The sequence below is a fragment of the Coregonus lavaretus genome (genome assembly GCF_964263955.1).
Source record: "Coregonus lavaretus genome assembly, contig: HAP1_SCAFFOLD_4281, whole genome shotgun sequence".
Lineage (NCBI taxonomy): Eukaryota > Metazoa > Chordata > Actinopteri > Salmoniformes > Salmonidae > Coregonus > Coregonus lavaretus.
Genome location: NW_028158584.1, coordinates 1 through 51,982, shown reverse-complemented (window position 1 = coordinate 51,982; position 51,982 = coordinate 1). Strand labels below are relative to the sequence as shown.

The 51,982-nt window shown below is 45.6% G+C and overlaps 1 pseudogene across 1 annotated transcript; it reads left to right on the top strand.

Moving 5' to 3' along the window:
- The first annotated feature begins 9,219 nt into the window (after positions 1-9,219).
- LOC311123804 (terminal uridylyltransferase 7-like) lies at positions 9,220-51,799 on the top strand (annotated as a pseudogene). Its single transcript has 17 exons — positions 9,220-9,315; positions 10,619-10,909; positions 10,994-11,112; positions 11,581-11,738; positions 23,343-23,459; positions 23,617-23,794; positions 27,042-27,130; positions 27,421-27,472; positions 27,637-27,706; positions 27,936-28,062; positions 28,741-28,860; positions 34,860-35,000; positions 38,243-38,420; positions 49,325-49,968; positions 51,010-51,159; positions 51,316-51,402; positions 51,699-51,799. The product of its transcript is annotated as a terminal uridylyltransferase 7-like (transcript).
- The last annotated feature ends 183 nt before the right edge of the window (positions 51,800-51,982 follow it).

Here is a 51,982-nt window from a genome sequence, read left to right as displayed (position 1 = left end):
CACCCTGCTACCATACAGCGGATAAACGCAAGTATTTCCCGTGACTGTGCATCAAAACCAAATGTCTACCTGGCCCACCACTCCACCCTGGATTTTAACAGCCTTTATGACCAGGTCCACCTATACAAGGCAGCAGTGCCCACCTTTGCCCGGACCCTAAAGGATATCGCCCTCAACCGCAGACCCAACACCTCACACAGGAGCAACAGATCAACAGACACCCCGCCCAGACCAGCGAGACACTCTCCCAGACCTGCGGGACCCCCCCCAGGACCTACACATAGAGGACCCCCGCAGAGAGGACCTACATCCAGACCACAGCACCATCAACCACATCTACACCCCCACCAATTAACTCCCCCCCAAGTCAACCATGCCCACACCCCATTTAGGCCCCCTCAGATCAGACCTATGCCCCTCCTACCCACCCCAAGCCCCCCACTCCCACAAAGAGATGAAGACAGTTTCTCCATCCTGGAGGGGGAAATCAATCATTTCCAGACCCAGGGACATGTACTAGTCTGTGGCGACCTAAATGCCAGAACTGGACAAGAACCTGACACCCTCAGCACACAGGGGGACAAACACCTACCTGGAGGTGACAGCATTCCCTCCCCCATATGCCCCCCTAGGCACAACTACGACAACATAACCAACAAGAACGGGTCACGACTCCTGCAGCTCTGTCGCACACTGGGTATGTACATAGTCAATGGTAGGCTTCGAGGGGACTCCTATGGTAGGTACACCTATAGCTCATCTCTTGGCAGTAGTACTGTAGACTACTTTATCACTGACCTCAACCCAGAGTCTCTCAGAGCGTTCACAGTCAGCCCACTGACACCCCTATCAGACCACAGCAAAATCACAGTCTACTTGAACAGAGCAATACTCAATCATGAGGCATCAAAGCCAAAGGAACTGAATAATATTAAGAAATGCTATAGATGGAAGGAAAGTAGTGTTGAAACCTACCAAAAAACTATTAGGAAACAACAAATTCAATCCATTCTAGACAACTTCCTGGACAAAACGTTCCACTGTAATAGTGAAGATGTAAACTTGGCAGTAGAAAACCTAAACAGTATATTTGACCTCTCAGCTTCCCTATCAAATCTAAAAATCTCTAACAGAAAACCAAAGAAAAGTAATAACAGTGATAAATGGTTTGATGAAGAATGCAAAAACCAAAGAAAGAAATTGAGAAACCTATCCAACCAAAAACATAGAGACCCAGAAAACCTGAGCCTACGCCTTCACTATGGTGAATCACTAAAACAATACAGAAATACACTACGGAAAAAGAAGGAACAGCATGTCAGAAATCAGCTCAATGTAATTGAAGAATCCATAGACTCTAACCACTTCTGGGAAAATTGGAAAACACTAAACAAACAACAACACGAAGAGCTATCTATCCAAAACGGAGATGTATGGGTAAACCACTTCTCCAATCTTTTTGGCCCTATAACAGAGAACAAACAGCAAAAAAATATACATGATCAAATGCAAATCTTAGAATCAACTATTAAAGACTACCAGAACCCACTGGATTCTCCAATTACATTGAATGAACTACAGGACAAAATACAAACCCTCCAACCCAAAAAGTCCTGTGGTGTTGATGGTATCCTCAATGAAATGATAAAATATACAGACCACAAATTTCAATTAGCTATGCTTAAACTCTTTAACATCATCCTTAGCTCTGGCATCTTCCCCAATATTTGGAACCAAGGACTGATCACCCCAATCCACAAAAGTGGAGACAAATTTGACCCCAATAACTACCGTGGGATATGCGTCAACAGCAACCTTGGGAAAATCCTCTGCATTATCATTAACAGCAGACTAGTTCATTTCCTCAGTGAAAACAATGTACTGAGCAAATGTCAAATTGGCTTTTTACCAAATTACCGTACGACAGACCACGTATTCACCCTGCACACCCTAATTGACAAACAAACAAACCAAAACAAAGGCAAAGTCTTCTCATGCTTTGTTGATTTCAAAAAAGCTTTTGACTCAATTTGGCATGAGGGTCTGCTATACAAATTGATGGAAAGTGGGGTTGGGGGAAAAACATACGACATTATAAAATCCATGTACACAAACAACAAGTGTGCGGTTAAAATTGGCAGAAAACACACACATTTCTTTCCACAGGGCCGTGGGGTGAGACAGGGATGCAGTTTAAGCCCCACCCTCTTCAACATATATATCAACGAATTGGCGAGGGCACTAGAACAGTCTGCAGCACCCGGCCTCACCCTACTAGAATCTGAAGTCAAATGTCTTCTGTTTGCTGATGATCTGGTGCTTCTGTCACCAACCAAGGAGGGCCTACAGCAGCACCTAGATCTTCTGCACAGATTCTGTCAGACCTGGGCCCTGACAGTAAATCTCAGTAAGACAAAAATAATGGTGTTCCAAAAAAGGTCCAGTTGCCAGGACCACAAATACAAATTCCATCTAGACACCGTTGTCCTAGAGCACACAAAAAACTATACATACCTCGGCCTAAACATCAGCGCCACAGGTAACTTCCACAAAGCTGTGAACGATCTGAGAGACAAGGCAAGAAGGGCTTTCTATGCCATCAAAAGGAACATACAATTTGACATACCAATTAGGATCTGGCTAAAAATACTTGAATCAGTTATAGAACCCATTGCCCTTTATGGTTCTGAGGTCTGGGGTCCGCTCACCAACCAAGAATTCACAAAATGGGACAAACACCAAATTGAGACTCTGCATGCAGAATTCTGCAAAAACATCCTCCGTGTACAACGTAAAACACCAAATAATGCATGCAGAGCAGAATTAGGCCAATACCCGCTAATTATCAAAATCCAGAAAAGAGCCGTTAAATTCTATAACCACTTAAAAGGAAGCGATTCCCAAACCTTCCATAACAAAGCCATCACCTACAGAGAGATGAACTTGGAGAAGAGTCCCCTAAGTAAGCTTGTCCTGGGCCTCTGTTCACAAACACAAACAGACCCCACACAGCCCCAGGACAACAACAACAACACAATTAGACCCAACCAAATCATGAGAAAACAAAAAGAGAATTACTTGACACATTGGAAAGAACAAACAAAAAAACAGAGCAAACTAGAATGCTATTTGGCCCTAAACAGAGAGTACACAGTGGCAGAATTCCTGACCACTGTGACTGACCCAAACTTAAGGAAAGCTTTGACTATGTACAGACTCAGTGAGCATAGCCTTGCTATTGAGAAAGGCCGCCGTAGGCAGACCTGGCTCTCAAGAGAAGACAGGCTATGTGCACACTGCCCACAAAATGAGGTGGAAACTGAGCTGCACTTCCTAACCTCCTGCCAAATGTATGACCATATTAGAGACACATATTTCCCTCAGATTACAGCGATCCACAAAGAATTCGAAAACAAACCCAAATTTGATCAACTCCCTTATCTACTAGGTGAAAAACCACAGTGTGCCATCACAGCTGCAAGATTTGTGACCTGTTGCCACAAGAAAAGGGCAACCAGTGAAGAACAAACACCATTGTAAATACAACCCATATTTATGTTTATTTATTTTCCCATTTGTACTTTAACTATTTGCACATTGTTACAACACTGTATATATACATAATATGACATTTGAAATGTCTTTATTCTTTTGAAACTTCTGAGTGTAATGTTTACTGTTAATATTTATTGTTTATTTCACTTTTGTTTACTATCTACTTCACTTGCTTTGGCAATGTTAACACACGTTTCCCATGCCAATAAAGCCCTTAAATTGAAATTGAATTGAATTGAGAGAGAGAGAGAGAGAGAGAGAGAGAGAGAGAGAGAGAGAGAGAGCCCCAGGACAACAACAACAACAACACAACTAGACCCAACCAAATCATGAGAAAACAAAAAGAGAATTACTTGACACATTGGAAAGAACAAACAAAAAAACAGAGCAAACTAGAATGCTATTTGGCCCTAAACAGAGAGTACACAGTGGCAGAATACCTGACCACTGTGACTGACACAAACTTAAGGAAAGCTTTGACTATGTACAGACTCAGTGAGCATAGCCTTGCTATTGAGAAAGGCCGCCGTAGGCAGACCTGGCTCTCAAGAGAAGACAGGCTATGTGCACACTGCCCACAAAATGAGGTGGAAACTGAGCTGCACTTCCTAACCTCCTGCCAAATGTATGACCATATTAGAGACACATATTTCCCTCAGATTACAGCGATCCCCAAAGAATTCGAAAACAAACCCAATTTTGATAAACTCCCTTATCTACTGGGTGAAAAACCACAGTGTGCCATCACAGCTGCAAGATTTGTGACCTGTTGCCACAAGAAAAGGGCAACCAGTGAAGAACAAACACCATTGTAAATACAACCCATATTTATGTTTATTTATTTTCCCATTTGTACTTTAACTATTTGCACATTGTTACAACACTGTATATATACATACTATGACATTTGAAATGTCTTTATTCTTTTGAAACTTCTGAGTGTAATGTTTACTGTTAATATTTATTGTTTATTTCACTTTTGTTTACTATCTACTTCACTTGCTTTGGCAATGTTAACACACGTTTCCCATGCCAATAAAGCCCTTAAATTGAAATTGAATTGAATTGAGAGAGAGAGAGCGAGAGAGAGAGTCTCTATTCCTTTGGAACTTGTGTGAGTGTAATGTTTACTGTTAATTTTTGTTAACTATCTACTTCACTTGCTTTGGCAATAAATAAAGCCCTTAAATTGAAATAGAATTGAGAGAGAGACCGATAGAGAGAGGGAGAGAGAGAGAGAGACAGAGAGGGAGAGAGAGAGAGAGCGAGAGAGAGAGCGAGGGAGAGACGGAGAGATGGAGAGAGAGAGAGAGAGAGAGAGAGAGAGAGGGAGCGAGCGAGCGAGCGAGCGAGAGAGAGAGAGAGAGAGAGAGAGAGAGAGAGAGAGAGAGGGAGGGAGAGAGAGAGAGAGAGAGAGAGAGAGAGAGAGAGAGAGAGAGAGAGAGAGAGAGAGAGAGAGAGAGAGAGAGAGGGAGAGAGGGAGAGAGAGAGAGACGGAGAGAGCGCGAGAGGGAGAGACGGAGGGAGAGAGAGAGAGAGAGAGCGAGCGAGCGAGAGGGAGAGAGAGAGACAGAGAGAGGGAGAGGGAGAGAGAGAGAGAGAGAGAGAGAGAGAGAGAGAGAGAGAGAGAGAGAGAGAGAGAGGGGCAGCGGTAAATGAGCTCTTCTTCTCAGTAATTACAAAGCAGATGAAAGATGTTCTCTTGCTGGTGGTATGAGGTTATAGTCTGGTGGGCCCTGGTCAAAAGTAGTGCATTATATTACATTTTACATTTTAGTCATTTAGCAGACGCTCTTATCCAGAGCGACTTACAGTTAGTGAGTGCATACATTTTCATACTGGCCCCCTGTGGGAATCGAACCCACAACCCTGGCGCCATGCTCTACCAGTGCCATTCGTCATGGATGTTCAGTACTATGTCCTGTAGTCCTGTTTTATAATGAGGATGTATCTCTGGTTGTACCTACCTGCACAGTATGGTTTCTTGGTGATCTTCTTGGGGAAGTCCATCTTCTCGATGACCTTCAGGGTGAAGGTGTAAGTCATCATAGGGTCGTTGCCTGAGAACGGAGGACTGGGGCACGGAAGCAGACACTTTATCCTCCAAACATGAATACTTAAGCAACCTTCATTACAAATTCAGCAGACCTGAAACTATAGAACAGTGTGACCTTTACTGAAGCATTACTGAAGATTTACCGAAGCATTACTGAAGCATTACTGAAGCATTACTGAAGTATTACTGAAGCATTACTGAAGTATTACTGAAGCATTACTGAAGTATTACTGAAGCATTACTGAAGCATTACTGAAGCATTACTGAAGCATTACTGAAGTATTACTGAAGCATTACTGAAGTATTACTGAAGCATTACTGAAGCATTACTGAAGCATTACTGAAGTATTACTGAAGCATTACTGAAGTATTACTGAAGCATTACTGAAGCATTATTGAAGCATTACTGAAGCATTACTGAAGTATTACTGAAGCATTACTGAAGCATTACTGAAGCATTACTGAAGTATTACTGAAGTATTACTGAAGCATTACTGAAGCATTACTGAAGCATTAAAGGGAGGTTTTGGCTGATGAACTCATGGATGCCATTCTTATGTCTCGTTACACAGTTTGAAAGAAGTTGCTAACTAGCATTAACTAGCATTAACTAGCATTAACTAGCATTAACTAGCATTAACTAGCATTAACTAACATTAGCACAATGATTGGAAGTGTACAGGAACAAATCAGTGGTGAAAAGTCCTTGAGTAAAAATACTTTATAGTACTACTTAAGTAGTTTTTTGGGTATCTGTACTTTACTTTACTATTCATATTTTTGACAACGTGGTCCCGCAGAACGTCCAGGTTCAGGCCCTAATTTATGGATTTCACATGACTGGGCAGGGGTGGAGCCATGGGAGCCAGGCCCACCCACTGGGGAACTAGGCCCAGCCAATCAGAATGAATTTTTTACCCACAAAAGGGCTTTATTCCAGACACAAATCACATTATCTGGTGTAACAATCTGTAGCTAAGAGAACTGGTGGGAATGGTGAAATTGCCATTCACTAAGAAAATACAGTAAGAAAATACAGTATGGTCAGTGTAGTAAAGTTTTACCTACACACCGGTAGCTTACTTTTACAGTGACCTTTTTGTTATGTGTTGGGAATAAGTATTTTGCTGTGTTCGAGTGGATCAAAACTGTGATGTATCATGGGTAAATTGTGACTGACTGATCTGCAAATAATAATGACTAGTTATTTATGATGCAAGGTTGTTTGTAGATCAGTCAGTCAGCAGTCGCCTGTAATGTCCGTAAACTCTCCATGTTCTATGTGGGGTTTGGTAGACTAGCGCTAAATATCATGGGGATTGAAGTGGGTTGTTTAGAGAGGACTTCCTGAAGTAATGGAAGAAACACAACTTTTCAGTAAACTGTTTATCCGTCTCCGTTCCTGAGTGAGTCTTCATAGCTAGCTAGGTAACTAGTTTGGCATGATAGCTAATGAACTCGCTTAGGTTTTGAGGAAGTAGCTAGCTAGCCATTTAAAACTATTTATCCGTCTCCGTTCCTAAATCAGCCTTAAATTAATCTGAAGAGTCAAGACACAACACTTTTGTTTATCGCAATAAAGTCTGATTTAGGCTATTGTTTTTCCTAGCTTCCAAGTCTCACCATGGGATGGACCGTGGCGATACGTTGGCAATGAGGATTATTAGAATATGGCAAATATTAGTAAAGACAGTTGAATGGAAACGCACCGTAGCAGGCTATTGTCACATCTATTTTCTATGCAAACTTTCTAAATGTCTACCAAAAAAAAATCACTGTTCAAGTGAATGGAAAAAATAGCTACTTGGTCCTTGGCTAGTTCCATTGATACGTCACAGAAGCCTAGTCTACGGATGGTGTCTGGTCAGGTGTCCTCAAATTATTAGTTGCTACACAATGAGCTGATAATGACCTATACTTCATTTCAGCGAAGGGGTTGAATTCTGACAAACGTTACAAAATAATTTATTTGTGAACATCGAATTCAATTAAGTTGATCAATATTCCCAAGTAAACTGAATGAAGGTAGATATTGTATTATTATTTTTTACACCATAACTGAGAAACAGAAGAAAATATATGACATGACTTGTCATCCTCCATGTTGATTATTTCAACCAACCATCTAATAACAGCACTGTCAGCATCTTTTTTAGAACCATGTCTACTTCCACCCTGTAATAGACAGGAGCAGCACTATTCCTTGAGACAAACAGAGATATAAATTATTGAACCTAGTAGTCAGAGTTATTTTTAGCACACTAGGTACAGTAGGTGATCTTTGATTGTTGGTCTAGTTATTGTAGCTGAGGTGGTTGATATCAGATGCTATTTGACCAGGTGAATATCCATGTGTTTGTCCCAAATGGCACCCTATTCCCTATATAGTGCACTACTTTAGACAAGAGAATGGTACCCTATTCCCTATATAGTGCACTACTTTAGACCAGAGAATGGCACCCTATTCCCTATATAGTGCACTACTTTAGACCAGAGAATGGCACCCTATTCCCTATATAGTGCACTACTTTAGACCAGAGAATGGTACCCTATTCCCTATATAGTGCACTTCTTTAGACCAGAGAATGGCACCCTATTCCCTATATAGTGTACTACATTAGACCAGAGAATGGCACCCTATTCCCTATATAGTGCACTACTTTAGACCAGAGAATGGCACCCTATTCCCTATATAGTACATTACTTTGGACCAGAGAATGGCACCCTATTCCCTATATAGTGCACTACTTTAGACCAGAGAATGGCACCCTATTCCCTATATAGTGCACTACTTTAGACCAGGGCCCATAGGGTTCTGGTCAAAAGTAGTGCACTATATAGGAAAGTGGGTACTAGGGTACTATTTAGGACAAAGCTCATGTTAACTGTGATCATACTGACCTATGAACTATTTGTACTGAATGAGCTAACATGAGGTCTAAAGTGCTTAACTGAATAGCGGATTTAAATGATTGACTGCTTATATATAGTCCTGTTTCACTGTGTGTACAAGTGGGTAACCTGTACAGGAAATGGAAATGTGTTTTTTGCATATCGCACTCCCCCTGAGACCCTCGGAGAGTGGGGTCACGGCCAGGGATCAGCCATTATTGACGGAGACCCTGGAGCAATTAGGGTTAATTGCCTTGCTCAAGGGCAGAACGACAGATTTGTACCTTGTCGGCTCAGAGATTCGATCCAGAAACTTTGCGGTTACTGGCCCAACGCCCCTAACTGCCAGTCTACCTACCGCCCCTGCTTAATTTGAGTCCGGGAAACCAGCCCTAAATGTATAACATGGTTTTACATCCAGGCTGATTAATCTTTATTAGATCTCCTAATTCCACTAATAACGAAAACCTTGATTTGTAACCAAATCTCTCCATATGACTTCAGTTCTCTGATGGATCCCAAAGGGCCCCTTTTCTTTATTTTATGACTTGGCAGCATCACCTCTAAATTAAAATATCTTTCCATGTCATTCACTCTTTTCACCAGTAGAGGGCAGAAAGCACACAAAGAAAAGAGAAACACGTGAAACGTGTATTTCAACGTCATCAGACAACACGTTTCGCGCCCCCTGAAAACTCTCGCGCGTGCGTAGAAAATTGAATTTGGTACGGAAGGTTCTTGTGGCTAGCTAGCAAGCTAACGATACGATAACGAATAAACACAGTAGTATGCTGCCCATACAAACACTCAAGGTATTTTTTTTTTTAAATATCTGCCTATAATGGTCACCATGTACGTTTGTGTATTAGCAAGGCAGTGCACCCCAATGGACAGGTAACATGAATAGCTATCAGGCTAGTGTAGCCAGCTAGCAAACACAGTAGCTGGTGTTAGCGGTTTCATTCGACAACAGAAAGGTCAGATGGTGAAATCAGACAGTTAGTTACTGGTTTTGTAGTCAAGTTAGCCAGTTGTACAGAATAGATCCAACACATGCCAGCACATAGTCCTTAGCTAAGCGACAAGTCAGTAACGTTAGCAAGGTAGCTGAATGTCACGTCGTGGTGGCTAGCATAGTTAGCCAGTAACCTTGTGACAACATGCTAACAGCTAACGTTGGATAGCTAGCGCTCAGAAAAAAACTACTTGTCAGTCAAGTTGTTTTAAAATGTAACGCATGGCTTAGTTAATGTGATCAGTAACAAAATAGTCAACCACACGTGCTGACGATTTGTTAGTAAACAGTTGGGCCTTAATAGTTAGCTAGCAGTTTGGCATGATAGTTAATTAACTCGTTTGTTATGTTTTAGGAATAAGTATTTTGCTGTGTTCGAGTGGATCAAAACTGTGATGTATCATGGGTAAATTGTGACTGACTGATCTGCAAATAATAATGACTAGTTATTTATGATGCAAGGTTGTTTGTAGATCAGTCAGTCAGCAGTCGCCTGTAATGTCCGTAAACTCTCCATGTTCTATGTGGGGTTTGGTAGACTAGCGCTAAATATCATGGGGATTGAAGTGGGTTGTTTAGAGAGGACTTCCTGAAGTAATGGAAGAAACACAACTTTTCAGTAAACTGTTTATCCGTCTCCGTTCCTGAGTGAGTCTTCATAGCTAGCTAGGTAACTAGTTTGCAGTTTGGCATGATAGCTAATGAACTCGCTTAGGTTTTGAGGAAGTAGCTAGCTAGCTAACAGATGTAGAAGTAAGCCAAACGAATGAACGGTCATTATAGGGGCCCCTTTATGAGCTCGTAGCTCTTGTCCAGGGCTTCGTTAAGGACAACACCCTGGGCCAGAGCTAGTGGCCACTACATTCCCCAGAGGTAGTAGTAACTACATTTTAGTCATTTAGCAGACGCTCTTATCCAGAGCGACTTACATGAACAATTAGGGTTAAGTGTCTTGCTGAAGGGCACATCGACATATTTTTCACCTAGTCGGCTCGGGAATTAGAACCAGCGACCTTTCGGTTACTGGCACAACGCTCTTAACCACTAAGCTACCTGCCACCCCTAATGGATGACATCTCTCTCTCATTGTCACACAACAGGCCTAGTAGAAACACCATGGAAGAGTCAGGAGGCAGGCCACGCTACCCCAAGCGGGAAGACAGGAAGAGGGGCCCTGTGGCAGACGAAGCTGAGACCTGGAGGAACCAGGATGCAGGGAGAGGATACAGCCCCAAGCCGGAGAGGCGTGGCCAGGGGAAGAGGGGAGGCCAGGGAGGGATCCACCGCGCCAGCGCCAAGAAGGGAGGGATGGAGTCACTGAGCAGCTCCCCTGGAGGGGGATTCAAGGAAGGCCACAGCCCCTCTCAGAGGGAGGACTTCCAGAGAGCCAGGTACCAACGCTAAGACTGAACAGTTAGAATTTCCCATAGGAAAAAACATGTCACGCTAAGATGCCATGCTAACACTATTTGCAGGTACCCAGAGGGCCGGGAGGAGAACTGGAGAGCGCGCCCTTCACAGTTCTGGAGGAGAACTTCTCGGGGAGAGGACAGGGAGCAGAGGAGAGACAACGTTGACAACACAGTTCACTCAGGTAAACCAACACCTCCTGGCATGTAGACAGGTAGGGGTGTCGACGACTCTGGGTAATGTAGTACACCTCCTGGCATGTAGACAGGTAGGGGTGTCGACGACTCTGGGTAATGTAGTCAGGAAGGACAGGGAGCAAATGGCAAGAGACCTCTCAGCTCAGCCAACCAACACCCAGACAAAGTCTCATCTTCAGTAGGCATGGGGCGCATTCAACTTTAAAGGCGAGTCGAGACGCATCACCTTGCATCGTAATGAACTACTCAATCTTATTTGTAGATCAGTCAGTCACAATTTACCCATGAAACATCACAGATTTAATGGTCTCGAACACGGCCGTGGAGTCAAAAGTGTGTGAAGGACTCTAGGTAACATAGTTTGTCTCTCCAGTGGGAAGGAGGTCTCTGGGTAACGTAGTTTGTCTCTCCAGTGGGAAGGAGGTCTCTGGGTAACGTAGTTTGTGTGCCTCCAGGGGGCAGGAATCGTAGGAACCGTAACTGGAGGCGGTGTCTAGGTGAGGAGGACCAGGGGCCGGTGGTGGATGAGTCAGCTCTGTCAGCCAAAGAGCTGCTGGGACTGAAACAGGCGGAGGACAACATCGGCAGAGAGAAGATCTTCCGTCTGAAGAAGGTGAGCGTTACTCAACTCCCAACCTTCAGCAGTGTTTTCCCTAAGCGCCGGCTGTCGGCTACACAGCCGGTAACAGACTTATTTTCGGCGGCTACTTTTTCCACTTCATAAATTAACTAGGCTTCTCCTTTTAAACATTTCAATTCGCTACTCAGAAAAGTCTGTAGTCTGCGCCTGTCAGTCACAAAGCGAGCGTCGGTCTCCAGACTGCGACCATTTAGTAGCATTTTGCGACCCTTTGAATTGGCTGTGCGAGTTACATTTTTAATTGGTCGCATCGGTGCGAGCTGCACATTCTACATGGTCTCCTCACTCAAAGTGTCCTATTTTTTACAAGGCTAAAACCATGATTTGGTCAAACAGTGAAGTACGTTATCCTCATGAAAGTGTCTGCCTGCCCCTGTACCTGTTTCGCTGGGGCCTGTTGCTGTGTCGAGCCACTTTCAATTCAATTTCAATTCGAAGGGCTTTATTGGCATGGGAAACATATGTTTACATTGCCAAAGCAAGTGAAGTAGGTAATAAACAAAAATGAACAGTAAACATTACACTCAGAAGTTCCAAAATATTAAAGACGTTTCAAATGTCGTATTATGTCTATATACAGTGTTGTAACGATGTGCAAATAGTTAAAGTACAAATGGGAAAATAAATAAACATAAATATGGGTTGTATTTACAATGGTGTTTGTTCTTCACTGGTTGCCCTTTTCTTGTGGCAACAGGTCACAAATCTTGCTTCTGTGATTGCACACTGTACATAGTCCAAGATTTCCTTAATTTTGTGTCAGTCACAGTGGTCAGGTATTCTGCCACTGTGTACTCTCTGTTTAGGGCCAAATAGCATTCTAGTTTGCTCTGTTTTTTTGTTAATTCTTTCCAATGTGTCAAGTGATTATCTTTTTGTTTTCTCATGATTTGGTTGGGTATTATTGTGTTGCTGTCCTGGGGCTCTGTGTGGTCTGTTTGTGTTTGTGAATAGGACCAGCTTGCTTAGGGGACTCTTCTCCAAGTTCATCTCTCTTTAGGTGATGGCTTTGTTATGGAAGTTTTGGGTATCGCTTCCTTTTAGGTGGTTGTAGAATTTAACGGCTCTTTTCTGCATTTTGATAATTAGCGGGTATAGGCCTAATTCTGCTCTGCATGCATTATTTGGTGTTTTACGTTGTACACAGAGGATATTTTTGCAGAATTCTGCATGCAGTCTCAATTTGGTGTTTGTCCCAAATTGAGTCAAAAGCTTTTTTGAAATCAACAAAGAATGAGAGGACTTTGCCTTTGTTTTGGTTTGTTTGTTTGTCAATTAGGGTGTGCAGGGTGAATACGTGGTCTGTCGTACGGTAATTTGGTAAAAAGCCAATTTGACATTTGCTCAGTACATTATTTTCAGTGAGGAAATGTACGAGTCTGCTGTTAATGATAATGCAGAGGACTTTCCCAAGGTTGCTGTTGAAGCAAATCCCACGGTAGTTATTGGGGTCAAATTTGTCTCCACTTTTGTGGATTGGGGTGATTAGTCCTTGGTTCCAAATATTGGGGAAGATGCCAGAGCTAAGGATGATATTAAGGAGTTTAAGTATAGCCAATTGGAATTTGTGGTCTTTATCATTTCATTTAGGATACCATCAATACCACAGGCCTTTTTGGGTTGTAGTTCATTCAATGTAATTGGAGAATCCAGTGGGTTTTGGTAGTCTTTAATAGTTGATTCTAAAATTGGTGTTTGATCATGTAATATGTTTTTGCTATTTGTTCTTTGTTATAGGGCCAAAAAGATTGGAGAAGTGGTTTATCCATACATCTCCGTTTTTGGATAGATAACTCTTCATGTTATTGTTTGTTTGGTGTTTTCCACTTTTCCCAGAAGTGGTTAGAGTCTATGGATTTTTCAGTTACATTGAGCTGATTTCTGACATGCTGTTCCTTCTTTTTCCGTAGTGTATTTCTGTATTGTTTTAGTGATTCACCATAGTGAAGGCGTGGGCTCAGGTTTTCTGAGTCTCTGTTTTTGGTTGGATAGGTTTCTCAATTTCTTTCTTAGGTTTTTGCATTCTTCATCAAACCATTTGTCATTGTTGTTAATTTGCTCAGGTTGTCTGCTTGAATTTGTTAGATCTGATAGGGAAGCTGAGAGGTCAAATATACTGTTTAGGTTTTCTACTGCCAAGTTTACACCTTCACTATTACAGTGAAACGTTTTGTCCAGGAAGTTGTCTGAAAGGGATTGAATTTGTTGTTGCCTAATTGTTTTTTGGTAGGTTTCCACACTACTTTCCTTCCATCTATAGCATTTCTTAATATTATTCAGGTCCTTTGGCTTTGATGCCTCATGGTTGAGTATTGCTCTGTTCAAGTAGACTGTGATTTTTCTGTGATCTGATAGGGGTGTCAGTGGGCTGAATGTGAACGCTCTGAGAGACTCTGGGTTGAGGTAGTGATAAAGTAGTCTACTGTACAGTACTACTGCCAAGGGATGGGCTATAGGTGTACCTACCATAGGAGTCTTCTCGAAGCCTACCATTGACTATGTACATACAAAGAGTGTTACAGAGCATACCCTAGGTGGTTGTTTGTACGCTAGGTGGTTGTTTGTACGCTAGGTGGTTGTTTGTACGCTAGGTGGTTGTTTGTACGCTAGGTGGTTGTTTGTACGCTAGGTGGTTGTTTGTACGCTAGGTGGTTGTTTGTACGCTAGGTGGTTGCTCGTACGCTAGGTGGTTGCTCGTACGCTAGGTTGTTGCTCGTACGCTAGGTTGTTGCTCGTACGCTAGGTTGTTGCTCGTACGCTAGGTTGTTGCTCGTACGCTAGGTTGTTGCTCGTACGCTAGGTTGTTGCTCATACGCTAGGTTGTTGACCAAAAACAAGCTACAATCCACATACTTCATCAGAGTGCGCAGCTGAACATTGTATGCTGGAAAACACTCGGTTTGTTGTTTTTGATTAAAACAACAACGCTATTCATAAATACGAATACAGAACTTGTTTTTGCGTGGATTCCACGACGCAGATCGTTTTTAACAGCTAGGACCGCTATTTCTTATCCCTGAATCCCGCTTAAGAGACAGGTTGAAGCCTGCTTGACAGAGACACTAAGCTGCTAGCCATCAAGCTAATGAAGTTAGTACCAGATGAGTTTTCCAATGGAGTCCTCTTTGTCTGGAGAACTAAATGAACGGTTCCAGCGCTGTAGGAGCTGTATCTATTACGCTTTGTTTCGGGACAAACCGGATCACTCGGAGTTCAAATGTGGCAATTGTTTACTTACTGAGGATTATAGGCTTGAGGTGGCTTCCTTGATCACGCAGGTCGCAGGTCGCCAGCCTACGTAAGAAACTGGGGAAAACGCAGAGTCGAATGTTTACATTTTCTACGCCGGTGGCTGGACGGCTTTTACCCTTGTTGGATGCATCTCCGCCTTGTCGTTTGTCGTTATCCAACTGGCCGGTGTTGCCCGGAGCTCCTCCATCTGATAGCGCCGTCGAAGGAGCACAACATGAGGAGAAAGGCAATCGACGATGGTCGCATGTCACGAGCCGTGGAAGCCAAAGACAGCGGCCTCCCGCAAAGCAGTCTACACTCCCAACGAGAGGCCCGGAGCGGATACAAACAACAAATAGTTTCGCCGTCCTGGAGCCTGATCTTCCTGCACCTTTGTCGCTGGGGGTGCCTGTGTCTGTGGCCGCCGTGCCTATTCCCCTCGATTTCGAAGTCGGCAACCTTCCGTCCCTGCTCTGGCTTCTCCATCTGTCGGAGGCCTGCATCCTGTGAAGCGTGTGAGTGGGTGGATTTCCTCGTCCTTCTCGCCAGCCGTGATTTTGGGCAGCTCCATGGTAAGAAATGTGAGCGTTCCTGGTGCAAAAACAATGTCCTATCTCGGAGCTCAAGGTTGTGATACAGTCTGGAATCGAACCAGGGGGTCTGTAGTGATGCCTCAAGCACTGAGATGCATTGCCTTAGACCGCTGCGCCACTCGGAGGGAAGCAAAAGTAATTCCGCTACCTAAAAATAGTAAAGCCCCCTTTACTGGCTCAAATAGCCGACCAATTAGCCTGTTACCAACCCTTAGTAAACTTTAGGAAAAAAATGGTGTTTGACCAGATACAATGCTATTTTACAGTAAACAAATTAACAACAAACTTCCAGCATGCTTATAGGGAAGGACATTCAACAAGCACAGCACTTACACAAATGACTGATGATTGGCTGAGAGAAATTGATGATAAAAAGATTGTGGAGGCTGTTTTGTTAGACTTCAGTGCAGCTTTTGACATTATTGATCATAGTCTGCTGCTGGAAAAACGTATGTTATGGCTTTACACCCCCTGCTATATTGTGGATAAAGAGTTACCTGTCTAACAGAACACAGAGGGTGTTCATTAATGGAAGCCTCTCCAACAAAATCCAGGTAGAATCAGGAATTCCCAAGGGCCGCTGTCTAGGCCCCTTACTTTATTAAGTCTTTACTAAGGACATGCCACTGGCTTTGAGTAAAGCCAGAGTGTCTATGTATGCGGATGACTCAACACTATACATGTCAGCTACTACAGCGACTGAAATGACTGCAACACTTAACAAAGAGTTCCAATTAGTTTGAGTGGGTGGCAAGGAATAAATTAATCCTAAATATTTCAAACTAAAAGCATTGTATTTGGGACAAATCATTAATTAAACCCTAAACCTCAACTAAGTCTTGTAATAAATAATGTGGAAATTGTTGAGGTGACTAAACTGCTTGGAGTAACCCTGGATTGTAAACTGTCATGGTCAAAACATATTGATGCAACAGTAGCTAAGATGGGGAGAAGTCTGTCCATAATAAAGCGAAAGTCTGCCTTCTTAACAGCACTATCAACAAGGCAGGTCCTACAGGCCCTAGTTTTGTCACACCTGGACTAATGTTCAGTCGTGTGGTCAGGTGCCACAAAGAGGGACTTAGGAAAATTTCAATTGTCTCAGAACAGGGCAGCACGGCTGGCCCTTGGATGTACACAGAGAGCTAATATTAATAATATGCATGTTGATCTCTCCTGGCTCAAAGTGGGGGCCCCATGCAACGACAAACATATTCCTGAATCCATCGTTTTTGGAATTTCAGATTCTCTCTGACTGTCTAGCTTTTATTATGGTGATTGTTATTTCTAAAAAAGTATCTTATTGAACAATATATAGGTCCATAATCTTTTCTCCGTACTTTATATGTGACCGATCAACTCAATTCGGTCCTATGTAGCAACATTTAAAATGGTGTTTTTTACATTGTATAAAAGGAAAGACTCAGAGCTAGAAAATGGTGTATCATACACTGCAGTTGAGGAACAATGGGAAAGTAATTCTGGTTTGAAAGTTGATAAACTTGTAACTCCACTTTTGAGAAAATGGCCCTTGAATGTTTTGGTACACCTACTGGAGAGCTCTTCTTTGTCTACACCCATTCAGCATCGTTCACACCCTCTTAAGACTTAGCCCCACCCATCTCTTTAAGGATTCACGTGTGAGGCCATGTGCTAAACAGAGTGAATAGTGTAGTAAACAACCAAAGATTTCAAGACTAAAAGTGGTAAAAGTATTAGTAAAAATACACTTTTTCTAGTCCTTGGCCTATATCCTAATCTGACTTTGGTGCAGGTCATGTTGTTCTTCACATTAGTCTCTGGTAAACATACACTATATCAAATATAATCAACGTTTATTTGTCACATGCACAGGATACCGAAGTTATAAACAGTACAGTGAAACGGTTACTTGCATATTTGCATAGTAGCAATATAAAAAAATAGAAAGTATCCAGATACAAATATTTTATAATTATTACATCATTCTTACCCAGACACACTTGTCTAAATTGATGGGTCATGTGAAAGAGAGGCTATAACCATCCAGCCACATCTAGCTAAGTGGATGGGTCTCTAGACATGTACACGTGTTCATGAAATACAATAGATGACTGTAATCACCCACAGACACACCTGGCTAACTTGATGGGTCATGTAATCATCTGGCGAAGTGGAGTCTTTTGTTTAGACATGTAGCTAGCTAGCTAAACAATGCACCTAATGGTGCTTTCAAGACAACTGGGAACTTGGAAAAATACGAGGTCAAATCATGACATCAGTGATCAAATGGTCGGAAAGTCGGGGCTCTAGAAAGAGGCCCAAGTTCCCGAGTTGGAATTCCGAGTTGGATGATCGTTCAAAAATATTTTTCCAAGTCGGAGCTTGTTTTTTTACAGAGTTCCCAGTTGTCTTGAAAGCACTGAAGTTGGAAGTCTGAGATTTGAGTTCCCAGTTCTGAGTTTCCATTTGTTTTGTACGTGGCAATAATCCCAACCCATACTCATTGTCATAGCTAGCCACCATGCATGAATCTGCAGGTAGCTAAAGCTAACAAACTACACTGAACAAAAAATATAAACGCAACATGTAACGTGTTGGTCCCATGTTTCATGAGCTGAAATAAAACATCCCTGACATTTTCCATATGCATAAAAAGCGTATTTCTCAATTTCTTGCACAAATTTGTTTGCATCCCTGTTAGTGAGCATTTCTCCTTTGCCAAAATAATCCATCCACCTGACAGGTGTGGCATATCAATAATCTGATTAAACAGCATGATCACCTTGTGCTGGGGACAATAAAAGGCCACTTTTAAAATGCGCAGTTTTGTCTGACAACACAATGCCACAGATGTCTCAAGTTTTGAGGGAGCGTGTAATTGGCATGCTGACTGCATGAATGCCCACCAGAGCTATTGCTAGATAATTTAATGTTCATTTTTCTACCATAAGCTGCCTCCAACATCGTTTTAGAGAATTTGGCGGTACGTCCAACCGGCCTCACAATCTCAGACCATGTGTAACCACACCAGCCAGGACCTCCACATCCTGCTTCTTCACCTGCAGGGGGGGGTAGTATTTCTGTCTGTAAGAAAGCCCTTTTGTAGGCAAGAACTCATTCTGATTGGCTGGACCTGGCTCCCCAGTGGGTGGGTCTATGCCCTCCCAGGCCCACCCATGGCTGCACCCCTGCCCAGTCATGTGAAATTCATAGGGGCCTAATGCATTTATTTAAATCTTATAAATTGTTGCATTTATATTTTTGTTCCGTATACAGTGCATTCGGAAAGTATTCAGACCCCTTGACTTTTTCCACATTTTGTTACGTAACAGCCTTATTCTAAAATGGATTAAATAATTATTTCCCCTCATAAATCTACACACAATACCCCACATTGACAAAGCAAAAAAAAAAGAACTGATATCACATTTACATAAGTATTCAGACCCTTTACTCAGTGCTTTGTTGAAGCACCTTTGGCAGCAATTACAGCCTCAAGTCTTCTTGGGTATGACGCTACAAGCTTGGCACACCTGTATTTGGGGAGTTCAATGCTGCAGGCTTTTTTAGGTGGGCCTCCCGAGTGGCGCAGTGGTCTGGTGTTCGACCTTCCCAAGTTCTCTCATGTCACCCCGCTCCTCTGCACACTCCACTGGCTTCCAGTTGAGGCTCACATCTACAAGACCATGGTGCTTGCCTACGGAGCTGTGAGGGAAACGGCACCTCCTCACCTTCAGGCTCTGATCAGACCCTACACCCAAACGAGGGCATTGCGTTCTTCCACCTCTGGCCTGCTGGTCCCCCTACCTCTACGGAAGCACAGTTCCCGCTCAGCCCAGTCAAAGCTATTCGCTGCTCTGGCACCCCAATGGTGGAACAAGCTCCCCCACGACGCCAGGACAGCGGAGTCACTGACCACCTTCCGGAGACACTTGAAACCCTACCTCTTTAAGGAATACCTGGAATAGTATAAAGTGAAAAAGTGGTTGTCCCTGGCTATCATAAGTTGAATGCACCAATTTGTAAGTCGCAATGGATAAGAGTGTTTGCTAAATGATGTAAATGTAAACTAGCTATGCAATTGGGTTTCTGAGATACAAATAATATTACTACACAGATCATACACTTAACGTTAGCAAGCGTTAGCTTGCTAGCGAACAGTACGCTTTAACTTGCAATGAAAAATACTTTCTGACAAAATTAGGAACGTGTAATATCTGAAAATGTAGCTAGCTAGACTATCTTACCCATATACATGGATGGACGCTTCTCCCTCTCTCTCACGGATGCCATGGTTGCCCTTAGTTTGAAGATGTAATCCGGAGACAGGTGTTTTATACAACAGCCTTCTTTTTTCGACTCCCTCCGCATATTTGCAATCAAATGCCAGAATTTTCTGCATTTCCTGCCGGGCATTCCAATGATTTCAAAACTCGGTCTTCTACTTCCGTGACAACACTTGATCATCATTTCTTCCCCATCACTGTCATCAGAACGCTACAATGTCTGGTTCAATTAAAATCTTTTGACCTAAATCAGGGATTTCCTCATCGTCTTGATTCGTTTTCAGAGTCTGAGAGAGTCAGCATGGCACGATCGTCCTGCAGAAGGGGGAGAACAGCACTTTTGCAGTTCTTCATGATATCTTTCAAAAAGCTGCGTTAGAAAGGATCATCTACACGTACTAAGCAGCTCATGTTATAGACGGAAGCGTGCTACGTGGCAGACCAATCCGAACTCATCTCAGCCAATCATGGCTAGCGAAAAGGTTGCTGTCTTTTTCCGTGGCTAAAGATACTAGGCTCATAATTTTAACAATTTTATTCGTATTTACAGATGGCATACAAGTTTGTTATTAAGGCTAAAGAAATTTCACATGTTCCAGAAGGCATTTTGATTTTTAAAAAATATTTACGTTAAAATGCCTCTCCTTTTGAAGTATTGACGTGCGACATCCACCTAGTTTCCTGAAACGAGTCATATATCTGGTTTTAGACGTTTAAGTTTACACTCAAATGTACTTTTGCTCTGCCAACAAAACGAGTAATGAACAGAAAAATCGGACAATTGTTTACCTATTTACTGCTTGTTGTGCATTCTATGCAAGATAAATATTCCTTTGCAAGTGCCATAGGGAGAGAAACATGCATTCTGACAAGCAGTCAATGCACAACAATTCTTATTGCAGTCACGGGAAAAACACTTGAACGCAGTTTTGATGGCCTTTGTTAAAAAGAAGGGGGTCCCAGCTTTCCAGTGCTACCACATTTTATTTCTCAACTCCTAAAATTGTGCTCGTGGCATTGTTTTAAAAATGCCTGAAACGGGAAGCCTGGGGAAGCTCCATGGAGAAATCAGCTAAAGAGGGGTCAGAACCCGGTGTAAATCAGTGACGCATCACGTCAAACCAATCAAAAGGCCTTGTTTGGGGCTCACCAGATTAGTGCCGTAAGAGCAACAGTGAAGACTAAACATGACAACAAAACAACCACTGGTGACAAAACATTTTAAAATGTTTGCAGCGCGCTGCTTTTCACAGCCTCTCTGTTATTTAGAGATAATAATATAATAATATGCCATTTAGCAGACGCTTTTATCCAAAGCGACTTACAGTCATGCGTGCATAATTTTTTTTTGTGTATGGGTGGTCCCAGGGATCGAACCCACTACCTTGGCGTTACAAGCGCCGTGCTCTACCAGCTGAGCTACAGAGGACCACGTAAAGGAGGTAAAGCTGCAGCAAGAGGGGGGGAACCTAGGTATAACTAGCTAGCTGCTCTCTAGTTCAATTTCTCTCACGATTATAAAGCCAACAAAATGTCAATAGAAACATATTATATTATTTACCTAAAAGGTTAGCTGTGAAAGCCCAGTCGCTAGCAGATCCAGGGTCAGTGATACAGTGCCTTCAGAAAGGATTCACACCCCTTGAATTTTTCCACATTTTGTTGTTACAGCCTGAAGACAGAATGGATTACATTGAGATGTTTTGTCACTAGGCCTACACACAATACCCCATAATGGCACTGGCCTACACACAATACCCCATAATGGCACTGGCCTACACACAATACCCCATAATGGCACTGGCCTACACACAATACCCCAAAATGACACTGGCCTACACCCAATACCCCATAATGGCACTGGCCTAATCACAATACCCCATAATGGCACTGGCCTACACACAATACCCCATAATGGCACTGGCCTACACACAATACCCCATAATGGCACTGGCCTACACACAATACCCCATAATGGCACTGGCCTACACCCAATACCCCATAATTGCACTGGCCTACACACAATACCCCATAATGGCACTGGCCTACACACAATACCCCATAATGGCACTGGCCTACACACAATACCCCATAATGGCACTGGCCTACACACAATACCCCATAATGGCACTGGCCTACACACAATACCCCATAATGGCACTGGCCTACACACAATACCCCATAATGGCACTGGCCTACACACAATACCCCATAATGGCACTGGCCTACACACAATACCCCATAATGGCACTGGCCTACACACAATACCCCAAAATGACACTGGCCTACACCCAATACCCCATAATGGCACTGGCCTACACACAATACCCCATAATGGCACTGGCCTACACACAATACCCCATAATGGCACTGGCCTACACACAATACCCCATAATGTCACTGGCCTACACACAATACCCCATAATGGCACTGGCCTACACACAATACCCCATAATGGCACTGGCCTACACACAATACCCCTTAATGTCACTGGCCTACACACAATACCCCATAATGGCACTGGCCTACACACAATACCCCTTAATGTCAGTGGCCTAATCACAATACCCCATTACACCCAATACCCCATAATGGCACTGGCCTACACACAATACCCCATAATGGCACTGGCCTACACACAATACCCCATAATGGCACTGGCCTACACACAATACCCCATAATGGCACTGGCCTACACACAATACCCCTTAATGTCACTGGCCTACACACAATACCCCATAATGGCACTGGCCTACACACAATACCCCATAATGGCACTGGCCTACACACAATACCCCATAATGGCACTGGCCTACACACAATACCCCATAATGTCACTGGAATTATGTTTACAAGTTAATAAAAAATGAAAAGCTGAAATGTCTTGTGGGGGAAATTGCCCCCCACTCGACAGCCTGGAAAACGCTGGCTGGCTACTTTTTATTTCTGGCTGGCTACTCTGTGTATACAGAGAGAACAGTGCTTCAGTATCCTCAGCACTGTACATTTTTGTTCTGGCTCCACACGTGCACAGTTAATTCAACTAATCAGGGTCTTGACTTACTGTGTACTCTATGGCCACTCTGTCACTGACCACGCTCTCTCTGAGGTCCCACAGTAACCCCAGTGCTCTCTCTGAGGTCCCACAGTAACCCCAGTGCTCTCTCTGAGGTCCCACAGTAACCCCAGTGCTCTCTCTGAGGTCCCACAGTAACCCCAGTGCTCTCTCTGAGGTCCCACAGTAACCCCAGTGCTCTCTCTGAGGTCCCACAGTAACCCCAGTGCTCTCTCTGAGGTCCCACAGTAACCCCAGTGCTCTCTCTGAGGTCCCACAGTAACCCCAGTGCTCTCTCTGAGGTCCCACAGTAACCCCAGTGCTCTCTCTGAGGTCCCACAGTAACCCCAGTGCTCTCTCTCTGAGGTCCCACAGTAACCCCAGTGCTCTCTCTCTGAGGTCCCACAGTAACCCCAGTGCTCTCTCTCAGAGGTCCTACAGTAAACCCAGTGCTGTCTACACCTGCGCTCTGTGTGAGGTACTACTGGACTCTGTCTCTGAAGCTCACAGACACGTCAAAGACAAGTGGCACAAGAGGAGAGCCAAGGTGAGAACACCTACTACTATTCACTTCTGCCTTCTATCATCCAAAACAATGATAAGACACAATACATACATTTTGTATTATATTATATGACCTGTGTGTGTAACGTGAATCTCTGTACTGAGTGTCTGTGTGTGTGCTCTGTGTCTGCCCTGTGTAGGAGCATCGTGAGGAGGCGATGCTGACGGAGATTGTGCCCCCCAGGGCAGAGCAGGTGGCAGCGGTGGGCGTGGCCCTGGAGGGCGTGGTCAGAGAGAGAGGGATGAGTGACCAGGATGTAGAGAACAGACAACAGATCGTCTCCAACATGCAAGAAGTCCTAACAGCCGTCCTGCCTGGTAAGAGAATAGACAGTAGACTAGAGGTGTAGACTAGACCAGTGGTTCCGCACCTTATGGGATCTTTACTTTTGAATGGTTTGGTCTAGAGACGAGCGGTTCTCTGCAGTGTAAAGATCAAGCTCCCTTTGTTTGTATAACAGAGGTACAGCTAAGCCAGACAGACAGTCAGCTAAGCCAGACAGACAGTCAGCTAAGCCAGACAGACAGTCAGCTAATCAAGGCAGGTGAAGTCATATGATACACATGACTGCTCGTGGGAATTTGTGAGTACATCCAACCGGCCTCACAACCGCAGACCACGTGTAACCACGCCAGCCCAGGACCTCCACATCCGGCTTCTTCACCTGCGGGATCGTCTGAGACCAGCCACCCGGACCTCTGATGAAACTGTGTGTTTGTACAACCGAAGCATTTCTGCACAAACTGTCAGAAACCGTCTCAGGGAAGCTCATCTGCGTGCTCGTCGTCCTCACCAGGGTCTTGACCTGACTGCAGTTCGGCGTCGTAACCGACTTCAGTGGGCAAATGCTCACCTTCGATGGCCACTGGCTCGCTGGAGAAATGTGCCCTTCATGGATGAATCCTGGTTTCAACTGTACCGGGCAGATGGCGTTGTGTGGGCGAGCGGTTTGCTGATGTCAACGTTGTGAACAGAGTGGCCCATGGTGGCGTGTGAGGAGGAGGAGGATTATTATTTAAGATACTCTTTGAAGAGGTAGGGTTTCAGATGTTTTTGGAAGATGGACTCTGCTGTCCTAGCTTCAGAGGGAAACTGCTTCCACCATTGGGGTGCCGGGACAGAGAAGAGCTTGGACTGGGCTGAGTGGGAGCTGCCCTCCCATTGGGGTGCCAGGACAGAGAAGAGCTTGGACTGGGCTGAGTGGGAGCTGCCCTCCCATTGGGGTGCCAGGACAGAGAAGAGCTTGGACTGGGCTGAGTGGGAGCTGCCCTCCCATTGGGGTGCCAGGACAGAGAAGAGCTTGGACTGGGCTGAGTGGGAGCTGCCCTCCCATTGGGGTGCCAGGACAGGGAAGAGCTTGGACTGGGCTGAGTGGGAGCTGCCCTCCCATTGGGGTGCCAGGACAGAGAAGAACTTGGACTGGGCTGAGGGGAGCTGCCCTCCCATTGGGGTGCCAGGACAGAGAAGAGCTTGGACTGGGCTGAGTGGAGCTGCCCTCCCATTGGGGTGCCAGGACAGAGAAGAGCTTGGACTGGGCTGAGTGGGAGCTGCCCTCCCATTGGGGTGCCAGGACAGAGAAGAGCTTGGACTGGGCTGAGTGGGAGCTGCCCTCCCATTGGGGTGCCAGGACAGGGAAGAGCTTGGACTGGGCTGAGTGGGAGCTGCCCTCCCATTGGGGTGCCAGGACAGAGAAGAGCTTGGACTGGGCTGAGTGGGAGCTGACCTCCCATTGGGGTGCCGGGACAGAGAAGAGCTTGGACTGGGCTGAGTGTGGAGCTGACCTCCCATTGGGGTGCCAGGACAGAGAAGAGCTTGGACTGGGCTGAGGGGGAGCTGCCCTCCCATTGGGGTGCCAGGACAGAGAAGAGCTTGGACTGGGCTGAGTGGGAGCTGCCCTCCCATTGGGGTGCCAGGACAGAGAAGAGCTTGGACTGGGCTGAGTGGGAGCTGCCCTCCCATTGGGGTGCCAGGACAGAGAAGAGCTTGGACTGGGCTGAGTGGGAGCTGCCCTTCCGTAGGGGTTGGAGGGCCAAGAGACCTGAGGTGGCAGAATGGACTGCTCGGGTTAGGGTGTAGGGTTTGAGCATAGCCTGAAGGGTAGGGAGGGGCAGTTCCTCTTGCTGTTCCGTAGTTATGCACCTTTTAACCAATCACTTAGCTTTTCTCCAACACAGAATTTTGGGTTATTTGGACTTATGGTCCAAGATAAGGTTTTCCAAAAAGTCCAAGATGGAGGAAAATCTATCCTAATGGGTTTGTTTAGCATGAGGAAAGACACCTACATACACTGAGTGTACACTGACTTTATGTTTTGTTTTACCCCATATGTAACTCTGTTGTTTTTATTGCACTGCTTTGCTTTATCTTGGCCAGGTCGCAGTTGTAAATGAGAACTTGCTCTCAACTGGCTTACCTGGTTAAATAAAGGTAAAATAAAAATAAAAAGTACAAAACATTAGGAACACCTTCCTAATATTGAGATGCACTCCCTTTAGCCCTCAGAACAGCCTCGATTCGTCGGGGCATGGACTCTACAAGGTGTTGAAAGCGCTTCACAGGGACGCTGGCCCATTACATCCCACAGTTGCGTCAAGTTGGCTGGATGTCCTTTGGGTGGTGGACCATTCTTGATACACACGGGAAGCTGTTGAGTGTGAAAAACCCAGCAGTGTTGCAGTTCTTGACACAAACAGGTGCTCCTGCACCTACTACCATACCCTGTTCAAAGGCACTTAAATATTTGGTCTTGCCCATTCACCCTCTGAATGGCAAACATACACAATCTATGTCTCAATCGTCTCAAGGCTTAAAAATCCTTCTTTAACCTGTCTCCTCCCCTTCATCTACACTGATTGAAGTGGATTTAACAGGTGACATCAATAAGGGATCATAGCTTTCACCTGGTCAGTCTGTCATGGAAAGAGCAGGTGTTCCTAATATTCTGTCCACTCGGTGTACAAAGTTTTAAAGTGTAGGTCAAACAGGGCGACCGAAATGAGGGTTAAAGTGAGACTGCTTACAACAGCACCCCCTATAGGCCAACTGGTGCCATTCTATTAAATGTTTTAAATTTCTAGTCATTTAGCAGACGCTCTTATCCAGAGCGACTTACATGAGCAATTAGGGTTAAGTGCCTTGCTCAAGGGCACATCGACAGATTTTTCACCTAGTCGGCTCGGGGATTAGAACCAGCGACCTTTCGGTTACTGGCGCGACGCTCTTAACCACTAAGCTACCTGCCGCCCTATACACTCATGGCCTTTAGTTTAGAAGATATAATAATCATTTGGTGGGTGCTTATATTTGTCCTATTTCACAAGTGTACAAGTGTGTATTAATACGCATGTGTGAATTGGAAATGTTTGTTTTTGTAGGGAGAATGACGGGGTCATGGTCCTGACATGGTCCTGTAGAAGTTTCCGGAACATGTAGTTTAGATGTTTTCTTCCAGGAAGGGCTAGGGATGTATACAGTTGTGAGAGATGAGAATGTCAGTATGGATGACTGGGTTTCAGGTGAGTTTTTTGGTTTGTGTTCTCTATTGGGCTTTTTTCTCTCTCCCAGAGGTGAAACTCCGGCTCTATGGGTCGTCCTGCACCAAGTTTGGTTTCAAGGATTCTGACGTCAATATTGACATCCAGTTCCCACCTCATGTGAGTAGCCCTGCTTGCTGATGAGATATGTGTGTGCTCCTCTTCCTACACTAATAGTGAACGTTTGGTTTATTTTCAATTTCGTCTGTGATGGTCATCATGTTTTTCTGAAGCTCTGTAATATTGTCTTTGTGTAATCTATGATATATTAAGGTTCTGAAATGGGCCTGTGTTCACAGATGTTGTCTTTGTGTAATCTATGATATATTAAGGTTCTGAAATGGGCCTGTGTTCACAGATGTTGTCTTTGTGTAATCTATGATATATTAAGGTTTTTTAAATGTTCACAGATGCATCAGCCAGAGGTTCTGTTGCTGGTACAGAAGAGTCTGTCAGTCAGCCGTGAGTATGACTAACCTTTACCCCTCCAGACATGCTACGCTAGAAACCCCATAATAACCAATGATACCGTTAGCGTTAGCATGGTGATCGTCGTCAGTGGAGTGATCACACTGAGAGGAATGTTTGATGATGAGGTTGTTCATGTTGGTGGCGGTTGTTTCCAGTTCTCTATGGTAACCTGGAGGCAGACTTCCATGCCAGGGTACCTGTGGTCATCTGTAAAGACAAGGGCAGGTCAGTGCTTCATTAATCGCATCCCTTATTCCAGCCATGGATCATCATGTTCGTTCTAATGTGCTGCTATCTGATAGTTGTGTTGTTTAGCACTAATCTTTCTGAAAATAACCACATCTCCCTTTGACTGATGTGAAAGTGTGGCTGATGGGACCTGTAGTTTTTCTGGAGGAACCTGTCTGTAGTTTTTCTGGAGGAACCTGTCTGATGGTTGTTGTTCTCCCCCAAGCGGTCTGGTGTGTAAGGTGAGCGCAGGAAATGACAACGCATGCCTGACCACCTCCTTCCTGTTTGAGCTGGCCAATCGGGAGCCTCTCCTGCTGCCGCTGGTCCTGGGCTTCAGACACTGGGCTCGGGTGAGTTTATTTATTGGCCCTCACACCAGATCACCAGATCACCAGATGACCAGTTAGCCTAGCAGTGTTTCCCCTAGATCATGGGGAACTTTGATGGGGGTGGGGGGCCACAAAAAATCTTCACTTATCATGAGGGTCCGCAGTGGTTCGTGGGTCTGCGTACCCTCACATGCAGTCAAAGCCGGTCCTAAGTTTGTTGGGCCCCAACTTTTGTTTTCTCGGCTCTTGACAGAGAAAAATGTGACGTTTTAGAGTAATTTCCTGCAATTCTACACATTTTGCCATGGGGCAGAGAGAAAATGTTGCAGTTTTAAAGCAAGTTTGCTGCAATTCTACACATTTTGCCATGAGGCAGAGAGAAGATTTTGAATTGATCTGTGGGCCTACAAAAGGTGGTCCGCGTCACCAGTTGCCCATCCCTGCCCTAAATGTTTCTCTAGGTGAGGTGCCGAGGTTTTCTAAGACATTTTGGCCTGTATAAACACCTCATCACTGAGGGGCGAATTAAGTCAAATCTTCACATAATCATGCATTGATATCAATGGTAGACTAACTTAAAATGGGACTTGAGTGGCAGTTAGAATTCGCCCCATAGACAGAATAGTCCCTTATGTCTTTTGTGTACCAAGGCTTTTACTTTTCAGTGTTTTGACATTGTGTGCTCTCTCTGTCTGTTAGATCTGTCACGTGGACCGAGCGGAGGAGGGAGGTCTGCCCCCGTACGTCCTGGCTCTCATGGTCATCTACTTCCTCCAGCAGAGGAAACGGCCCGTACTGCCTGCCTACCTGGGACACGAGGTACACTCACACACAGGCTTGTTTAATTAACCTTGGGGGGGACACAATTTATAACCATTCAAAATCCTATTTTCCTTAACCTCCTAACCCTAATTCTAACACTAATTCTACATTAACCCTAAACCCCCTAGAAATAGCATTTGGCCTTGTGGGGACTAACAGAATGTCCCCAGTTGGTCAAATTTTAATTTGTTTACTATTCTTGTGGGGACTTCTGGTCCTCGAGTACGTATTGCGGTTTTGGGGTCACGGTTCGGTTTCGGTACAGCGGGAAAATTACATGCCATTCACAATGTTCCTGGCATTGTCTGTTGTGACATCATTCACAATGTTCCTGGCATTGTCGGTTGTGACAGGATTGTTATGTTAGGCCTCTCAAGTTTCCACTGATGCTGCGTTTGTAACCAGGTGGGAGATGGGAATTTACCAGTTGTGAAGTCGTAATTAAAAGTTGGATGCATTGTGATTTGAACTTGTTGAGAAACGCTCATTGGCAAATGGCCAACAAGCTGTATCAACCATAAACTGAAAGTGCAGCTATCGTGCTTGTAAACAAATTAGTGTTCAGAAACATTAAACTGCTGAAAAATGCTGTTATAGAGGCCATTTCCTTAGTAGGTGAGGTCAGAGGTCAGCATGTCGGAGAAGTGGGTGCTCAGGATGATAGACTAGTTTCCCTCTAGTAATTACCAGTTGGTGGGGCGGTGAAGTGGATTTATTCCAGTCGTATGTGGAAAATTCCCACTTCCCACTTGGTTGCGAACGCACCATGACACTGCCTCCTTCAATGCCAGGTGTGTACTTGTGACTCTCATAAAGGAGGCGTTTCTGTGGCGCGGTACATCTCCCACTCCAGGGCAATGTGATGTGGGCGGTCACTGTTAAGGAAGTGCAACACGGTGCATTGGGCCAATTCATTGAAAACTGTGGCTTTGGTTTGCTTATATAGTGTGGGGACAGCCTGTTTGCTGAAACGGGTGCAAGAGGGAGGTTTGTAACGTGGCTCAAGCACTTTCACGAGGTGCTGAAACCCCAGCTATCTATTCTCAACCACCTAGAATGGGCGCATATCCGAGGCTATAAACCAAAGACAAGTCTACCTATCGCTCTTGTAATTTCTTTGGCCCGGTCAGAATCCGCTGCCGCAGGCTGCTTAAATACAGAGACTATGTTTATTTTCACTTCCGTCTTACTCCGGTATACTGGGCTAATGTCATCGTAAGGTGTCAACATACACCACCGTTCAAAAGTTTGGGGTCACTTAGAAATGTCCTTGTTTTCCATGAAAACATACATGAAATGAGTTTGAATAGGAAATATAGCAAAATGAATAGGAAATGTAGTCATTGACAAGGTTAGGAATAATGATTTTTAATTGAAATAATAATTGTGTCCTTCAAACTTTGCTTTCGTCAAAGAATCCTCCATTTGCAGCAATTACAGCCTTGCAGACCTTTGACATTCTAGTTGTCAATTTGTTGAGGTAATCTGAAGAGATTTCACCCCATGCTTCCTGAAGCACCTCCCACAAGTTGGATTGGCTTGATGGGCACTTTTTACGTACCATACGGTCAAGCTGCTCCCACAACAGCTCAATAGGGTTGAGATCCGGTGACTGTGCTGGCCACTCCATTATAGACAGAATACCAACTGACTGCTTCTTCCCTAAATAGTTATTACATAGTTTGGAGCTGTGCTTTGGGTCATTGTCCTGTTGTAGGAGGAAATTGATTCCAATCAAGTGCCGTCCACAGGGTATGGCATGGCGTTGCAAAATGGAGTGATAGCCTTCCTTCTTCAAGATCCCTTTTACCCTGTACAAATCTCCCACTTTACCACCACCAAAGCACCCCCAGACCATCACATTGCCTCCACCATGCTTGACAGATGGCATCAAGTACTCCTCCAGCATCTTTTCATTTGGTCTGCGTCTCACAAATGTTCTTCTTTGTGATCCGAACACCTCAAACTTCGATTCGTCTGTCCATAACACTTTTTTCCAATCTTCCTCTGACTGTGTTCTTTTGCCCATCTTAATCTTTTCTTTTTATTGGCCAGTCTGAGATATGTCTTTTTCTTTGCAACTCTGCCTAGAAGGTCAGCATCCTGGAGTCGCCTCTTCACTGTTGACGTTAATGAAGCTGCCAGTTGAGGACCTGTGAGGCATCTGTTTCTCAAACTAGACACTAATGTATTTGTCCTCTTGCTCAGTTGTGCACCGGGGCCTCCCACTCCTCTTTCTATTCTGGTTAGAGCCAGTTTGCGCTGTTCTGTGAAGGGAGTAGTACACAGCGTTGTACGAGATCTTCAGTTTCTTGGCAATTTCTCGCATGGATTAGCCTTCATTTCTCAGAACAAGAATAGACTGACGAGTTTCAGAAGAAAGTTATTTGTTTCTTGCCATTTTGATCCTGTAATCGAACCCACAATTGCTGATGCTTCAGATACTCAACTAGTCTCAAGAAGGCCAGTTGTATTGCTTCTTTAATCAGCACAACAGTTTTCAGCTGTGCTAACGTAATTGCAAAAGGGTTTTCTAATGATCAATTAGCCTTTTAAAATGATAAACTTGGATTAGCAAACACAACGTGCCATTGGAACACAGGACTGATGGTTGCTGATAATGGGCCTCTGTACGCCTATGTAGATATTCCATTACAAATCAGCCGTTTCCAGCTACAATAGCCATTTACAACATTAACAATGTCTACACTGTATTTCTGATGAATTTGATGTTATTTAACGGACAAAAAAAATGTATTTTCTTTCGAAAACAAGGACATTTCTAAGTGACCCCAACCTTTTAAACGGTAGTGTATTTTAGGTGTTGGCAGCTGCATAAGCTATTCAAATTAAATCAAATTTGATTTGTCACATGCATACAACGGGTGTAGGCCTTACCGTGAAATGCTGACTTACGAGCCCTTAAAGGGATAATTAAAATCATTAAATTCTTGTCAATATGGGTGAAAGCCTTTTTTTCTGTCAGTGGGTCAAACAAAAATGTTCCCCATGATTTAACTTCTAAGTGGTCCGCCTGTGAAAATCAGGGAATTGTGTAGGAAAGTGTCATAGCTACATAATTCTAGTCAGAAGGAGATCAAATTTCATAGCTCTTTTTAAAACAATGACCTGCACTCCAGATCGCCAAAATCAGGCAATAGATGTTTGGCCACACTTGTCTAGAACACATCCATCCATTTATATCATGACAAAGTGTAGATTTCACTTAGATGTGCTCAATCTAAACAGTGTACCAAATTATTTAACCTCAGTTTCTCCTTCAAGTACCATGTCGCAATGCGCCGCGTCTGTAGGAAACAGATATTACAGAAAGGAGGAGATAGGAATCCCATTGGGCAATGAATAGAGAAACGCCCCATCCAACTGACTGTCGACCAATCGCATTCACGTTGTCATGCTGCGTCACATGGTTGCTAAGCTAATCGTCACGCAATTCTAATGGGTGTTTCCCATCTCCTCAAAATTCTCTCTGTGGGAACGCAACGTAATGCCGCTCTCGCTCTGGGCAGAGATGCCGTTTATAGCTCAGTGACAGAGAAACTGCATGTTGAAACTGAATTGATAGCGCAGTTTGTTTAGGCGATTTTACAGCTAGCTAGCTAGCTACTTCACATGCTGATATTGTCTTTGGTATTATTGTGTGGAGCTATGTTTTCTAGCTAGCTACCTAGCTAACCAGCCCAGGGAGATGGAGAATATTGTATTGTGGGTTTTGTAGTAGACTTGAGCTGCAACAGATTTCCAAAAATGATTTTCACGTTTCTACCAACCAAAATGGAACATTTGTTCACAAAAAAATATTGTTTTCACATATTCATGTTATTTAAGTGTTTAACGCTGTTAATAATGGGAATTAGTAGTTTGGGTTGGATTATCCCTTGAACCAACGAGCCCTTCTCGTTCAGCACTGGCGACATACTCTCTCTGTCCGTCACCGTTGTAATCTACTGGGAAGCCAAAATGTTCCCAAACTGGAGATTTAAACTATAATGGAGAATCCTCCTGGTTTATCGACCCCACCACTCGCCATTAAACAGAACTAGTTCCCAGCTGCGCCTCACAAAAAAAAGGACAGTTTGAAATGCGCCAGTTAAGATTAAAATGGATTACAACATACACATAGGCTCTAGTTAACGGAACAGCCTGAAATATATTTTCAGCTCAGATTTACCCCAGAGACAAGGCAGCGTAGGCATAGCCTATAGGCCTAGTGGATTTAGCTTGGAAATATTTGTTTCATGTATTCATTCTGGTTCACAGTGCGGACCGAACCGAGGTCCCCGTACCGAATGGTTCTGTACTAATATGTCTAAAGGAACACCCCTGTTCTGTATTATGTAATGTTCCATGTTTTGTGTGGACCCCAGGAAGGATAGCTGCTGCTTTCACAAGAGCTAATGAGGATCCTAATAAAATACCTAACGCACACACACACACACACACACACACACACACACACACACACACACATACACACACACACACACACACACACACACACACACACACACACACACACACACACACACACACACACACACACACACACACACACACACACACACACACACACACACACACACACACACACACACACACACACACACACACACACACACACACACACACACACACACACACACACACACACACACACACACACACACACACACACACACACACACACACACACACACACACACACACACACACACACACACACACACACACACACACACACACACACACACACACACACACACACACACACACACACACACACACACACACACACACACACACACACACACACACACACACACACACACACACACACACACACACACATACACACACACATACACACACACACACACACACACACACACACACACACACACACACACACATACATACATACACACACAACAGAGGAAACTGCCTGTCCATTAGCTATACTACGTCTAACCATAACGCCTCTCTCCTCCCTCTCAGATAAAGGAGTTCTCCATTAGCCGGCTGTATGACTTCAGGCTGACCATAACGCCTCTCTCCTCCCTCTCAGATAAAGGAGTTCTCCATTAGCCGGCTGTATGACTTCAGGCTGACCATAACACCTCTCTCCTCCCTCTCAGATAAAGGAGTTCTCCATTAGCCGGCTGTATGACTTCAGGCTGACCATAACACCTCTCTCCTCCCTCTCAGATAAAGGAGTTCTCCATTAGCCGGCTGTATGACTTCAGTCTGACCATAACACCTCTCTCCTCCCTCTCAGATAAAGGAGTTCTCCATTAGCCGGCTGTATGACTTCAGGCTGACCATAACACCTCTCTCCTCCCTCTCAGATAAAGGAGTTCTCCATTAGCCGGCTGTATGACTTCAGGCTGACCATAACACCTCTCTCCTCCCTCTCAGATAAAGGAGTTCTCCATTAGCCGGCTGTATGACTTCAGGCTGACCATAACACCTCTCTCCTCCCTCTCAGATAAAGGAGTTCTCCATTAGCCGGCTGTATGACTTCAGTCTGACCATAACATCTCTCTCCTCCCTCTCAGATAAAGGAGTTCTCCATTAGCCGGCTGTATGACTTCAGGCTGACCATAACACCTCTCTCCTCCCTCTCAGATAAAGGAGTTCTCCATTAGCCGGCTGTATGACTTCAGGCTGACCATAACACCTCTCTCCTCCCTCTCAGATAAAGGAGTTCTCCATTAGCCGGCTGTATGACTTCAGGCTGACCATAACACCTCTCTCCTCCCTCTCAGATAAAGGAGTTCTCCATTAGCCGGCTGTATGACTTCAGGCTGACCATAACACCTCTCTCCTCCCTCTCAGATAAAGGAGTTCTCCATTAGCCGGCTGTATGACTTCACTCTGACCATAACGCCTCTCTCCTCCCTCTCAGATAAAGGAGTTCTCCATTAGCCGGCTGTATGACTTCAGGCTGACCATAACGCCTCTCTCCTCCCTCTCAGATAAAGGAGTTCTCCATTAGCCGGCTGTATGACTTCACTCTGACCTACGTTGAGGATGGCTTTGTCCACTGGGGTTACTACCCTGTCTCTAAGGACTCCTCCTCATCCTCAACCCCAGAAACCATCTACAGGGAGGGCAAGGTAACTACACCCTGTGGGGGTGGGGGAGGTAACTACACCCTGTGGGGGTGGGGGAGGAAACTACACCCTGTGGGGGAGGTAACTACACCCTGTGGGGGTGGGGGAGGTAACTACACCCTGTGGGGGAGGTAACTACACCCTGTGGGGAGGGAGAGGTAACTACACCCTGTGGGGGAGGTAACTACACCCTGTGGGGGTGGGGGAGGTAACTACACCCTGTGGGGGTGGGGGAGGTAACTACACCCTGTGGGGGTGGGGGAGGTAACTACACCCTGTGGGGGAGGTAACTACACCCTGTGGGGGTGGGGGAGGTAACTACACCCTGTGGGGGAGGTAACTACACCCTGTGGGGAGGGAGAGGTAACTACACCCTGTGGGGGAGGTAACTACACCCTGTGGGGGTGGGGGAGGAAACTACACCCAGTGGGGGAGGTAACTACACCCTGTGGGGGAGGTAACTACACCCTGAGGGGGAGGGGGAGGTAACTACACCCTGTGGGGGTGGGGGAGGTAACTACACCCTGTGGGGGTGGGGGAGGAAACTACACCCTGTGGGGGTGGGGGAGGTAACTACACCCTGTGGGGGAGGTAACTACACCCTGTGGGGGAGGTAACTACACCCTGTGGGGGAGGTAACTACACCCTGTGGGGGAGGTAACTACACCCTGTGGGGGAGGTAACTACACCCTGTGGGGGAGGTAACTACACCCTGAGGGGGAGGGGGAGGTAACTACACCCTGTGGGGGAGGGGGAGGTAACTACACCCTGTGGGGGTGGGGGAGGTAACTACACCCTGTGGGGGAGGTAACTACACCCTGTGGGGGAGGTAACTACACCCTGTGGGGGTTGGGGGGTAACTACACCCTGTGGGGGTGGGGGAGGTAACTACACCCTGTGGGGGTGGGGGAGGTAACTACACCCTGTGGGGGTGGGGGAGGTAACTACACCCTGTGGGGGTGGGGGAGGTAACTACACCCTGTGGGGGTGGGGGAGGAAACTACACCCTGTGGGGGAGGAAACTACACCCTGTGGGGGAGGAAACTACACCCTGTGGGGGAGGTAACTACACCCTGTGGGGGAGGTAACTACACCCTGTGGGGGAGGTAACTACACCCTGTGGGGGAGGTAACTACACCCTGTGGGGGAGGTAACTACACCCTGTGGGGGAGGTAACTACACCCTGTGGGGGAGGGGGAGGTAACTACACCCTGTGGGGGTGGGGGAGGTAACTACACCCTGTGGGGAGGGGGAGGTAACTACACCCTGTGGGGGAGGTAACTACACCCTGTGGGGTGGGGGAGGTAACTACACCCTGTGGGGAGGGGGAGGTAACTACACCCTGTGGGGAGGGGAGGTAACTACACCCTGTGGGGGAGGTAACTACACCCTGTGGGGGAGGTAACTACACCCTGTGGGGGGGGGGGGTAATTACACCCTGTGGGCGTGGGGGAGGTAACTACACCCTGTGGGGGAGGTAACTACACCCTGTGGGGGAGGAAACTACACCCTGTGGGGGAGGAAACTACACCCTGTGGGGGAGGAAACTACACCCTGTGGGGGAGGAAACTACACCCTGTGGGGGAGGAAACTACACCCTGTGGGGGAGGAAACTACACCCTGTGGGGGAGGAAACTACACCCTGTGGGGGAGGAAACTACACCCTGTGGGGGAGGAAACTACACCCTGTGGGGGAGGAAACTACACCCTGTGGGGGTGGGGGAGGAAACTACACCCTGTGGGGGTGGGGGAGGAAACTACACCCTGTGGGGGGGGTAACTACACCCCGTGGGGGAGGGGGAGGTAACTACACCCCGTGGGGGTGGGGGAGGTAACTACACCCCGTGGGGGTGGGGGAGGTAACTACACCCCGTGGGGGTGGGGGAGGTAACTACACCCCGTGGGGGTGGGGGAGGTAACTACACCCTGTGGGGGAGGTAACTACACCCTGTGGGGGGAGGTAACTACACCCTGTGGGGGGGGTAACTACACCCGGTGGGGGAGGTAACTACACCCGGTGGGGGAGGTAACTACACCCGGTGGGGGAGGTAACTACACCCTGTGGGGGAGGTAACTACACCCTGTGGGGGTGGGGGAGGTAACTACACCCTGTGGGGGTGGGGGAGGTAACTACACCCGGTGGGGGAGGGGGGGCGGGGTAACTACACCCTGTGGGGGAGGTAACTACACCCGGTGGGGGAGGTAACTACACCCTGTGGGGGAGGTAACTACACCCTGTGGGGGAGGTAACTACACCCTGTGGGGGAGGTAACTACACCCTGTGGGGGAGGTAACTACACCCTGTGGGGGAGGTAACTACACCCTGTGGGGGTGGGGGAGGTAACTACACCCTGTGGGGGAGGGGGAGGTAACTACACCCTGTGGGGGAGGTAACTACACCCTGTGGGGGAGGTAACTACACCCTGTGGGGGAGGTAACTACACCCTGTGGGGGTGTGGGAGGTAACTACACCCTGTGGGGGTGTGGGAGGTAACTACACCCTGTGGGGGAGGGGGAGGTAACTACACCCTGTGGGGGAGGTAACTACACCCTGTGGGGGTGGGGGAGGTAACTACACCCTGTGGGGGAGGTAACTACACCCTGTGGGGGAGGTAACTACACCCTGTGGGGGAGGTAACTACACCCTGTGGGGGAGGTAACTACACCCTGTGGGGGAGGTAACTACACCCTGTGGGGGAGGTAACTACACCCTGTGGGAGGGGGAGGTAACTACACCCTGTGGGAGGGGGAGGTAACTACACCCTGTGGGAGGGGGAGGTAACTACACCCTGTGGGAGGGGGAGGTAACTACACCCTGTGGGAGGGGGAGGTAACTACACCCTGTGGGAGGGGGAGGTAACTACACCCTGTGGGAGGGGGAGGTAACTACACCCTGTGGGGGAGGGGGAGGTAACTACACCCTGTGGGGGAGGTAACTACACCCTGTGGGAGGGGGAGGGCGGGGGCTGTGTGTGGGCAAGGTAACCCTGGTGCTCACCTATAGACCTTGTTGAAAATAACATAATATTGTCAGTGTACACACTGATTGTGTTTGTGCTATGAGTGTGTGTTTGCCTGTGTGTTTGTGTTATGAGTGTGTGTTTGCCTGTGTGTTTGTGCTATGAGTGTGTGTTTGCCTGTGTGTTTGTGCTATGAGTGTGTTTTTGCCTGTGTGTTTGTGTTATGAGTGTGTGTTTGCCTGTGTGTTTGTGCGTGTTCGTATCTCACTCTCTCTCTCTCTCCAGGCTCCTCTGGTGTTCCAGAGACCTGTCTCTCCTCCAGCGGTGGGTCTTCTGTGGGTGGAGATGCTGCGTTTTTATTCGCTGGAGTTCAACATGGCGGAGTGTGTCATCAGCGTGCGTACCAGCCTCGTCTTATCACGGGACGCCAAGGACTGGCCCAAGAAACGCATTGCCGTGGAGGGTACGACCTTTGACCTGTACCATCCACCTCTCAAACCGTCAAACTCCACTACCAAACATGTTTTGGCATTGGTAGCTATTCAACCTGACCCAACTAGCAGCCTAGTGTAGTTACATGCATCATATTCTTCAGGGAGCCCAGATTAAGATCCCCTATCTTTCACTCTTAAGGTGCTGACAGACAGCGCGAGGCGGACGGGGTGGCCCATTTAAATGTTCAATGAAGCCTAGGCGGGTGGCGAAATTCTGTCCAGGAGGAGTGGTCCGGCGGTGCCCATGGAAGCCGCTCGGCGGAGGCGGAGAGAATAGGGTTCTGCAAGCGGTGCCGTTGTTGTTGACCAATCACAGTAGAACATTTAGCCTGCGTGGTGATACATTAGCACCAGGGTTTCCATTGGCTGGTAAATACCTATTTATTCTTTTTTAAAGCCAATAAATACAATTGTTGCCAAATTGTCCAGAAATCCATAGCAAAATAATTGATGGAAATACCAGTCCATGTGCTCCAACTTCAAGCTTCTGGACATTAGTGTTGGGGGTGTTTCTATTTTGACTCACACAGAAGACATGAGGTCCTCATAAGGGACTTGGTCGAAGATTGTGTTGATTCTTTCTCCAAAACAGAGTAAAGACGGCCTCCAGATCGCTCCTTCTTGAGGACAAAGTAATGAGGCTGATGTGCATCAAGCCGCTCCATGGAGTAGGACAGTTTTGACTTCCCAAAGCAACGGCTCACTTAAATTAGAAGTAAATGATTGTGTTCGTCAGGCGCAGTTCTGCTCCCGCCCTAGGCGAGATCAACATGTCCCGCCCCCGTGTCATGTATAGAATTACGATTTGGAATGGATTGATAGAGTAGAGTAAAGTCATGTGTATCAGGAGCAGTTGGTGCATTTCAGTTGACCTTATTCCGTAGCACTTGGAGACAGAGTAGGAAACAGAGTTGTTATCAATCACCAGGCAGCCAACTGTCTATAGTAGGAAACAGAGTTGTTATTAATCACTAGGCAGCCAACTGTCTATAGCAGGAAACAGAGTTGTTATCAATCACCAGGCAGCCAACTGTCTATAGTAGGAAACAGAGTTGTTATCAATCACTAGGCAGCCAACTGTCTATAGTAGGAAACAGAGTTGTTATCAATCACCAGGCAGCCAACTGTCTATAGTAGGAAACAGAGTTGTTATCAATCACCAGGCAGCCAACTGTCTATAGTAGGAAACAGAGTTGTTATTAATCACTAGGCAGCCAACTGTCTATAGTAGGAAACAGAGTTGTTATCAATCACCAGGCAGCCAACTGTCTATAGTAGGAAACAGAGTTGTTATCAATCACTAGGCAGCCAACTGTCTATAGTAGGAAACAGAGTTGTTATCAATCACCAGGCAGCCAACTGTCTATAGTAGGAAACAGAGTTGTTATCAATCACCAGGCAGCCAACTGTCTATAGTAGGAAACAGAGTTGTTATCAATCACTAGGCAGCCAACTGTCTATAGTAGGAAACAGAGTTGTTATCAATCACTAGGCAGCCAACTGTCTATAGCAGGAAACAGAAGCCACATATATCACACATGAGTCACGACCCCACGATAGTTCAAATTACAATAAACATCATCTAGTAGAACTGTAAAAAAGAGTGAAATATAATTTGAGCTTTGGAAACAAGTGCTTTCATAAATGCATGACGCCTCGTTTCACAGGAGCATTGGAAAATAAGCTTTCTCTCAATCAAATCAAACGTTGTATTTTATTTGTCACATTCGCCGAATACAACAAGTGTAGACTTTACAGTGAAATGCTTACGAGACCTTTCCCAACAATGCAGTTAAAAAGTAAGAAAGTTAACAAATAGATAAGAAGAAAATAGTATCACAACAACAATAACGGGGCTATATACAGTCTATGTACAAGGAGTACTGGTAATAATAATAATAATAATAATAATAATAATATGCCATTTAGCAGACGCTTTTATCCAAAGCGACTTACAGTCATGCGTGCATACATTTTTGTGTATGGGTGGTCCCGGGGATCGAACCCACTACCTTGGCGTTACAAGCGCCGTGCTCTACCAGCTGAGCTGCAGAGGACCAAGTCAGTGTACTGGGGTACAAGGGAGTTGGGGTGATTTATTGTGGAAATACACTATATATACAAAATATGTGGACACTCTTTCAAATTTGTGGATTCGGCTATTTCAGCCTCAACCGTTGCTGACAGGTGTATAAAATCGAGCACGCAGCCATGCAATCTCCATAGACAAACATCGGCAGTAGAATGGCCTTATTGAAGAGCTCAGTGACTTTCAACGTGGCACCGTCATAGGGATGCCATCTTTCCAACAAATCAGTTCGTCAAATGTCTGCCCTGCTAGAGCTGCCCCGGTCAACTGTAAGTGCTGTTATTGTGAAGTGGAAACGTCTAGGAGCAACAATGCCTCAGCCGCGAAGTGGTAGGCCACACAAGCTCACAGAACGGGACCGCCGAGCGCTGAAGTGCAACACACAACAAAAAGTCTGTCCTCATTTGCAACACTCACTACTGAGTTCCAAGCCATCTCTGGAAGCAACGTCAGCACAAGAATAGTTCGCTGGGAGCTTCATTAGGGTTTCCGTGGCCGAGCAGCCGCACACAAGCCTAAGATCACCATGTGCAATGCCCAGCGTTGGCTTGCCGCCATTGGACTCTGGAGCAGTGGAAACGGGTTCTCTGGAGTGATGAGTCACGCTTCACCATCTGGCAGTCTGACAGAAGAATCTGGGTTTAGCGGATGCCAGGAGAACGCTACCTGCCCCAAGGCATATAGTGACAACTGTAAAGTTTGGTGGAGGAAGAATAATGGTCTGGGGCTGTTTTTCATGGCTCGGCCCTTTACTTCCAGTGAAGGGAAATCTTTTGTTTTTAATTATTTATAAAAAATATATATTTTACTTTTTCTCCCCAATTTCAATCTTGTCTCATCGCTGCAACTCCCCAACGGGCTCGGCAGGCGAAGGTCGAGTCATGCGTCCTCCGAAACATGACCCGCCAAACCGCGCTTCTTAACACCCGGCCGGAAGCCAGCCGTACCAATGTGATGGAGTGAACACTGTTCACCTGACGGCCGAGGTCAGCCTGCAGGCGCCCGGCCCTCCACAAGGAGTCGCTAGAGCGCAATGAGCCAAGTAAACCCCCGGCCAAACCCTCCCCTAACCCAGACGACGCTGGGACAATTGTGCGTCACCCTTTGGGACTCCCAATCACGGCTGGTTGTGATACAGCCTGGGATCGATCCCGGGTATGTAGTGACGCCTCTAGCACTGCGATACAGTGCTTTAGATCGCTGCGCCACTCGGGAGGCCCCAGTGAAGGGAAATCTTAAAGATACAGCATACAATGACATTCTAGATGATTCTGTGCATCCAACTTTGTGGCAACAGTTTGGGCAAGGTCCTTTCCTGTTTCAGCATGACAATGCCCCCGTGCACAAAGTGAGGTCCATACAGAAATGGTTTGTCGAGATCGGTGTGGAAGAACTTGACTGGCCTGCATAGAGCCCTGACCTCAACCCAATCATACACCTTTGGGATGAATTGGAACTCTGACTGCGAGCCAGGCCTAAATGCCCAACATCACTAATGCTCTTGTGGCTGAATGGAAGCAAGTCCCCACAGCAATGTTTCCAACATCTAGTAGAAACCCTTCCCAGAAGAGTGGAGGCTGTTACAGCAGCAAAGGGGGGACCAACTCCATATTAATGCCCATGATTTTGGAATGAGATGTTGGACGAGCAGGTGTCCACATACCTTTGGTCATGTAGTGGATGTATATGTAGTAAAAAGCAGAAAGTCCGGGTAGGCGTTTAATGAACTGTTCAGCGGTCTTATGGCTTTGGGGTAGAAGCTGTTCTGGAGCCTTTTGGTCCCAGACTTGGCGCTCCGGTACCGCTTGCCGTGCTGTAGCAGAGAGAACAGTATATGACTAGGGTGGCTGGAGTCTTTGACTATTTTTAGGGCCTTCCTCTGACACCGCCTGGTATAGAGGTCCTGGATGACAGGGAGCTCGGCCCCAGTGATGTACTGGGCCGTATGTACTACCCTCTGTAGTCCCTTGCGGTCGGATGCCGAGAAGTTGCCGTACCAGGCGGTGATGCAACCAGTCAAGATGCTCTCAATGGTGCAGCTGTATAACTTTTTGAGGATCTGAGGGCCCATGCCAAATCTTTTCAGCCTCCTGAGGGGGAAGAGGTGTTGTCGTGTCTTCTTCACGACTGTGTTGGTGTGTTTCGACCGTAATAGGTCCTTAGTGATGTGGACACAGAGGAACTTGAAGCTCTCGACCTGCTCCACTACAGCCCCGTCAATGTGAATGGGGTAATGCTATGGAGGGCACTATGTTGTTGAACTTTGAGCTGTAATCAATGAACAGCATTCTCACGTAGGTTTTCCTTTTGTCCAGGTGGGAAAGGGCAGTGTGGAGTGCAATAGCGATTGCGTCATCTGTTGATCTGTTGGTGCGGTATGCGAATTAGAGTGGGTCCAGGGTGTCTGGGATGATGGTGTTGATGTGAGCCATGATCAGCCTTTCAAAGCATTTCATGGCTACAGATGTGAGTGCTACGGGGCGATAGTCATTTTGACAGGTTACCTTGGCATTCTTGGGCACATGGACTATGGTGGTCTGCTTGAAAAGTGGATATTATAGACTGGGTCAGGGAGAGGTTGAAAATGTCAGTGAAGACTACGCGTCCTTTTAAACCATCTGGCCCTGCGGTTTTGTGAATGTTAACCTGTTTAAAGGTCTTACTCACATGGGCTACGGGGGTGATCAATGAACCAGCCTTAACGACTTTAATTTATTTACTTATCGAATTTGATTTGTCCAACATCAGTTTTATAATTTCTTCATTTTGTGGCCGCCACTGCTGTGTTGCTCAGGGTTCACAAGGTGCTTGAGGTGCTTAAAGTACTTGAATTTGGCACTCTGAAATTCAAGTCATGGAATACCTTGAAAATCAGACATTTTCTCAAGTTGGTATTTGAAAAGTACTTGAATTAAAATGAGAGGAGAACAGAAAATGATCAAGTATGTTAATATGAAACATTTAGAAAAATGTATTGGTTTTGCTAATTCATTTTCCAGGCAGACTACCAAGTTTTATTTTCTGACGTTTTTCGCGCTGTGGTTGCCAGGCGAGCTCACTCACTGACTGATAAGGTGGCTCCAAACATCATATCATAGCTAACATGCCGGGCAAATGTAGATTTAAAGCTGCCCGGCAGGATATTGATGTTTCTGAATGGGTTTTGCCAGACCCATCCAGGGATGCAGTGGAGGGTGATGAACGCTGTTCACTCCCCTTTTTTATATTGTTCATTATCGTTTACCCACTTATTACGTTCTAATCGTTGATCAACGCTCAGAAGGCTTCTTGATCTGAGTTCTAATCGTTGATCAACGCTCAGAAGGCTTCTTGATCTGAGTTCTAATCGTTGATCAACGCTCAGAAGGCTTCTTGATCTGAGTTCTAATCGTTGATCAACGCTCAGAAGGCTTCTTGATCTGAGTTCTAATCGTTGATCAACACTCAGAAAGCTTCTTGATCTGAGTTCTAATCGTTGATCAACGCTCAGAAGGCTTCTTGATCTGAGTTCTAATCGTTGATCAACACTCAGAAGGTTTCTTGATCTGAGTTCTAATCGTGCTTACCTCTGCGAATGAGTGGAATCATGAATGATTCATGTATGCTCGTTATGTTCGCCTGTTCCCCCCCCAGATTTTCCTCATTAGCAGCACTCATTCACCTCTGTCCAACAGCAAACACTGCCCACGGCACAGGCCGAGACGTGAAACGAACTACCTCAGCCCAGACCTACAGTGGCAAGTAGCAGAGAGACGCCGCTGACAGTGGAAATCCTTTTAACATCCCTCTACTCCTGCTGTGTCAACAGACATCCCCCAATCAAAAACCCTGACTTTCAGAGAATGAGTTTACAACTGGTAAATAGTTGCTGATCTTTCAGTCAGGTGTCCAGCTAGCTAGCTCAAGGGCTCTGGCTATTAGCCAGGTAGCTAGCTAGCTCAAGGGCTCTGGCTATTAGCCAGGTAGCTAGCTAGCTCAAGGGCTCTGGCTATTAGCCAGGTAGCTAGCTAGCTCAAGGGCTCTGGCTATTAGCCAGGTGGCTAGCTAGCTAAAGGGCTCTGGCTATTAGCCAGGTAGCTAGCTAAAGGGCTATGGCTATTAGCCAGGTGGCTAGCTAGCTAAAGGGCTCTGGCTATTAGCCAGGTAGCTAGCTATAACTAGCTGGCTAGAAGGATGAAGTTAGAACGGCGCCTGACCTCAGCAGGAGTAGTTGACTGAAATCAAGCTAGCTATAATCAAATGATGGGCTACTATAAGTTCTCGTAACAAAATACCTTTTCTTTACAGAGAGTAGTGAGACATACAGTGGTGAGTCAGGCTGCAATGGAGGAGGCAAAGGAGATACACAGAGAGAGGAAGCATTGAAGCAAGCAGGGAGAAAGGTTAGTAGTACAGTGGTTCCCAAACCTGGGGTCCGGGACCCATTTAGGGTCCCCTAAAGTTGAAATAGGGTCCCCTGAGAGAATCTTTAATCTTATCAAACACATTAATAACTTGTTTCTCTTCAAATGGGTATAGAACACAGCATTTTAGAGTAAACTAAGGACCTTTTAGACTTTCATGTCATTATGTGTTGGGACCAAAAATATAAAAACAATTTACTATTTACATTTACTGTATTTACAGAATACAGCATTTTAGAGTAAACTAAGGTCCGTTAACACCGTTAGAATGCACTTTCATGTCATGAGACAGCCTGTGGGACATTTTGTGAAATATAAAGACAATTTTAAATATAAAGACAATTTAATATTATCATGTACACTGAACAAAAATATAAACGCAACATGCAACGATTTTAAAGATTTTACTGAATTTCAGTTAATGTAAGGAAATCAGTCAACATCATCTGTACTGACGTACACTATATACAGTGAGGGGGGAAAAAGTATTTGATCCCCTGCTGATTTTGTACATTTGCCCACTGACAAAGACATGATCCGTCTATAATTTTAATGGTAGGTTTATTTGAACAGTGAGAGACAGAATAACAACAAAAAAATCCATAAAAACTCATGTCAAAAATGTTATAAATGGATTTGCATTTTAATGAGGGAAATAAGTATTTGAGCCCTCTGCAAAACATGACTTAGTACTTGTTGGCAAAACCCTTGTTGGCAATCACAGAGGTCAGACGTTTCTTGTAGTTGGCCACCAGGTTTGCACACATCTCAGGAGGGATTTTGTCCCACTCCTCTTGGCAGATCTTCTCCAAGTCATTAAGGTTTCGAGGCTGACGTTTGGCAACTCAAACCTTCAGCTCCCTCCACAGATTTTCTATGGGATTAAGGTCTGGAGACTGGCTAGGCCACTCCAGGACCTTAATGTGCTTCTTCTTGAGCCACTCCTTTGTTGCCTTGGCTGTGTGTTTTGGGTCATTGTCATGCTGGAATACCCATCCACGACCCATTTTCAATGCCCTGGCTGAGGGAAGGAGGTTCTCACCCAAGATTTGACGGTACATGGCCCCGTCCATCGTCCCTTTGATGCGGTGAAGTTGTCCTGTCCCCTTAGCAGAAAAACACCCCCAAAGCATAATGTTTCCACCTCCATGTTTGACGGTGGGGATGGTGTTCTTGGGGTCATAGGCAGCATTCCTCCTCCTCCAAACACGGCGAGTTGAGTTGATGCCAAAGAGCTCGATTTTGGTCTCATCTGACCACAACACTTTCACCCTGTTCTCCTCTGAATCATTCAGATGTTCATTGGCAAACTTCAGACGGGCATGTATATGTGCTTTCTTGAGCAGGGGGACCTTGCGGGCGCTGCAGGATTTCAGTCCTTCACGGCGTAATGTGTTACCAATTGTTTTCTTGGTGACTATGGTCCCAGCTGCCTTGAGATCACTGACAAGATCCTCCCATGTAGTTCTGGGCTGATTCCTCACTGTTGCAACTCCACGAGGTGAGATCTTGCATGGAGCCCCAGGCCGAGGGAGATTGACAGTTCTTTTGTGTTTCTTCCATTTGCGAATAATCGCACCAACTGTTGTCACCTTCTCACCAAGCTGCTTGCCGATGGACTTGTAGCCCATTCCAGCCTTGTGTAGGTCTACAATCTTGTCCCTGACATCCTTGGAGAGCTCTTTGGTCTTGGCCATGGTGGAGAGTTTGGAATCTGATTGATTGATTGCTTCTGTGGACAGGTGTCTTTTATACAGGTAACAAGCTGAGATTAGGAGCACTGCCTTTAAGAGTGTGCTCCTAATCTCAGCTCGTTACCTGTATAAAAGACACCTGGGAGCCAGAAATCTTTCTGATTGAGAGGGGGTCAAATACTTACTTCCCTCATTAAAATGCAAATCAATTTATAACACAATTTATGCGTTTTTCTGGATTTTTTTGTTATTCTGTCTCTCACTGTTCAAATAAACCAACCATTAAAATTATAGACTGATCATTTCTTTGTCAGTGGGCAAACGTACAAAATCAGCAGGGGATGAAATACTTTTTTCCTTCACTGTATACAAAAGTATGTGGATACCCCTTCAAATTAGTGGATTCAGCTATTTCAGCCACACCTGTTGCTGACAGGTGGATGAAATCGAGCACACAGCCATGCAATCTCCATAGACAAATGCTGGCAGTAGAATGGCCCGTACTGAAGGGCTCAGTGACTTTAAACGTGGCACCGTCATAGGATGCCACCTTTCCAACAAGTCATTTCTTCAAATTTCTGACCCGGTCAACTGTAAGTGTTGTTATTGTGAAGTGGAAACGTCTAGGAGCAACAACGGCTCAGCCGTGAGGTGGTAGGCCACACAAGCTCACAGAACGGGACCGCCGAGTGCTGTATCGCGTAAAAATTGTCTGTCCTCGGTTGCAACACTCACTACCAAGTTCCAAGCTGCCTCTGGAAGCAACGTCAGCACAATAACTGTTCGTCTGGTGCTTCATGAAATGGGTTTCCATGGCCGAGCAGCCGCACACAAGCCTAAGATCACCGTGCGCAATGCCAAGCGTCGGCTGGAGTTGTGTAAAGCTCACCGCCATTGGACTCTGGAGTAATGAATCAAGCTTCAGAAAAGGGGGAGACCAACTCCATATTAATGCCCATGGTTTTGGAATGAGATGTTGGGCGTGCAGTTGTCCACATACTTTTGGTCATGTAGTGTGTGTAGTAAATAAATAGTGTTACTGAGTAGAACTTGTCAGGTAATGATGAATAGTAAGTTAATCGGGGGGGTTTTCATGCGGATATGGCGATATACTGTCATCTGGTAACTACTAGAACAAATTGATGGTCCTTGAAAATAAATATTAGTCCTTGAAAATGTCCTGGAAAGTCCTTGAATCCGACTTACCACTGTCGGTACTAACCCTGGGTGCTGAATCACAGCGGGAGTGGGGCGGGCCGGCCCGGTCATGGCTAGAAGGGATCCAGCTTTTGTCAAATTAACGTTAACGTTTAGCATTTTAGCTAACCCTAACCCTTTTCCTAACCTTAACCTAATTCTCCTAACCTGCTACATTAATTCTCATGACCTGCTACGAAAAGTCAAATATGACGTTAATTTGACAAAAGCTGGATCTCGGCCCTTGTGTTCCTAGAAAGACATGTTATTTATTAGGCCTAATTAAAATGTTCATGCCTAGGCTAAATTAAATTAGAGAGGCATAGATTGCATTTGAAAAGAGCTGTGTATTATTTATTAATTAAAATGTTCATACAAGTAGCCTATAGGACAGGTCATTCGCAAATTGTATTATACAAATATTGTATTTTGAAGTAGTTTTATTACTGTGTAGGCGACTTGTTCTTCTAGGCTAAATTATTTTGTCTGTTTTATAAATGATATTAATTTATGATTTATAGCAGGGGTGAAGATGCAATGGCCAATGTTTTGCTTTTCAATAAAACGCTAATTTCTATTCTGTTTAAATGAATTACTATAATCTAAATGTGATTTTTGAGCACCGTGGTTGGACATAAGTTGGTGTACACCAGTAGTGTACTCTCTTTGACTCGATGGACCAGTGGTGTTCTCTCTTTGACTAGAGGGACCAGTGGTGTTCTCTCTTTGACTAGAGGGACCAGTGGTGTTCTCTCTTTGACTAGATGGACCAGTGGTGTACTCTCTTTTACTAGAGGGACCAGTGGTGTACTCTCTTTGACTAGAGGGACCAGTGGTGTACTCTCTTTGACTAGATGGACCAGTGGTGTACTCTCTTTGACTAGAGGGACCAGTGGTGTACTCTCTTTGACTAGATGGACCAGTGGTGTACTCTCTTTGACTAGAGGGACCAGTGGTGTACTCTCTTTGACTAGAGGGACCAGTGGTGTACTCTCTTTGACTAGAGGGACCAGTGGTGTACTCTCTTTGACTAGAGGGACCAGTGGTGTACTCTCTTTGACTAGAGGGACCAGTGGTGTACTCTCTTTGACTAGATGGACCAGTGGTGTACTCTCTTTGACTAGATGGGCCAGTGGTGTACTCTCTTTGACTAGAGGGACCAGTGGTGTACTCTCTTTGACTAGAGGGACCAGTGGTGTACTCTCTTTGACTAGAGGGACCAGTGGTGTACTCTCTTTGACTAGAGGGACCAGTGGTGTACTCTCTTTGACTCGATGGACCAGTGGTGTACTCTCTTTGACTAGAGGGACCAGTGGTGTACTCGACAGGGAACTTGTGATATTCCGCTAGCTGTCTGAAAAGCGCTTTAATGTTAAACCTGTGACAGCGGTTGCCAGTTAGACTTTGTAAAGAGAAACACTGTTGTTTAGCACTGCAAATCATGATACACAAGTTATGATTTTGAGATGAGATTTAATTGTGTGTTTTAGATCCGTTTGCGGTGAAGAGGAACGTGGCTCGTACATTGAACAGCCAACAGATGTACGAGTACATCCTCCACTGCCTCAAATCTACCTACAAGTACTTCGCCCTGCCCCTCAGCCTCCCCTCAGCCAACCACAAGATGGCAGGGACGCGAGGAGCCAATCACAAGCCAGGGCCCGGTCAGAAGGCTCTGAGTGACGTGAGCCGTGTCCAATCAGGGTTGAGCAGTCTCAGCCTGGAGTCTCAGGCAGCCAATGGGCAGAAAGGAGAGGCAGGCTTTCAGCAGGACTCTGACTGTATGGTGGAGGAGGAAGAGGAGGGGAGCCCTTCAGACTCTGATGAGGAAGGAGAGAAAGAAGAGAACAGCCTGTCTGAGGAGGAAGAGGAGGATGAAGAGCTAGATGAGGAAGTGTATCCCAGACATCACCTAGACAGTGTGAACACGGAGGACGAAGAGCTGTTCCCATTGGACGAGGTCTCGGAGGAGCTTCTCTCAGACGAGGGGCCAGACCTAGACACTCCCAGTTCATTGGATGAGGAGGAGGAGGAGGTGGTAGCCCCGCCCAAACAGGAAGTGCTTGACAACAAGACTGAGGGGGCCAGTGATCTCTGCTATGCCTTCACCAGACAGGCCTTCACCCGTGGAAAGGTAGTTATGAGCGAGCATGTGATCAAAACTCAACCAAACGAGGTATAAAACCAATGAAATATGCAGGACACAACAAAATGCTTGAAGTAGTTGGACGTAGATGGTGTGTACTCCAGGTACCGTATGTATCAAGTGTCTCAGAGTTGGAGGGCTGATTTTTAGGATCAGTTTGACCTTTTTAGATCACAGTATTACATCAGAGAGGAAGAGATGAAGCGAGAGGGATACCTGGTGTTCTTCAGCAGGTGGCATTTTTTATTTACCAAGCGAGGAGTTTTTGTATGGAGGTCAATGAGAGAGTGTCGATTTGGTCAACAAAAAATGTAATGGCTTATTTGCTACGTATGGCTTATTTGATCGAATATACGTTTTGTAATGATTAGGTTGTTACTAATATACTGATATATAAGTAGGACATGCGACATCCCGGCAACTTGGAGAAAAAATACTTTATATCAGAGTTGTGCCCGGTCGTCACTAGGTACCACAGCCACTTATTTCTACAATGTCTCTCCTTAATGTTATTTTAAACCTAACCTTAACCACACTGCTAACCTTAAATTAAGACCAAAAGGCTAATTTTTGTTTTAATTAATTTTTACGATATAGAGAATTTTGACTTTGTGGCTGTGGTAATTAGTGGAAACCATTGTGCCTGGTTCACGCGCTTATCTACTCTCTCATTGGCTAGAATGGACCCACCTGATCTTGCCTCCTCCCGACTGCCTTCCATTTTTGAAGAATTGTATTTTCATTGTTAGTGGTCACTAGAGAATCAGGTCAATATAATGGATAACCTGTGATGACATTGATGGACCGGGGGGGACCAGATCCTAGGTCAGTACTCCGACTCTGAGACTCTGGACACATTCCTCCCCTGTAGTCAGTAGTAGAACAACAGAAGATCTGCACTAAGAATTAAAGTGGGAAAATGTGTTTTATTCCTGGTCATTCCACCCTGAAACTGCTGTGCTTCAGTCACAATTATTTTTGGGATTGAAACTTGTTTGCATCCAGTCTCTAACCCTATGTGTGGTTCAGTCCCACACAGTGGTGTGCGGTGTGTGTAAGCGTGACGGCCATCTGAAGAAGGACTGCCTGAGGACTTCCAGAAGGTACAGCTAGCCCCTCTCCCTCCCATGACGCCCGCCTTCCTCAAAACACTCAACACCGTCTGCCAACAGTGCTACCGTAAGTCACTGTGCGTGCGTGTTTTCCGTGTGTGTCCATGTGTCTGTGTTCATGTGTCTGTGACCAGCTCTTCAAATGATTTGTTCTGACTCATTGTATGTACCATTCCAGTTATGATCATTTAATTAAATGTCGTCTAATTTCTGAACGTCTCAGGAGACTTTGCTCCAGATGATGTGGAAGTGGGAGTGAGAGAACACATCCTACTGGACCTTGAGAGCTTCGTCAAACGACAGTTCACTGGTGAGACGCCATGACACACCTGATACTCTGGGAAATAATGTTCACCTCTAAAGTCGTCTAACGGAAGGGTTTGTCCAGAGAAGAATTGAAGACATGTCCACTCTGTGGTAGCTGATGGTTAGATTATTTGTTGTCTAGCGGTTTGTCTTCTTTTTTTGTGATTGACAGGTTCCAGACTTGGACAGATTGTTGTTTGATTGATTGATTGACAGGTTCCAGACTTGGACAGATTGTTGTTTGATTGATTGATTGACAGGTTCCAGACTTGGACTGATTGTTGTTTGATCGATTGACAGGTGCCAGACTGAGGCTGTTTGGTTCGTCTAAGAACGGCTTTGGCTTCAAGCAGAGTGACCTGGACATTTGTATGGTGCTGGACGGACAGGAGACCGCTGAAGTAATGATCTATCTATCTATTGTATCTCCTCTGTATCTCTCTCTGCCTCTCTCTCTACTCTCTCTCTCTCTCTCTCTCTCTCTCTCTGCCCCTCTCTCTCTCTCTCTGCCTCTCTCTCTGCCTCTCTCTCTACTCTCTCAATTCAATTTCAATTTAAGGGCTTTATTGGCATGGGAAACATAT